The sequence below is a fragment of the Lycorma delicatula genome, chromosome 3 (genome assembly GCF_047948215.1).
Source record: "Lycorma delicatula isolate Av1 chromosome 3, ASM4794821v1, whole genome shotgun sequence".
NCBI lineage: Eukaryota > Metazoa > Arthropoda > Insecta > Hemiptera > Fulgoridae > Lycorma > Lycorma delicatula.
This window is the reverse complement of record NC_134457.1, coordinates 78,830,359-78,902,447: the sequence shown is the minus strand read 5'-3', so window position 1 is coordinate 78,902,447 and position 72,089 is coordinate 78,830,359. Positions and strand designations below refer to the sequence as shown.

Here is a 72,089-nt window from a genome sequence, read left to right as displayed (position 1 = left end):
CCAGTAGTTCAGGAAATATAAGGTGATTTGGAGGCCAACACCGAACACACACACATACATATGAACATTAACATCCGGGAAATTTTAATGCGGTTTTTTGGTTTCCTTAGGTGTCAAAACGTCAAGATAGGGTGAAAACCGCATATGCCAAAATTGAACCGATTACAATACTTTTGTTTCCAGAGCTATAGCGCTATCTGGACGGGAAAGAAAAATTAAAAATTAGCTGGATTGATAAAATTCAGATTGAAAAATAATTTTAAATAGATTAGGGAAAAAAGATGAATGTAGAAATTTTACCAGAAGAACTAAGTTAATAGTACATAATATAATCAACGACTAGTTTATTTATTCGTCATAGAAAATATAAAAGCGAAAAAATTGTGACGCAAAGTTAAAAACAGAGCAAATTATAAAAGTAGAATAGAAGTATGTGATAGATATGGTGACATAAAAATTAAAAGATAAACAAAGGAATATATAAATAAAGAAGTGCACCAAATCAAATAATTTTCTGTTAACGAAAAATAAATAATTTAGGTCTTATTACAGCTGAAATTTAACTGAATTTATCATGAGTCAATATAATTCATAAAATAAATAATATTAACAATTATTTGTATTAAATAAAACGGTAACACTGAGTATATATTTATTTTAGTTTAATATAAAATATAAAAAAGGAGGGTACATTAAAAATAGATAGATAAAAGACTCCATGGCAGAATGGTAAGGTTACAGGTTGTCATCCGGAATGTCTCGTATTCGAATTTTGATCAGGCATAGCATTCTTTTACGCTACAAAGTTTCCATTTCATATTCACAAGCACGAACTTTGAGCTTATCGGTGAAAATTAGGTGAATGAAAAAATTCAGAATAGAAAGTTTTTTAAATAAATTTGGGAAAAATTCTTTTTTCCCTAATATATATATATATATATTTATTTTTTTTATTTTTTTTGTATACATGGACGGCATATATCGCTAACGCAGGCTTAGTTCTGAAACCGATTGTCAGCTGATATTTAGGTGAGTCAAGAGTTAAATCGACTGACGCTAATAACTGAATTCCGTTAATAGCTACTAAATATCTTTGCAGTTCTTAATGCAACCTTACCACCAAACGTGTTATTTGTGTCAATTTCTCAATTGTGAATATGATTTATTACTAGAAAATTCTTTTGTTTATTGTAATTTTAATTACGAACTTCAAAATCATTAATTCTATTTATTCTAAATTTCTATTTATTCATATACTCGTAAAATATATTTAATGAGTAATTAATGGAAGTTTGCCTACTCATTTATATACTATAACAACAATAAGGTAAAAAAAATCACTTCTTTCCTGAAAAATTACACTTAACTTTTAGTGTAGTCCAAATATGAGCATCTAATTATATTCTATTACATTTATTGTATTCATTTTTATTATAAATAATGATAACAAAGAAAATATTTCATAATCTGTAATGCATATTTTAATTTAATATTTTTTTGGTGATATAGTGTTGTAAATTGAATCTAGCTGATTTTTTTTTATATTTATTACATAACTGGTTTATTTACATGCTGAATAATTTATCATATTTTTACCTGCTCTGAGATAACCTTATATGACTATCTTTTATGATTGTTGCTAAACCCTATCCTCTAGTCACTAACCTCTTTTTTTCTAGAAAATTTTTGAATTTCTAATTACTTCCCTTTCCTTTTAGATTGTTTTTAAATTTTATTCCTTTCTTTTCTTTGCATCGTCTGCTGATCCTTTTAACACTGTTTTAATCAGACGTACTCTACTTATTATATATCAAAGCCAAATTATTTTTCTCTTCCTGAACTTCTTTTGTGTTTTTGGATATTAATTATTTAAATGTTTTTGCAAAAATGTAAACTAATGAGAAGAATGTATATTTTTAAATCCTGTGTAAAACTATTTGTAGTAAATCTAAACCATGTGTTTCCAATAAATTTTTCAAAATCTATGAATTATGTTATTTTTATTGTAGTTATTAACACATAATGTTTCAGTGAATCAGATAATTTTGAAAAGTTTTAAAATACGAGAAAAAATTTTATTTATAAAAACACAACTACAGGCATTTGTAACAAATTTAATTGTAAATGTAAATCTGCTGTGTTCCCTTGTCCCTTGTTACTCTTTTACAGCATTTCCATAGAATTCGGATAAGTTGTATTCAATGTTCCAATTACTGAATTATGAGGATTGTTAATTCATTAAATACATGCGTTTTCAAATACTTAGAGAAGAAAAATAGGTAATTCTGATACTATTGATATCATCAAAACTTTCTTATAAATGCATTTGTCTTTTTAAACAGTCGTTTAAAAACAATTAGATATACATATTGTAGCAGTATTTAGTAAAAAAAATACTTAATACAATACTATTTTTGTTGTCTTCAGCTTGATCATAAAACAAAAGTAAATAAGTGTAAAAAAAAAGAAATCATTCTTTTACATTCCTTACATTAATGTACAATCTATACATATAAAAATGTTAAGTTCGTTTTTGTGCGGCTTCAAAAACTCGAAATGTTCTGCACCGATTGAGCTCAAATTTAAGCACGATATATAACCCGCATCAAAGATTGTTTTCATCTATTTTTAATAAATCTATCTATTTTTAATTTGTACATTTTTAATTTGGAAATTTAAACAAAGGGAAACCAATCAGATCAATGCAAGATGGCCGCTGTCAACACAATGACCAAATTTCTTTGAATTATATTTAACAGCTAAAACATCTGTATTTTATTATAAAAAAATCCACGATAAAAAAAATGTTAGCACGATATATAACCCCCATCAAAGATTGTTTTCATCTATTTTTAATAAATCTATCTATCTATTTTTAATTTGTACAGTTTTTTAATAAATAAGAGGCTAATAAATCTGATGGAAATGTAAACAAAGGAAAACCAATCAGATCAATGCAAGATGGCCGCTGTCAAACACAACGACCAATCACAAAGAGCCCATATGGCCGTTGCCAATGTAAACAAAATCACAACTGATTAAGTAACAAATTTCTTTGAATTATATTTATGAGCTAAAACATCATATGTATTTTATTAAAAAAAAAAAAAAAAAAAAACACCAAAACAAAAAGAAAAGCCACCAAGAAGGATGACTTACAATAAATAAATTAAAACACCCAACTTTCTTATAGCCCAGATAGACTTAAGACTATGCAAACAAAAAAAGTCGAAATAACCAAATACACAGAAAATAATATCCCTACATAATGACCAAAAAATCCTTTGTTAGGTTATTTTTTTACATATATATGATCAAATAATCGTTTTTTGGTCATTTAGCGTTCTTTGCTATGTAAAAGCAAAGAACAAAATTCACAAATAGTAACACTGAAACCACACAACTAAGTATTCGTTGTTTTTTTTGTTTTTTCTAACCTCCGAAACAACCGTTATGCATTGCTTCAGATGATATGAATGATTTATAGCGTATGAAAATGCCATGCCTGACCGGGATTCCAACTCTGAACCACCGGATTAAAGCCCGAGACGTTACCACTCGCGCCACGGAGGCCGGCAAACATATTCGTTAGGAGCCGAATAAAAACACGACTTACCAATATGGCGTTGTGTGTCAAACCAATTTTATACGGAATATAATTACTTTTAATACGCGAAACCCTTTGCAATGATGAACATTAACTTAAACCTCTTCAAAAATTATTCCTTTTGAACTAAGCCACATTTTGATATCATTGTTTTTCTATAGCACGGCTGGAATTCTTTTCGTTTAGAAGCGTTGTCGAAGACAATAACCGAACTCTTCCAAACGACATAATACACCGCTAAACTATTTCTAAATAATTCAAATTCGTGTAATTTTTTTATGAATCGCGTTTTTATCAAAATCTCACCTTTTTCTCAATTGACCTGCGGGGTTTTGTTTTCTTTGGAGACCGTAATTCATTAGTAGATTCATACTCGAGAATCACGTTGTACACTGAAGCAGCACAACTTCTACTTACGTTAGCTATTAACATCTGAAATCAGCGCCGTTTGATTATTCTGTAATTTGTAAGCATTACTCTGCTTTTGTAAGCATTTAAAATGATGTGTTTTTTAGCACGACTTAGGGGCTTTTTTTTGCAGCCCACAAATCTTTATATATAAAAATGTTAAGTTAGTTTGTGTACGCTTCAAAAACTCAAAATGTTCTGCACCGATTGAGCTCAAATTTTAGCACGATATATAACCCGCATCAAAGATTGTTTTTATCTATTTTTCGCATTAGTCACATACCCGCGACCGCGAGAAAACAGTTTTTTTAACGGTCAGCTGTGCACCAGTGACCTCGCCATCTGCCGGAAGCGAGGGCAACACTCGTTATACTAGCTAACGACAACCGCAGTCACATGTGAAACAATACCTGTTCCCAATTACATTGTTTATTAACAACCAAAAAAACGTATCCACTTGCATCTGATTCATATTATTATACAATCTGATATAAATATTCACTTTAATCGAGGTACTTTTGTGTGATCGTGTTGTGATTGAGCTGCGCCTTTCACCAAGTTCTGAATTTATTAGAAAACGACTAACAGTGGGATATATGTATTAATGACGCATGCAACACTACACATCCAAACCAAATTCGCGCATTATTCGCAAATATATTGACCCCTTGCTTCCCTTCATCTCCCACAGAGTTATGGGAAAGATATCGATCGCATATGGCTGAGGATATTTTGCATAGAGTACACCTAGAAAATACCAATATGACCGTGGAATTTACAAGCATTGATAAATATTGAAGACAGGTGCTTAGCTATTGCAAATAAAGTTCTTAGTCAATTGGGAATGCCAGCACCCACCCGAGCTGCGATTGCTTCATTTGATGTGGATTTACGCCATGAACAGAGTTACAACATTGGTGATCTTCAGCCATATGCCCAATCAAACATTCCCAAATTAACGCGTGAACAGAAAGGCATTTATGATCGCATAATGCAAATGATAAATGTCGGAGTTGGGGGGACCTTCTTCTTGGATGCGCCAGGAGGAACTGGGAAAACATCCTCATTAGATTGATTCTAGCAACGGTTCCATCAAAAAATGACAATTATCCTGTTGCGGAATATTAATCAGCCAAAACTCTGCAACGGCACGCGACTTGCAGTTAAGAAATTGATGAATAACGTAGTGGAAGCAACGATTTTAACGGGGCCTTTCAAAGGTGAAGATGTCCTCATTCCTCGAATACCCATAATCCCAACCGATACACCATTTTAATTTAAAAGATTGCAATTCCCAATTCGATTGGCATTTGCAATCACAATCAATAAAGCTCAAGGTCAATCTTTAGAATTGTGTGGTTTAGATTTAGATGCGGATTGCTTCTCACATGGGCAACTGTATGTTGCGTGTTCCCGAGTCGGCAAACCACTGTCTGCCTTTATATCTACGCAGACAGTGGAAAAACAAAAAAAAATATTGTATATCCACGAGTATTGCAAAATTAAACTTCTATGAAACGTATGCTTTGCTTTGTTTCTCATTTCTCATCCATGCAACCACAATGTGCCACAGCGAAGCGTGGCGGGTAGAGCTAGTTGTAAATATAAAAATCCTTTTTTGTATTTTTTTTTTTTTTTTTTACAAAATTGATGATACATACATCCAGTTTACATATTGACATTTCAGATCATTTTTAATGACAAATTGAACATTAACAGATTATTAATTAATTATAAGTTAACTAGCCCGTCAGGAGCACTGTCTCTTTGACGCGCCAGTGTTCATTAAACTCTTGCTTGTGAGAATAATAATGATAAACAAAAATTTTAAAGCCTGTTCAATTTATAAAAAAAATGTAAGTCTTTTGTAATTTCTTCAGAGCAACAATTTGGTCAGTACAGCATCCGAAATTTTGAAGATATGTTAACTATTCTATAAGGTAGGTAATATATAAAATATGATAAAGATACAGAAGTATGAGCGATTGCACATGAGAATATAAATTTTTTTTTTAAACTGGACATCAAAACTTCCTCATACATAATGATTACAAAATAAAAAGCTAGAGTTCAAATGAAATAGTTTGAAGTTCAAAAATTTTAGGATGGGTACAAATACGACAAAATACTGCACACAACACATAATGAGAAACAACCTATTTTCATTCATATTCCATTTAATACAAAACCAACAGGTGAGGATTTTTTTTCAACGCAAAAAAATAAATGGTAACCGTAATTTCTTCTCTTCGCGTTAAACGTTTTCCTCTGTTTATATAACTGAAGTTTTGTTTTTGTATTGTGCACAATAAATTTTCTATTTTGTATAAATTTGAAACATAATTAGCCCGTTTTGTTTGTTAACTTAATTTTCTGTTTTGCTGTCTATTTGACCGCTATCAGTTATGAATAGCGGTCAAATAGACAGTTTAGAATAGCGTGTTTATATTATAAACACGACTTTGCATTATTATAGAATAGTTGCATTACATATGATAAATAGATTCGTTTTGATAATTTGGTAAACATTTTCAGCGGGCAATGATAACGCCAAAATATTTTTTCGCCCAGAAATATTTAGCAAAAACAAAAAAATTCACTTTTTTCAACCGAAAAAATAATTTTTACTTCAGAATTTCTGTATATATATTGCATTTTTTTAGGAACAACTTTTTACTAAATTAATTAACCAACAGAGAAAGATATCATAAACGGAATATATTGTAAAAACTTTTCAGATATATTATAAATATAATTTAACAAACAGTATTGCTTTATAAGTTCGTTCCAGAAGTAATCTAACTTTTCTATGGAATATTTATGCAATTGACATTATAATTAGATTAAACTAAAAGGGACAATGCATTCCAATTCTTACTACTTTACAGATAAATACTAAATGAAAAATATGCATTTTTTTTATATATTTTTGAAAATTGCAGGAGTGAATTTATATTTAACAAAACTCATTAAAATTTAATTCCTTAATTCTAAAATAAATAAAATAGAATAGATTATTTGTTATCCTGATAGGATTGTAAGGTGTTCCCACAAAAACATCAATCAAATATTAAAATACATTAAAATTCTTATAGATTTAAAGAATTCAAAAAGTTCGCCAATTCTCATCACATAATCATTTAAAATATCGCACATTCTTGTATCAGTTTAAACATATTATGTAACTTAAATCAGGATAAAAGAAAAACAGAATATTGTTAAATTTTAAAATTTCCTCAGTAACAAAAAAAATGTATTAGTCTCGTTATTAAAAAAATTAAAAATTGTATGTTAATTTATTAAAATCGTCATGATTTTTTTTTTATTCGTTGGTGTTGAACAAAATTTTTCTCTGATGTCATTATTCTTAATTTATTTTCACTTTGTTTTTAATTTTGAAATAAGAGCATTAAGTAACAAGAAAAGCTGATTAAAATGTCTGAATACTGAATATAAATTAATATTCATTAAATTATTTGTAGCAAGCCTAAATTGGCTTCGTTCAATAGGGGTGTAGCTATTTGACACCGACCCGAGAAAACATACATCTCTCTTGTATCCCGAAGGATTTGCTGTTATTCCCCCAGAGAGGACAGAAAGCTTTCCAATGTTTCAAGACAATAAATCAATTTTCAACTCTCTGTGCATTGTCTGTTGTGATCTTTCACTCGCCACTCCTAATACAAACCTACACTCATGGGATATTCAATGCAGTTCCATAACAAAAAAAAACATTGTATACTACTAGTTTATTTCAATCATTCGTTGCACAGATTCTGTTTATAAATAAACACATCATCATGATATGTAAATATCTTTTTGAGCAGTTTAATATTAAATATTCCACGATTGTATGTTTTTATATCAATAAAATATAATATAAATGCCTTAATTAATTTCTTAGAAAAATAATGTAAGTTTTCAAAAAATGTAAAAATTTGTTTTTCTCCCTATTTCTAAATTAATTAAACTTCGGTGTGTTAATGAATTAAACCATTTATCTTTTTATAAGGTTCTGCCACAAATTTGTGATTTATTTATCCATTATTTTCCCACCTAATTTAAGTATCCTCTTGTAACGCTACATTTTAGTTTTTTCTCCTTTTTATTACAAATCTCTTTCTTTAAATAATTTAAATCTTTTCCAATTTTTACTTTCCCGGCAAATATAGCTCAAATAGTTATATCAAAGGGGAAAGTATGGTGATCAAGTTCAAAATGGGGTAACAAGTTTTTCGGCAAATCGTTACGTTTTAGTGTTCAACTTAGTTCATCTAGTCAAAATACATATGTAAGTGTGTCGCGCTGCTTTTCGCCTTATATCTCAGGATTGACCAAACAAATTTTTTCTTCAAATTAGGGAATGCTATATTTAGAGAACTTCACTGAAGCAAATTTGTTTAAGCTTAACCTATAAATGAATATTTTTAGAAAACGTTTCTTAAAATTTATTCTCCACCTCTAAAAAATATATATATTTTTTTTTGTTTTTAAGTTTTATTATTAATAGCTGGGAAAGTCATCTTCACCTAGTATTTAACCAGCTTTTTTTTTATTTAAATGTTTTTCCTCTTTGCTTTCTCTATTGTCCATTATTTAATTCTATAAAGCATGGCACTAATATACAAGGATTTTTAATATTTAGATACATACATTTGACAGTGATAGATTTTTCTTTTTTTATGAAAGCTGTTTTCTCTTTTGTCAGTCTTAATTTATCTACCTTACTTTGATCATACTATGTAATTTTACTACCTAAATTCAAGATTCACTGCTTTTTGATGCACTCTGTTCCATCTACCTTAATATTCAGTTCTTCATTATCCTTCTTTCTCTCATTATCTTTATTTTAATTTAATTTATTTTCAAATTAAACTTCTCTCTACCAATAAATCAACAAGTTTTCAGTATTTTTTTCAGTTGTTTTCCAAAAATACTAGTTATTTCAGGAAAATCTCAATAATTATATTCTTTCTCCCTAATTAGTTACTTCAATTCACAAAGTTTCTTTTAATTCCTGTATTACTTCTTCCATATATAAATTGAAAAGTAATTGAAAGAGATTATTTCTTTGTCTCACTCGTTTATAAAAGAGCTTTCCTTTCTTTATATACTGTTCTTAGCACTGATATTTGATTTTGATGTAAATTTTATATATGTAAATCCTTTTCCTATAATTTAGTTCAAAATTACAAATATATTATTCCATTCTGATTATCAAATGTCGTCTTTCAATATATATATATATTTATACCAATCATACAATTAACGCAAACTCAATAAATGTAAAGTTTTTTTCTTAAATTATCATAAAAATAGAAACAGAGTTCTCTTCCGTTATATGTCAAGCAAAATTATTAATTAATCTCGTTGTAATCTAATAACAATATTGTATATTATATCTAATAATAATATCATATATTTATATGATATCAACATAGTGAGCCACTCACTGTGGATACTATGCATGTTCGTGCACATCCATACTGCGGGTCCGTATCTAACTAGCTATTAATCATCAATTAAATAACACCATCGAGTTTCGTTTTTTGTTTCCGTTGTCTATCATGAATGTTGTGCGTTTAGTTGAACGCGTTCAACTAAACGCTTAAATATTATAGCTTAAATAATATAAGGCGTGACTTCAAATATAGGAAGAGGCGTTGAGTAAACGCAATATAAAAATTAACAGAAATTTAAATGTACCAACACAATAAGTTTTGACAACGATGTGTTTCTGAAACGCGTCAACAAGTGATAAAAAAAATGAAGCTAAGAAAGGTAAGCAGTACTAAACATAGAACAAGCAACACTTGAGAATACTTCAACAAAAATACGTTTTTACCGTGGTAAACATTGAAAACTATTTCCTACCTGACGATGTCTAATTTTAAATAAACTGTAAGATTGAAATGACAAAAAGTTAGGAAAATTGATAAAAATCCATTTTTTGAGTCGGTGGATTATTAAAAAGTTTTTTTAAAAATATTTACAATTGTATTTCTAATGATATTATTTTTTTAATAAGATTAAATACACCCATGATTACCCATAAGTTCATGAAACCACGTTCCTCAAGGAATAGCACCCATGTATAATCCTAACCTTTATCAAATGTAGAATAAAAAATAATAATAAACGGGATAAAAAAGTCTGAAGGCTGTCTTGGTTTTGACCGTGATTCATATTTATGCTACGTTATTGTAGGCATACACATGCCGTTTTATGACGAAATTAATTAATGAAATAAAATTATGCTGAAATTATAAAATTATTATGATTGAAATTATTAATTTTATTATTAATTATAAATTATAATGAAATTAATTAACGAATTATTGATTTTTTTCCTTTTTCCTTCAATTTTATATTTGTCTCTCCTAAACAAAAGAAAACATGAAAGTATTTTAAAGAAGTAATTTTTTATTAAAATTAAATGACCCAGCACCGCGTTCTAGATTATTCTTCCTGATTCTAAATCCTTTACTTTGGTCTATCCTTTTTCTAAAAAAAATATAGATTTTGTTTAAATTTAAAAAAAAGGAGAAAATTGTGTTTTATTCTATTCAACCATTACAGTAATAAATTCATTTTTCAAATTAACAGATAGTACCAGCTACAATTCTAAATGAATAAATAAATAATTCATTTTGTTTTTATTACATTTTCAACCACAGCATAGTAATTCTAGTTTTGTGATGAATACAATTTTCATATTAAATATATAAAAAAAGTATAAAAAAAATAAAATGGTTACTTTTTATCCTAAATATTAATTAATTTAGTATTAATTACTAAAAACAAGGAACAATTAATAATTTAGAGCAAACCAAATTTATAAGGTATGTGCAGAGGCTAGAATAGTAAAAAAATTTTTGTTAGAATCTTTGCCGATCTATATAGAGTATACGCTATTCAGGTATAAACCCTATAAAGTATAGAGTATGCTCTTAAAGATTATACTCTATATACTACATACGCTTAGAGTGTAGACTTTAATCCGGAGGCCCGGATTCGAATTCCAGTCAGTCATGGTATTTTTCACAAGCTACAAATTTCTATCTTCATATTCCCGCGTACAAGCTTCTTTTTAAGCGTCTGGGGTGAATTAATTCATCAGTCAAAAAAAAATTCCACAAAATGTTTTTTAAAAATAAAATAATTCCGAAATTTCTGAAAAGATCTTAATCTACGTTATTTTCGTAGGCCTTCTACAGAACAAATTTTGATATCTAAGAAAATCGATATATAAGCTAAAAATATAAAAAGAAAGAAAAAGAGATTTATTTTTTCTTAATATTACGTTCCTTAGATGAATATTTCTAAAATGGCAACTGATAATCCGTTTAAACTGTAGAAATTTTGTTATAGCTGCTTATAGTAGCTAAAATTGTGAGAAAAGATTCGGTTAAATCTATATGCATATACAAAAATTTTAGAATTCAACAAATTTTATCAAATATGAAATCAGTTATATATATTTTTTTTATTTTATATATATGCCTGTGTATTTTGCATCTTCTTTCTTTTTCCTGTTTAGCCTAATACTTCAGAGGATTAATGAGGATGATATGTATGAGTGTAAATGAAGTGTAGGCTTGTACAGTCTCAGTTCGACCATTCCTGAGATGTATTATGGTTAATTGAAACCAAACCACCACAGAACACCGATATCCACGATCTAGTACTCAGATCCGTGTAAAAATAACTGACTTTACTAGGACTTAAACGCTGGAACTCTCGAACTCTAAATCAGCTGATTTGGGAAGACGCGTACACCACTAAATCAACCCGGTGGGTTGTATTTATAATCTGATTTGATTTATTACAACTGCGTCACCTAAAATGTTTTAGAAATTATTTTTAAAAACTTTTTGTAACGAAATTTATTTCTTTATACTTGTACAAACTGAACTGTAAACAGACGTATAAAATATTTATTAAAGAAGTACGGTTTATCGCCAAAATTTCTTTATGTGCGCTAGCAGTTTCACAGCGATCCGTTAGAACGCATCGCATTTTTGTCATTGGTGCTAGTTTGCAATACAGTAAAGGTTCGCGCTTGATCCCCTCCAGTGGATATATTCACTCGATCCTATTTCTGCCAGCTATCCGAAATCAGATTCTCATCATTGTCGGTTTGCGGAAACATGCAACCACCATCACCGAGCGGAATCGCCTTAACGAAAAATATAAAATATTGGTAGCCTGTATTGTAGCAGACTAATTATTAGTTTGTCCCATGGTCTGAATCTCCACAGTGTCAAAGGTGCTAAGGGCTTGGACGCTCGTGTAACTATTGTGTCAGATCAAACATCCTGTCAAGAACTAGAAGAAGCTGATATACTATGAAAATTAATTATCTAAAAAGTTGGCCAATTACACGGGAAATGCCCTAAATATTAACAACTAGCATAAAAAGTATTCCTAACCGGCTAAACCGAAGACAATCATAGTAAGAGTGAAAAGAAAGACGGTAAACAAAGTCCTTACGCCTCCCGGGGTAAGCTTAGATAAAATGAATAGCAAAAAATTCGCGTTCTTTCATGAAACATACCCGGCTTCCAAGAAGTGGCACAAGAGGCAGGAAATTCATTACGGTAATTTCCCTAACGATATCGGGATACACCTGACATCTTTATCGTAGCACTTCATTCTGCCTTACCTTGGTAGAAAGCGTACAGTTTCTCTCACATTATGGCTGGGTGATGTTGCAGATGCTAATTTTTTTTCAGTCAGTTCATACTGTACATCAGCTTTCTAATCGCTGCTAATTTCTTAAGTTCAGCGTATTTATTACAGTTTAGTCTCTTTTCAACCCATTTAATTTTCAGTATTCTCATGTAACACAATATTTCAAAGGTTTCTATTATTTTCATTCTTGTTTTTCTTATTGTCTTATACGCCAAAGATATTTTCAAGAATCTATTTATAATTTTTAGATTAATATTTGATACTAGCAGATTTATTTTTTGAGATCTCTCTTAGTGTATTCCAGCCTGCTTTTGACGTTTTAATTACTTCCTTTGATATTTTCGTCCGCCCTTTCTAATTGCTGTAGCTTAAATAGTAAAATTTTCCCATTCCTGGTATGTTGGGTTCTTCTACCTTCATATTTAATTCCTCATTATCCTTCTTTTTGTGACATTTTATTACTTTTATTTATTTTCAATTAAGTCCTTGAGGAAAGTACTTTAAGGAAAGTTTTCTCCTAGCAATTAATGTACGAATTCGAAATTTCTTCTTGCTGTGATTAGTTTCTGCAAAAAGAATATTGTCATCAATGAATTTCTACATTTTTACTTTTTTTCTTTAGTTAGTAATTCCACTCACAAATCTTTCCTTCATTTCTTATAATGCTTCTCTTTCTGCATGTTGAAAAGAAGAAGCAGGGGGTAGACTGCATTTTTATCTCGCTTCTTTCTGTGTCAAAGCTCGCCTTTCTTAATTTTCTATTATTTTAACTGCGGCCTGATTCTTTTACAGATTATAATAAGTCTTCTTTTTCCATATTTATATGCAAATCTTCGTAAAATTTTAAAAGTTTTATTTCAACCTACACATCCCAAATGCTTTCTTCCGATCATTATATCCTAAGTTGGGGGCTTTATTCTTCCTAAGCTTACCTTGTAGAATTAGTCTAAGAAGCAGTTTCCTACCTTTGCTCGTGCTTTTTCTGAAACCAAACTGGTCTTCTTCATTTGATACACGTTCAATTCACCAGTGCAAACTATCCTAGTCGTATTTTTAATGCATGAGACATCAAACTGATGGTTCTCACATTTATTTATTCCTGCTTTCTTTGGTGTTGTAACAATTACAAATTACATCTTATATATATATATATATACACACACACACTAATCTGAGGATATTTGATAAAATACCCTCTACCGTTGCAGATTCCATTCATGCAATCATATGCAGCAGCTAGTATATAATTTCGTCCACTGAAATAAAGAACAGGAAGAGATTTCCTGAAAACAAAACAAATTTACCAGTTTTTACAAATGCGAATCACTGTCAAAAAATAATAGCTGTGTCATTGGTAATAATTATAAATCAAATGTTTAATAATAAAAAAAAAAATCGAAGGTCAGGGCTTTCAGAAATCTTGATGATTGATAACTTCTCTCTCGTAATTACATTCAGCTCTCCCTAAACATGTACAATCAATTCTAACTACTTTAAAATGATTTACCTTCACTACCAAAATTTTTGCAATCATCCCTTGATTCAGAGTACAAATTCACAGTAATTATAATGTTATCAGTTAACTGTCAACTATAAGACTATTTTTTTAAAGAATTTCCTCGGTTTCTTTTATATGAATACAACATTTCTTCAATTTTTCAAAATACTTTTCATAAATTTCTTCTCTTTTTTGTAAATTCTAACTGCGTAGGAAAAGGCAACCGTCTCGTGACGATATAAATTTGTCCTTGAAATATTGTTTAAATGACTAACTATTTGTGAGTACTGTACTTTTTTTTATTCATGATGAATCATCAATCGGCTTATGTTTACAGTCTTTGCATTACAAAGAATTTAATGGTTATATAGTTAGTTAGCTTTTTACCCTTTTCTACAGAATGGTATTTAACATTATTCATTATGAAAAACAAGCGCACACGAAAATAAAAACAAAAAATACGAGACAAATTGCTCCATTAAAAAAAGGAAATTGAACTGAAAAATAAACAATTGATATTGTTATAATGATGAATGAGTTATGTTTGTTCCACAATAACCAAACGGTATAAAATTTTTTATTAAAATAAATAAACACATACGATATCTTAAATAAAATTATCTGTACTTTATTACTATATTTACATTTTTAAGCGTAGACATACCGGACACACCCATTTACCACGCGCATCCAGGTTTGAAAAATTGAAAAAATTAAAGAAATATTGTTACTTTTATTAACAAAATCACCATCGAAGATTAAATGTATAACATTATTTGTTATGTGCATAATGTCGGTAAAAAGTCTATACTATAAACGATTAATTAAAAACATAGTAATTTTAGTGAGTATTTTTACCCTAATTATTTTTAACAGTGCTTCAGTTTCTGTCATCCACAAAATTGCAATTATCTTCGTAATCACTTAACCATAAATAATCATCCTCACGTCTATCTAGAGCGTTCGAAGTACAACATTTCTTGACCGATTTTTTAATCAAATCACCTAGTATTTCTGATCGAGCCACAATAATCCACTTACAAATATGTATCAAGAACGGTTTTTTAATTTTATTAGATGATATAGTATCGTGTGCCATATTGGTTACAGAGTTTGGTTTTACATGGTCGGTTTACGAAGATATCTAAAGGTTGAAAAATAAATGTTATTCCAGCAGGAATAACATAACCTGATCACACTTTCTGGCAATCAGTCTTCACTTTACACAGTCGGTTGTATGAATCCCTAAAACTGTCAATTACAAGTATAGAAGGATTTCGTCATAAAGCGCTTGAAATCGACGCTCTCGTACAGCATTTAATCCGATCCAGGACCAATTAATTATTATTATTCATCCATTCCTTTTCTTATGCACATACCACAATATCGGGTGGAAATTTTTCCCCTGTCGATAGATTTTTCTCTAAAATTATATGTATTTAGTAATGTTTTCTTGTCCTAAAATATTGTCAGCACCAGCGAGTAATGTTATTTTTCGTAACCTGCAGTTCGTCGTACACTGTGCGTTTACACTTTCAATTGTTGATGGCCTTTCGAAAGTCACCGGTGTCTGGTTCGCCTTTCCATTTTGTTCTATTGAATAATTGTTTCTTCTTCGTAAATTTAAGAGATATTTTTGAAACTTTGTTAGTACATACAGTAAAAATGGATCATGAGTCGAACAGTGAACTCACAAACTACTTAATTTGTAAACATCGTCAAATATGCAGTTTGAAATTAAAATAATAGACGTCCCTAATAACTGTATAAACATAAAATGACTAATCATTGCTGATCATAAATAATGAATCAAATATTTTAATAATTAAACTATTAAAGATTATTAAGGATTTACATTTAAATGTAATAAACAGCATATTTTTATAATATTTACAATTACCAATTCAACCAAGCTCGAACCATGCGGTATGAAGATTGCTTAATGTAGAAATGAATTCCTGGTAAAATTCAATCTGTTTTGATACGTCACATGCCCCTTTCCCATTTAAATAAATGGACGGCGATTCAAAATGGCGGTTATTGTTGTGTTATATCCCAAAGGTGGGCCCTCATACTTAATTTACGTTGGTGTAATTTTACATTTTACAACTATTCATTTTCTTTACAACTTCTGAAATAATAGACTGTACTGCGACTTTTGGACCACTCATTAGAATGAACTTTATCATTTGAAATCGACGGCTCATACATTATGTTGAAGGAACCAGTAAAAAGGCCATTCTCCTAGGAACAGCTAACGTACGCACAGGTTTTTTTAAAACTAATTTATGATTATGATAACACCATTAAAAGTGGTGATGAAAGATGAGATGATGTGCAATGGGGCGAAAAAATGTCAGAAAAAGAGTTAAGTTAATTACGTAAATAAAAGAATTTAAAAAGATAATAAAGAATTAAGCTTTCAAACTTCTTAGCGTGAGATATCGCTGCTCCATTTACTGAGTAGTCTCCAGAGATTTCCCGGAAGTTAATGCAGTGTATTTGGGTTGCGTATGATTGAGTTATTGTGGTCTTAAAGGTTTTATTTGAAACGAGTATAAACTCGAAAAAGGTATCGTTAACGTACAAAATTTAACGGCAAAAACGCCTGTGCGTTATCATCGCCCGGAATTTTTTTTTAATAAAGGTAAAATAACACTAAAATAATAAAACTAAACAAGGCTTAAAACTAATATAAATTATATAATAAAAAATTTAAAACTAAGTTAAAACAAAAGTTAAAAAATCAAAACTATATCACAGATGGAGTCTTTAAAATATAAAAGCTAAAATAATAGAAAAGGAAACTATATAAAATTTAACTAATTTCGAAAGGGAGTGCAAAAGACTCCCTACTCGGATAATAAAATTAAACAGAACAAAAAAAAAACAAAATTGAAAGTAAGGAAAAAAATTATCAAAAACTCTTCTAGCGTAAAAATTAAATATGACAACATTACATTTTTTGCAGTAACCTAGTACTACGCAAAAACAGAAACATCCGATCCAAAATTTCATTATCATTGTACAAGATACCACGGATGTTTCTGGGTAGATTAAATTTACGACGCAATACCAGTTGGTGAGAGCCATCATTTGTAAATGCTTTGATTGTAACCGTTGTAGTATAGCTACTACAGAAGGCTTACAAGAACAAAAAATATGGAAATTGAACATCCAAATAGGCCGGAGGATCGTCTTGTACGTAGAACAAGAGTAATGGTTAAATTACAATTGTTTTCCAATAAACATAAATGCGAGTAGTTTCAACCTGTTTTCTACTGTCTTATGTTTTATGTCAACGTATTTTTATATCAGGCCTCTTATCAATCTGTAGTTGAAGGTAATGATTGTTATCAGTCACAGGAACTACTAGGTCATACATGAAGGCTGGAGAACAAGTCTGCTTAGGTTGGGTAAAAGTGACGAGCGCGCGTTGTACTTTTAGTAGGATTAACTTTAACACTCCAGTCAATAAAACATTCTTTGAATTTAGACATATGATCTTGGAAGACTTAGTAAAACGTCATTTGGTTTGTCGGAAACAGAGAATACTTCAGTGTTATCCGCGTAAGAAGCCAGAAATATTTCGAAATCATTTCATTAATACAAAATAATTTCTAAATATAAAACATTTTTTTTTTTTTATACTTAAGTTGATAAACCTAAGTAATTGTTCTAAAGAAAATAATATATGGATTACTTTATCAAATAACATTTATAATAAAGTGTTCCAAAACAAACAAGCATACGCGTTTTCAGGCTTTTTGTGGTGAATTAATCATTAAAAAAGTCATAAAAAGCAAATTATTTTGGGTAACGGCATTAATATAATCTAAAAGTCCTAAGAAAATAATTAAAAGTGTCTTTAATCCAAATTACGTTATTTATTTTATTATTTTTTTTTTTTTTTGTACTTAACATTGTAGAAAAAATTTTATTTATAAATGGATTACGTATTTTTATTTGAAAAATTAACATTTTAATTTACGGTAACACGACTAACAAAATGCATGAAAGGTCTGTTTAATATTATGAAAATGACTTTTAAAATCAAGTAAAGGGCACTGCATTTCACTGTCAAACGAGTTAACTTATTCAAGACTGATGAAACATGTCGTGAAAGCCGGCATAGCTTTTAATGATGATATAAATAATTAATGATACACTATTCTCTCACACAAAGTTCAACTTAATGAAGCAAAACCACTCAAAATATACAAGGAAAGCAGAAAACCATACAATATAATCATATTTACGTATATACTAACAAAAATAATATTTTATATTCCACTTTAATTATTTTAATCTGCGATTCAATTACATTATAATACTACTTCTCATTTTTCTACACAAAAAGGATCACTTTTAGTAAATTCTGCCACATTATTTTTATTATTGTATTCTTTTATAAATAAAAAGAATACAAGGTTAGGTATAAGTATATTATGTCTAAAATATACAATTTCTTTTTTGAAAAGTCACACAATACGCGCGCACACATTTAATGAAACTTCCTTAAGTTAGATTACGAAACTTCCTGTCATTTACAATGAGTTAAAATAAATGTCGATAATAGATAACGTTGAAATTAGGTGTATAAAGTCATTAACGTGAAGAGTTGTTAATAATAAGATAAAGGTAGAGCAATATTAAATTTTAACATTCGTTATAAACAGTTTATATGCAATTTAAAAAAAGCATAAAAAAGTTAAATTTAATAAAATTTTCTAATTAATAAGGATTAAAAAATTTAATGCTAGTATTGGTCGATTAAAAATTGTTTTTATTATTTATTACGAAGTTCATATTTTTATTTAAACTGTACTATTTCAATTATTTTTTTAATGATTATAAATTATTCAAATGAGGGTGACATTCGGACAATCATTCTTTTACTATATGGGTAGTTATTTTCTTACCACAGTTTAGAAAAGAATTTGGTGTCAGCCCTTCTCAGAACTTTTAAGAATTTCTCTTATCAGTTGATGGCATGCTAAAGTTTGATAATTATTATTATAAATTGTAATAAACTAATAAACAGGCTGTACTTTCACAGCCTGTGTTCCTCTTTAATGGTGTAATGCGGTGATCACGTAAATCATGAAAATTTTAAAAATAAAGAGAAGCAAAAGGACATTTTTGAGGCTGGAAATATTGAGTTACAGGCATAAAGATACACAAAGGTTCCAATTTTTGAAGCGATTTCTTTCAAATTTTCAGTAGCAGTATAATTTTGGATTTAATGAATTAATTAATTAATTTTGCGCTATGGTATAATAATACGAATTTACTTATAACGTTTTCTTAGTGTGAAAAATTAATAATTTGAAAGAAAAATAAAAAGTAAATCCTACGCTAAAGAAAGAGGATAGAAAAGAATTATTTACCAATAAGAATTTGAAAGTTGGAAGTGATCGGAAATTGATTAAATTAGATAGAATTACGTTTTCAGATTCAAAATTTTCTGATACATCGTTCTTTGAAAGAAGATCTTCTTTCTTAACACGTCAGTTTTTTACCCTAACTCACGCTCATTACATTAAGCTGTTATTAACATTTATTCCCATCTTATTCGATTTCTGAATGCCTTCTTTTTTAAAGTTACCTCTTCTATAACTTTGTTAATCTTAATTATTTCTCTTACTTCAAGATATTTAGCTACAGTTACTCCATCCTTGATCAGCCGGAATTTATTTTAAAAGCTTTTACTTTTTCTAATTCTCTCCGGTCTTTTAAATCTGCTCAAGAATCATTGCTTCTTGGATAGATATATTCCCATTAATAGTACATTTCATTCCAAAAACATAATCAAAAACACATAAGATTTCTTGAGGGATTTATACTGGGAAAAAGTAAAAGAATTACATCAAGTTTAAAATATTGTGTGCAACTTTAAAATATATTCGATCACCATGACGGAGTGATAGTGGCTCGGTCTTTCATCCGGAGGTCCCGGATTTGAATCCCGGTCAGGCGTGGGATTTTTCATGCGTTACAAAATTCCATTTCCTTATCCCCCGAATAAGCTTCAAGCTTTTCTGGCCATATCATCAAGAAAATAAAATAAACCCCCCCGGATCTTGGCCTATTCTGCAGGCGTTATTAACTCGGCTGCATTCATTATTTTGTGAGTGCTGAATACTTACTTATATAATAATTTATTTATTCTTTACATAAGAATAACAATTTATTTATGCTTATGTATATATTTTACACGACTGCGCAAAAAATGAGTCTAATGTATTTAGGGTGTATGTATGTGTTTTGTTTCACTGTAGCAGCTCAACGGCTGAACCGATTTAGATGCCTGACCTCGCGTTGGAATCCTTACGTTACCGGGTGTCATAGGCTATATAAGTGAAAATATATATAATTGTGTGTGTGTGTTTAAAAGTATTTAAAAAGTTTGAAAAGAAAAATATACTATATACAAAACTGTCACCTGCACGCTCTTTAATTATCGTATATTAAATAACAATATTTGTTACCAATATTTTTTTTTTTTTGGCAGTCGTGTTTTTTAATGTTTAATATTTATCTTTTGGTATCACTTTCTCCCTGCGTAAATAAATCACTATGCCTAATTAAATTTAAAATTATAAAATAATCATAATTCCTGACTATATACATTTTTTTATAATATATGTCACAAAACTTGAAGGTGATGAAGATAATTTGTACGAATTTTTGTTGTAAAATATAATTTAAATCAGCCTGTTTTTAATTTTTTATGAAATTTAATCAAAACCTTTAATGATGACGTAGTCATCATCAAAACATTATTTTTTTTTAAATTAAAATTCTTTTAATTTTTTATTCATGAGTCATGCACACCGGTTAAAGCTGACATATTTTTATTTAGGTACTGATGTCGAGTAGAATAACAGTTAGCATATAGATTGGTAGTCTAATGCAATAGTAATAATAGTAATGGATGAGTTATCGCAAAACATTATCTACTTCGTTAAATATTTTGATTATGTTCATAAAACAACGTGAACACAAAATGTTCAATATAATGTTTAAATTAATAATACAGTTGTAATAACAATAACAGTAATGGATGATATAATAATTTGTTTTATTAAATTTGTTTGAAATATGCACCACTCGGCCAGCAAACGGTTATGATACCGCATAAACCCTTTTCTGTCAACCGGGCAAGGTCACACGACTATTGTCATACCTCATCCACAGTAACATATTAATTATTATTTATATATCCATACTGATAATATAACTTATTTCCAGTGTATATGTTGGGTTTTTTTTTAATTAATTTATACCGGGTGGCTGAAAAGTAACTTACAACACCTTCTAATTTTTTATAATTGATATAACTGGATACGGTTTGCAGCACTCTTCCTTGTACTGAAGGACTTCTTCAATTAATGTTTATTTCACTCATTTTGGGGTGATGGGGGAGGCAACTTAAAAATTTTAAATGGAACCAATGGTCATTTGATGTATCATTTTAAAGAGCTCGATGAGACAATAAAAATTATACAATTCTTGTAGCCAGTTGTAGTCAACGTGTTTGTTTCAGATAACTAGAATTACAGTCGTATGCTTCCGTTTAATCTTTTTTTCTATTTGAGGTAAACTGATTCTCTCTTTGGAAATCTTCTCCACAATAGAGACTAAGTCTCAATAAGCCCCAATACAGAGAATTCGGCCTTCAGAGAGGGAGGGGAGCAGCGCTGAATCAAAACTTTTAAATGGATCGTATGGCCATTCGATAAGCTACCTTTTTTAAAAGGTCTTCGAGAGAACAAGTGAAACGGTACCAAAAATTTAAATTCTGACTATTTAAAACAAAATGGCGGCTGCAAATGTCATGTTAATTAAAAATTGAAAAAAATAATTAAAATTTTTTAAATGCTTTTAATTAAACTTACATTCGTACATTTAAAAATAATTAAATAATAATTTACTCATTTTTTAACTTAAAATTTTATCTCATAAGAAACTTTTAAGGAAAAAAGTTGCTTTATTTCATAAGTTGGCAATGTCAACAGCTGATCAAAATTAAACAAAGATAAGTTACATTTTTCAAAATTTATATTCGTTGATGATTTTGTGTTAAATAGCTACAGATGGTAAAGTCTAACTGCATTAGTGGTATTTTTGGATGAAGTTTTTTTATTAGTAGTCTTAAAAAAATTTTAATTACAAAGGTCAAAAACTAAAAAAAGGTAAGTTTAAAGAAGTCAAAATTTAAAAAAAACTTAATTTAAATTTGAAAAATTTAATCTGACTTAGAACCTGGTTTTGTTTTTTAACTCCTCTAAAAAATCATAATTTATGGAAAAAAAGCTCTTGAGTAAAAATTTATTTTTTTCAATTTAAAAAAGTAGAAATAGTATTTTTATTTGCAGAAATAAAAATGTACAAAGAAATAGGTAATGTGCAGCATCCTAATCATACAATTTCCAGGATAACATTCATAAATTTTATAGAAAAATTTCAATGCACTGGTAGCATTTTAGATGATAAAAAGCCATTTGCTGACCCAGTACAAAAGTTATTGAAGAAGGAATATTAGCAAAAATAATTCATTAGGCGGTATTTTTAATTCATGAGATTATCAAACTTTTTTTAAATAAAAGATCGAACTAATTACATATGAAAAAGTAAATAAATTGCAAACTGTTATTTGCTTAAATTAAATAAAATTCTTGAAGACCGTAAGTTTAATTAAAAGAAGTGTTTGAAAAATTAATTTTTTCAATTTTTAATTAATAACATTTGTGGTCATCATTTTGGTTTAAATGGTCATAATTTAATTTTTTGATAATTTTTTGCTTGTCCTCATAAAGACCTGTAAAATGAGGTAACCTATCAAATGGCCATATGACCCATTTAAAATTTTTGAGCGGCCCCATGAAGGCTGAATACTCTAAATTGAGGCTAATTGACTAAGTCTGTCTTATCAGAGAAGATTTCCAAAGAGAGAAATGGCATACCTCAAATAAATAATTTTGTGTAAGAATGCCTATAATACAGTTAAAAATAAGGAATTGAATTGCTTCTGCAGTTCTCTACCGCAAAAGAAATTAATGCTAGCAGTACTCAGCTTAACAATATGTAATTGTATTTTAAAAATCATTTCATTTAGGCAATCAATAAAAAAAAAATTACAATATGATTACATAGAATTAGTAAAAGAATATAATTTCTAGGAAAATAATTGAAATTTCACTTGAAGGTTGAAAAGTTAAGAACTCCAATGGATGAATCACCATCAAAATAAACTGTTTCTGTGATTATTTCTTATGATTTCTCTCTTTATAAATTCTTCCATTTTATTCTTATCAACTATTAAGATATGTTTGGTTAAATAGTAACTGGTTACAATTTAATAAAAAATTTTAGGGTCTAATTTCAAAATAAAATAATAATTATTGACAATAAAATTTATGTATGATCACTTAATTTTACTTTAAAATAAAATATGAAACACGCAATAAAATAACATGTGATTACTCTGTTGCAACAATTCATTGATGATTCATTTTAAAGCCCTACAACAAAATATGATTTAGATTAGTTTTTTAATAATTTAAAAAATTACTTACTAATTCTTTACTGAGGTTCCTATAAGATTTTTTTTTTTTTAAATAACTTGCAGTTTATTCAACAATGGTATTACTGAGCTGTTGCTAATGACATCTTGAAACAGTTAGGAAACCTATTTAGTATTTTATTTTTGTTGTTTTAATCAATTTAGTGGGTTTGTAAATCATAGTTTTATTTTCTATTGTAAAATTTGAACATTATAATTAATTTGCATTTGTTTTTATTTGAAGTAATTAAGAAGTTATTAGCAAAGATTGATTTTGTTTTATATATTGGTACTATTTAAATTAAATATATTTGACCACTTACAAAACAGTTATCTAACAATTTCAGGATAAATACATTAAGAAGAAAAAACTGAACATAGTTCAAGAGAGATCTTCTAGAAGCATATTTTGTTACTTTAGAAAATCTGTTGCTTTTAAATTAGTTTTTAGAAAATATCATAATTAAGTAATAATTACCCAAATTAGATTTTTATTCATTAATAGTTTATTATTTGATATTCTATTTGTTCAGCTTACCTAAAAGATAATAATTAGTATAAAGAAAGCATTATAGAATAAAAAAAAACTCTTCAACTAGCAATGTGTAGTTATAATTTCACACATCAAGGAGTATTGGTTAGATTGTGTAAAAAGATTTTTTTTCATTCCCTAATAATTTTCCTTTTCCATTTATATCATAAACCTACCAGGCTAATTGTTATATTCTTTATGTAGTTTTAATGCGAGTTTAAATTAAATATCTGTAAAATCTAAACTTTTTATCATGATTAAATTAGATTAGCAATCTGTTACAACAAATAAGTTTTACTGGTATATTACAGTTAGCATCTTAAAATTATAATAATATTAATGCTCTCTATGACCTAATAATTTTACGATAAAAAGAAGAATCTCAACAAAAAAAACAACAATCTCAAGAAAAAAGAAGCCATCTCAAACAGTAAGAATATATTGTACTGTGAAAGACTCGTTTTACGAACTAGTTATTGTAGCTTTCCAAAATTGTAATATTATAATCTTTCTTTGGCTTGATAAGATACTATTGACAATTTTTGGCCCAAGACTTTCATAATCAAGTAATCTTTAAAAATGATTACTGTTACATCTGAACGACAATATTAACTATTCTATATAATTTATCTACACATCATCCTAACTCATCCAAATGCTACTTGTCTCTCACTCAGCACATTACAAAAACTGTAATTAGGTTTATAGTAAGAAAGTATTTTTGTAAAAGCTGGCATTATAGACATGGAGGTTCAGGGTAATGGATGGGCTACTTTTCTTCATAAAAATGATGACAGAAGCATTACCCTACACAATTCAGTACAATTACAATAGGAAAACACTGTTATAACTATAATTAAACAATGAGTTTCCATTGAAATTGAAAAAAATTCATCCAAGAGGCTTAGCAGAACCATTCTTGAGTATATAGTATACGGTAAGGAACCAGACAGAAAATAAATTACCCTTGTTATACACTGATCAGAGGTAGCCCCTCTTTGGTTTTATTGTCTCTTTCTCTTCTTTTCCCTTTCCATATCTTTTGTTCATATTCTTTTTTTTGTAGACTTCCAAGAGATTGATTAGTCAATGACTGGCAGTAACTAGCAGGATTAGACATTTCTTTATTTGGAATCAAAAGAGTTGCAATCATTTATGTCTGTAGAACTATCCAAGAATGCTTTCTGCCAAAGGGTTTGACAAAAAACCATACTTGTGGCTAAGGTCCCACTGTTAAAAGTAGATTTCCAACTGTTCATAAAAATCTAATCTATTAATATTTGTTCTTGAAAGTAGCATTTCAACTCGCCTTTCGTCAGTGATGATTCAACTAATATCAAGTAGTATGATCAGTCCTTCCTTTCTCTATTAATACCTCTTATTACACTCTGAAGGTATAGAAATCAGATATTAAGAGGCTATATAATCAGTAGAGAAGATAAAACTTATACCACAGATTATCAAATCCTTCAGTAAAGGTATTTAAAATTCCCTTCTCAGACTGCATAAAGTCTTAAGAAGTTTGTTAGTTTTCTAATTAAGGATAGTGTTTCAGAGTTCACTTGAGAATTATTAGATTTTTATATAAAGATTCTAAATGTAGAATATTCAGTTTCAGTTAAAAAGATAGAAATTCACTCCTAGAGTTTATGAGATTAAAGATCTTTTTTTAATTTTATTTTGGATTACCTCCTTCAGATGACAAATTTAATCCAAGTATTTTATGTTTAATAGTTTGTTAAATTCATCTATTTGAAACAAATTGTAAAACCCTATATATATATATATATATATATAGGGTTAACCTTATAGGTTGAATTGCTTAGAATGAGACTTACACCATGTCTGAAATGCTATAAACAGGAAGTGCAAACTGGCGAAAGAAGAGTGGATTAAAGAAAAGTGTTCAGAAGTGGAAAGAGAAATAAACATTGGTAAAATAGACGGAGCATACAGGAAAGTTAAGGAAACTTTTTGTGTACATAAATTAAAATCTAATAATAATGTGTTAAACAAAGATGGTACACCAATATATAATACGAAAGGTAAAGTCGATAGATGGGTGGAATATATTGAAGAGTTATACGGAGGAAATGAATTAGAAAATGGTGTTATAGAGGAAAAAGAGGAAGTTGAGGAGGATGAAATGGGAGAAACAATACTGAGATCTGAATTTAAGAGAGCATTAAAAGATTTAAATGGCAGAAAGGCTCCTGGAATAGACGGAATACCTGTAGAATTACTGCGCAGTGAAGATGAGGAAGCGATTGATAGATTATACAAACTGGTGTGTAATATTTATGAAAAAGGGGAATTTCCGTCAGACTTCAAAAAAAGTGTTATAGTAATGATACCAAAGAAAGCAGGGGCAGATAAATGTGAAGAATACAGAACAATTAGTTTAACTAGTCATGCATCAAAAATCTTAACTAGAATTCTATACAGAAGAATTGAGAGGAGAGTGGAAGAAGTGTTAGGAGAAGACCAATTTGGTTTCAGGAAAAGTATAGGGACAAGGGAAGCAATTTTAGGCCTCAGATTAATAGAAGGAAGATTAAAGAAAAACAAGCCAACATACTTGGCGTTTACAGACCTAGAAAAGGCATTCGATAACGTAGACTGGAATAAAATGTTAGCATTTTAAAAAATTAGGGTACAAATACAGAGAGAAGAACAATTGCTAACATGTACAGGAACCAAACAGCAACAATAACAATTGAAGAACATAAGAAAGAAGCCCTAATAAGAAAGGGAGTCTGACAAGGATGTTCCCTACCTCCGTTACTTTTTAATCTGTACATGGAACTAGCAGTTAATGATGTTAAAGAACAATTTAGATTCAGAGTAACAGTACAAGGTGAAAAGATAAAGATGCTACGATTTGCTGATGATATAGTAATTCTAGCAGAGAGTAAAAAGGATTTAGAAGAAACAATGAACGGCATAGATGAAGTCCTACGCAAGAACTATCGCATGAAAATAAACAAGAACAAAACAAAAGTAATGAAATGTAGTAGAAATAACAAAGATTGACCACTGAATGTGAAAATAGGAGGAGAAAAGATTATGGAGGTAGAAGAATTTTGTTATTTGGGAAGTAGAATTACTAAAGATGGACGAAGCAGGAGCGATATAAAATGCCAAATAGCACAAGCTAAATGAGCCTTCAGTAAGAAATATAATTTGTTTACATCAAAAATTAATTTAAATGTCAGGAAAAGATTTTTGAAAGTGTTATATGGAAGTGAAACTTGGACAATCGGAGTATCTGAGAAGAAAAGATTAGAAGCTTTTGAAATGTGGTGCTATAGGAGAATGTTAAAAATCAGATGGGTGGATAAAGTGACAAATGAAGAGGTATTGCGGCAAATAGATAAAGAAAGAAGCATTTGGAAAAATATAGTTAAAAGAAGAGACAGACTTATAGGCCACATACTAAGGCATCCTGGAATAGTCGCTTTAATATTGGAAGGACAGGTAGAAGGGAAAAATTGTGTAGGCAGGCCACATTTGGAATTTGTAAAATAAATTGTTATGGATGTAGGATGTAGAGGGTATACTGAAATGAAACGATAGCACTAGATAGAAAATCTTGGAGACAAAATAAAACCATATCTGACCTAATATTAGAAAAGAACTTTCATTACTTTGAGCAAAACATGTCATTAAGAACAGTCATAAAATAATTACTGATTAATCTATTGAATGTATTTGCAAACTACAATATGTTCTCTGAACATGATCATAGATTTTTAGCCATAACTAAAAAGCTTTTTTAATTTTGGTGTAACCAAAAATTAAACTCTTGAAAATGATCTGTTTGTAAAGACAAAATGAAAGTGAAGTTTTGAGTAATACAGAATTGTCCGTAGGAACTAAATGTAGAATTTGTAACTCAGTATTTATTTACACTATTGTATCAATCATTTTAGACCAGTTTTGGTCATTTTTCTAATCCATAACTATATTGAGAACTTGACAATGTATCTGAACTTGTATCAACTATATATTTAGTCTTGTCAGTTAGCATATCAAAATTAATTAGATTAAAACTCTTTTAAACAAAACAAAAATTGTATTTCCATAGATTTGTGTGGTGAAAATTATCTGCATTTAGTTTAGTTTAACACAAAAACAAATATTATAAATTTACAAAAATTATAGAAACATGATTTAGATATTCAGTTACAATTTTTTTTAAATAAATTTTAGTGCATCAAATAGTTTTTCTTAGTAATAAATAAAAAGCTGCGGAATATTAAGAAAGATTTAGGAGCTGATGAAAATTTTAACAAGCTTGGAGTATTAAAAATATTAAAAGAATGCTTAAGAAAATAGGCCTACTAGTTATAATAAATTACCTACTTATATTTAGTAGATTGTTAAAACATTTCATAACACTCTATTGTTATCTATATATACAATAATGTAAGATGGTATAGTGGCCAAGTTTATAAGTTACAAATCATGTTAGCTGCCTGCAGTGGAAAGGTTTGATAGCAAACTCCTGAATTGGATTACCTTTCTATCTATCAATATTGCGAGACTACTCCTATTGTGGGTCCTCCCTTGTCATGCTTTAAACATGAGCTGAGTCTGTCAAGTGTATCCCACTTTACTATTTCACTGATTCCATTTCATTACAAATTTATATTCATTCTATATTCACATGTTGTATTTACATATTTACATTATACATAGTCTGTTATTTACATTTATATTGTGCAAAATATAAAGTTACATTTTATAAAACACTAACTCGTTTGTTAGGTATTGTTTTTTTCTATAAATACATACACAAAAAACATCTGTATAGTATTATGAACACGTGTTGTCATTATTAGTTGAAACATTACTAAACTTCAACAACCTAGTGATCAGCTCTATCAAAGCCAAGATGATATTACCAAAGAAGACTTTTAATGAACCACTGTTAGATGGTCCCTAGCTAAAACAGCTAACTAAAGTAGCTAAAAAAGTATATATAAAACAAAAGTAATATTATTCTACTTAATAAATCCATAAGTATAAAATAATGAGGAAATATTTACGTAATAGAACAAGTACATAAATATTAAGCACTAGCAATATCAGCCAATATATACATAAGTACCAGCCATCTAACAATAAAAATATGTTCAAATAAGCTGCTAAAAAGTAGTTTCGAAGACTCTGAGGAAATAGAAGCCGGTGAAAAATATTTGATTTTTGTTGAAGTTATCTGTTGTAGTTTATTTTTATTATTGTAATTGTAGGTTATTTAATGATGAATTGTAATCATTGCTACTGATAAGTGTTCTACCCTTTTGTTTAGGTTTTATAAAATTTAATTTGTCATACTTAATTCATACAAAATAAATATTTTTAGTAAATTTCATTAATTATAATAGAAAAAAAAGAAATGTTTTAATTTACCAAAACATCAAATAATGTTACACAAGAAAAATCTTTCTTTAATAAATTATTTCATTTTAGAATCATATGATTATTTTCTACAATAACAGAATTACATTCTTAACAGTTTTATAAAAAAAAAAACAGTTAGTTTTAACATTCTTAACAGTTTTTTTTTAAAGAATTATGGATGAAAAGGGTGTCCAACATCTATTTTGTTTTGCAGTCCCTAAGTTAGTAGATCACTGCTTTCTAAATATTCTTTATTTTCTGTCCTCCTTGATCCCTTCTTCCTGGGTAATATTTCATGGGGTTAGGCCATGCAGTAATAATACCCACTAAATCTGTAGTGAGTAGTTGAGTTAATTGATTCTATATTTATTTGGTTTGTAGAGATGGAATCTGGGGATTGATCAGCTTCAGTCTGCACAATGATCAATGCAATGAGGATTGGTTTCTATGAGTTCAAAAAAATCATGTTTCCAACACAGTAGCAATATTAAAACATCAATCTCAGGCTGAAATGAAGATGGACCTCTTAATTATAACTGATATATAGAAATTCATATTTACAATGCTGATCAATATGAAGAAAAATATAATAAAGTGTTACACGTATTGTAATAAAGTGTTAATCTGAATTGTAAATGAGTAACCACTTCGTTGGAATATTATACTAAATATATTGCAGTGTATGGTAAGATAAAAGTTTACTTCTGTGATAAAATTGTAAATATATTGTGATAATTGTAAATTCCTAGGATTTCAGAATCCATCTCCTCCTTGCAGGCTTCATTAAAGGAAAAAATCTTAACCTGATTTTAGGTTATATTGTAGTCAATATTCTTGCAAATTTCAAGATTTTATCTTAATAATTATGCAAGTATATTGCTTTTTAAGGGATCACTTACTACTGAGGAGTAGTAGCAAGAAAAAATTTCCATCTTTTTCCTTTAGGTTAATTTACATGAGAGAAACATCCCTATAAAGTTTCAAGTTTCCAGCTCTTGCAATCTAGGTTGAGCATGAGAGGGAACAGTATGTTAATTTACTAACTGGTTTTAACTTATCAATAATTATAAAAACAAATTTTTCTATTTTAAAGAAGATACTTCTTAGAAATGTGTTAAAATATAACTTCTTTAATTTAGATATGCACCTATAAATTCTCTGCTCTGGCTGATATAACTATTTCATGTTTCAAATGGAACAAGATTTTCAAACAAAAAATCAAATATTTTGTTTTGATGCTTCAATTTTTTTTCTTTTTGGATTTTGGCCATTTTAGGACCAAGTTTCAACCTCCTTCAGCTCTTTCTTCTTTGCTATTTTCTTCTCTATCACCATTCTTCATATTGTTCTTTGCACATTCTTCAGACTATTTCATTTTTGGATTTTCTTTCCTGGTCTTTTGTTCTAGAAATCCCCTAACATCATAATTTTGGTTGTTAAAGGTGTCTATATTTTTAAATTTTAAATAATTTTAACTTCTTTCATCTAGTTTATTTCTGTTTTCCTATTATTGAAGAAATCAAAGATTTACTTTGTGTTTTTATTTATTCTGTAATTCTCTCTCATTCCCTGTTGTTACTCATTCTGACCGAAGAACACCAGTCTTTTCATTATATCCATTATTTTTCCAATGTTTTGATGTATTTGATTGTTCCTTCTAACTTTAAATGTGTTTCTATCCTTTATGGGACCTAATATTTTTCTAATTAACCTCTTTTCTTCTTTTCAATATTATTTTCCATCTTTGTGTTCATGTTTAAGCACTTGTATGTATAAAAATACTGTATTATTTTAAATATAATTCTAACACTCTGTTATAATATTTTGATTACAGATTTTTTTCTTATGCATTTTTTATTACATATACTTTTTAACAACTAGATAAGCTTTTTGTATTTTTGAGACTCTAACTTATATTGCTGATTTTTCTAATTCATTTTTTCTGTATAAGTTAAACTAGATATCTTGTAGATACATAGATAAATTCTTTGACTGTTTCTACTTTTCCTACAGCTTTTTGTATGTATTTTGTGTGTTTATAATATTTATCATTATTTTTATCTTCTTGACTAATATTTTTGGTCCTGTTTTACTAGTTATTATCTAAAATGTTAATTTGTCCTGTTGCCAATTCTGATCTTTTGAGGTCATCTGAGAAAGCTAAACAACTGATCTTAATTCCATTCTAAGATTATTGATCTGATATTATTATTATCTTCTAGTTATATTCTACAGTCTAATTATTTTTTCCAAGACACAGTTAAAAATAGTGGTGATAGGCCATCCCCCTGTTTGAATATGGTTTTGATTTCAAAAGGTTCTGATTCCACACTCATAACCTTAACTTTTGAAAATGTATCTATGATACATTTCAAATTTCAAACAATAAATTTCAAATAATTTTAACAAGTTTATTAGGGTTTCTCTGTCTAGAGAATCATATGCTTTCTTAAAATCAAAGTATACTCAATATGTTTTGCTGCTATAGTTGGTGTCTAATTATGGACTTTAAATTGAAGATTTGTTCTAAAAAGGACAGCATTTTATTTTATTACTATATTTTTTTCAATACAAAAATCAGATTCAATAATTAAAGTAAAATTTAATGTACTAGAGCAGTATAATTACAATTGCAAATAAATATAATAATTGGAAAATTAACTGAAATTAGGGTAATTTTATTTTAATTACTGCACACATAATTCATCAGCACCTTATACAAAATTATCAAAATAATTAAGTTTAAGATGTTTAGAGGTGAAGGATTAAGTTAATTAATCATGTGATAGAGAAAGGAAATTCCTTCATTCAGTTACATTCTCTTGAGTCATGAAAGATTGATTTCCTGACTAAAGTGAGTGATTTTGCTTCCTGCAAATATTAGTTCAGATCATAAATTCCAAACATATAGTTTTTAAACAGAAAGTTTCAATTAATATAATTATAAAAACAACATAATCATCACTTAGAAAAACTATAATCTGAAACCAGATTTTTTTTCAAGGCAATTCACAATAGTAAATCTACATGAGAAAATATGAAAAATATATATATATATATATTTTTTTTTTAATGAATCTTTTATTGTAACTGTTAAGGTCTTTCCTTTTTTGTTTCCAGTCCTTTACATTCTAAAATAAAGGTTAGTCAGAACATAATGTCCTTCTTGTGAATAAACAAACAATATTTTACGTAGTAAAGATTATGGCTAATTTTTTAAATATGCTTCCAGAAGATCTTTTTGAGATTATCATGCAGACTCTTTTTCAGTGGCATAGTTCTTTCTCTTGTTTAATAGTATTAGCAATCCAACTGAGAGAAGAGACTGATCATGGCACTAAGAAGTCTTTGTGGAAGTATATTTCCGGTTATTTAGAAACAGAATCAAGAGTATTATTTTATAAAATTCTAAACATCATTTTGCCATGCTGATTTATGAAATAAATTTTCTTTGCAGCACCACTACAAAGAGCTAAGCATTATTTCAAATAAATATAAAACTAACAAATGCACTTATTCACAATACTTCAAACCGCCTAATCTCTTGTAAAGTCTGAATATTAACACGTCTTACTGACTACCTAGTAGACCTATACCTTCAGATTACAAAAGAAAAGATCAATAATAAAAAACATCTACTCATATAAATGTATACAAGAAAACACTTATTGACTCACTCCTTCATAAAATAAATAAAAATAAAAAAAAGCACAATAAAACAAAAAAAAGCAAATTACCAATAAATAACCACAGACTCGTCAAAAAAATTCATAAATCTAAAAACATCTGTATGATGCTAGCTTTGAGAATTTTTTTTTTTTTGTCTTCAGTCCTTTGACTGGTTTGATGCAGCTCTCCAAGATTCCCTATCTAGTGCTAGTCGTTTCATTTCAGTATACCCTCTACATCCTACATCCCTAACAATTTGTTTTACATATTCCAAACGTGGCCTGCCTACACAATTTTTCCCTTCTACCTGTCCTTCCAAAATTAAAGCGACTATTCCAGGATGCCTTAGTATGTGGCCTATAAGTCTGTCTCTTCTTTTAACTATATTTTTCAAAATGCTTCTTTCTTCATCTATTTGTCGCAATACCTCCTCATTTGCCACTTTATCCACCAATCTGATTTTTAACATTCTCCTATAGCACCACATTTCAAAAGCTTCTAACCTTTTCTTCTCAGATACTCCGATTGTCCAAGTTTCACTTCCATATAAAGCGACACTCCAAACATACACTTTCAAAAATCTTTTCCTGACATTTAAATTAATTTTTGATGTAAACAAATTATATTTCTTACTGAAGGCTCGTTTAGCTTGTGCTATTCGGCATTTTATATCGCTCCTGCTTCGTCCATCTTTAGTAATTTTACTTCCCAAATAACAAAATTCTTCTACCTCCATAATCTTTTCTCCTCCTATTTTCACATTCAGTGGTCCATCTTTGTTATTTCTACCACATTTCATTACTTTTGTTCTTGTTTATTTTCATGCGATAGTTCTTGCGTAGGACTTCATCTATGCCGTTCATTGTTTCTTCTAAATCCTTTTTATTCTCGGCTAGAATTACTATATCATCAGCAAATCGTAGCATCTTTATCTTTTCACCTTGTACTGTTACTCCGAATCTAAATTGTTCTTTAACATCATTAACTGCTAGTTCCATGTAAAGATTAAAAAGTAACGGAGATAGAGAACATCCTTGTCGGACTCTCTTTCTTATTATGGCTTCTTTCTTATGTTCTTCAATTGCTACTGTTGCTGTTTGGTTCCTGTACATGTTAGCAATTGTTCTTCTATCTCTGTATTTGAACCCTAATTTTTTTAAAATGCTGAACATTTTATTCCAGTCTACGTTATCGAATGCCTTTTCTAGGTCTATAAACGCCAAGTATGTTGGTTTGTTTTTCTTTAATCTTCCTTCTACTATTAATCTGAGGCCTAAAATTGCTTCCCTTGTCCCTATACTTTTCCTGAAACCAAATTGGTCTTCTCCTAACACTTCCTCCACTCTCCTCTCAATTCTTCTGTATAGAATTCTAGTTAAGATTTTTGATGCATGACTAGTTAAACTAATTGTTCTGTATTCTTCACATTTATCTGCCCCTGATTTCTTTGGTGTCATTACTATAACACTTTTTTTGAAGTCTGACGGAAATTCCCCTTTTTCATAAATATTACACACCAGTTTGTATAATCTATCAATCGCCTCCTCCCCTGCACTGCGCAGTAATTCTACAGGTATTCCGTCTATTCCAGGAGCCTTTCTGCCATTTAAATCTTTTAATGCTCTCTTAAATTCAGATCTCAGTATTGTTTCTCCCATTTCATCCTCCTCAACTTCCTCTTCTTCCTCTATAAAACCATTTTCTAATTCATTTCCTCCGTATAACTCTTCAATATATTCTACCCATCTATCGACTTTACCTTTCGTATTATATATAGGTGTACCATCTTTGTTTAACACATTATTAGATTTTAATTTATGTACCCCAAAATTTTCCTTAACTTTCCTGTATGCTCCGTCTATTTTACCAATGTTCATTTCTCTTTCCACTTCTGAACACTTTTCTTTAATCCACTCTTCTTTCGCCAGTTTGCACTTCCTGTTTATAGCATTTCTTAATTGCCGATAGTTCCTTTTACTTTCTTCATCACTAGCATTCTTATATTTTCTACGTTCATCCATCAGCTGCAATATATCGTCTGAAACCCAAGGTTTTCTACCAGTTCTCTTTATTCCGCCTAAGTTTGCTTCTGCTGATTTAAGAATTTCCTTTTTAACATTCTCCCATTCTTCTTCTACATTTTCTATCTTATCTTTTTTACTCAGACCTCTTGCGATGTCCTCCTCAAAAATCTTCTTTACCTCCTCTTCCTCAAGCTTCTCTAAATTCCACCGATTTATCTGACACCTTTTCTTCAGGTTTTTAAACCCCAATCTACATTTTATTATCACCAAATTATGGTCGCTATCAATGTCTGCTCCAGGGTAAGTTTTGCAGTCCACGAGTTGATTTCTAAATCTTTGCTTAACCATGATATAATCTATCTGATACCTTGCAGTATCGCCTGGCTTTTTCCAAGTGTATATTCTTCTATTATGATTTTTAAATTGGGTGTTGGCAATTACTAAATTATACTTTGTGCAAAACTCTATAAGTCGGTCCCCTCTTTCATTCCTTTTGCCCAGCCCGTATTCACCCACTATATTTCCTTCCTTGCCTTTTCCAATGCTTGCATTCCAATCTCCAACTATTATTAAATTGCTTTGAGAATAAAAACAAAAAAAAGCTACATAAAAATACATGAGCACAGTAATCTACCTCAGGAGTACAAGCTTTTTACTTTTTTATTTTTTTCCATTTTAGCCTCCGGTAATTATCATTCAGGTATTATTTCAGAGGATGATATGTATGAGTGTAAATGAAGTGTAGTCTTTTACAGTCTCAGTTTGACCGTTCCTGAGATGTGTGGTTGGTTAATTGAAACTCAACCACCAAAGAACTCCGGTATCCATGATCTAGTATTCAAATCCATATAAAACTGCCTTTACTAGGACTTGAATGCTGTAATTCTCGACTTCCAAATCAGCTGATTTGGGAAGATGCATTCACCACTAGAGGCAACCCAGTGGGTTAGGAGTAAACAAGGTAAACTGCTGTGATTATACAAAATTCTGCAGTGGTGAAAAGTAAGTAACTGTTAACATAAAATGAACATTAAAAACTCTAATACAAATTCAGCATTTACTATGGATTTCACAGAAATTAAACTTAAAACAAGACAAACTATGAAATGTACAAATCACCCAAGCAAATACAACCCAAATGCATAAATCTTTTACTTATTGTCTACATCCTACCTTTCTAATACAAATAAAGCCCTACCAATAATTTTAGTTGCAGCTGCAATGATGCAACAACACTCATGTTACTGCTGATGACTATATAATGCAGCAGTAAATCTGATATTGAACTGTGCATTTTGGGTAGGCAGCGATTTTCTTTCTGTTTTGATTATGTAAAAGAGTAAACCTTAATTTAAATTTGTTTTACAGGTGGGGGGTGCCCCAATTTGGCCGCCATTTGAAAATAAGGGTTAATCAGTTTTCTGTGAAAACTATAACTCCCATAAAATGTTTTAAGAGCTTTTTTGTAACTAATATTATGAACAACTTTTGTTAATAACTTTTTGTTCTCTCTTTTATAATAAAAAGGTTATACATAAAAATAAATCTAATATTTTTAAAAGGATAAATGCTTTTAAACCCTTTGTCACATCTTTTTTATAGAGATTTTCTTAATGAAAAATTTGAGCTACTAATCTTTATCATTTTCTTTATTTTGTTTTTTAGGAGTTTTAGCACCTTAAAGCAAAGTAACTAAAGGTCAATGAAGTACATAAGTGTATAAAAATTCTATTTATATTTATTTTACACACTCTTTCATTTTATGTTATTATTTTCTTATATTTTAGGTACTAAATTACGTATCTATTTATAAATAATAATAATGATAAATAATCCGTGCTTTCTCTGGCTGCGATTTGATTTCAGCAACTTACAACATGGGTAAACAGAAAAATTTCAACTTTTGAAAAATGACCTTAATATTGGAGTAGAGGTCTTTCTAAACGACAAAAGATACAATTAATCTATATTCAATGAGAGTTTAGGTTAAAACTTGGATCAGACAATTCACAAACCCTGAATTGTGGGGTTGAAAAAACCCTTTGAACATTTCTACCAATTCATTGCATCAAGGCACCTGCACCTCCAGAACTATTAATGTTTTGCAGATGCAAAATTATTAAAGTGTGGTGCAGCCTGTGGTTGCCGAAAAGCAGGACTGAAGTGCTCATTCATCTGCCAGCTTTGTAACAGTAAAACCTGTGAAACTGTTGTAAAGATTTTGGATTTATTAGATGAAGAAGTAATACGCGAAGTAGATGACTTGCCTTTATTATATTACTAAAAGATATTGATGACATTTCATCTGAAAAACATATTGAACCTGATACAAATACAAGTATTTTTGACTATTTGCCTATGCAATCTGAAACACAACCTGCCCCTTCCAAAAGATCAAGGCTACAATAAATGATTGAAAGATGATTTGTGAATTAGGCCTACAAGGGATACCAGATAAAAAACACACCTAAGATTCTACCTCAAGGGTGATGTGGAAATGAGTTCAATAAAAATATCATAATATATATATTATAACGTATAAATGTAGACTATTCACGCGCATGCGTGTGCAAATAATAATGTAATTAATATAAATTATTAATAGTTAATAAGAACCTAAATATAAGAAAATAATAAAATAAAATGAAAGAATATGTAAAATGAAAATAAATAAATTTTTATACATTTATGTATCTCATTGAGCCTTTAGTTGCTTTGCTTTAAGATGCTAAAACACCTCAAAAAAAATTGTAAACATGAGTAGGTCATATTATTCATTGAGAAAAATCTCCAAAAAAAGCTTTGATGTAAATTTTTCATAAGATAAATAGTAAAACGATATTATGCTTTAAAAGCATAATCCCCTTAACTTTAGATTTATATTTATTTATAACTTTTTATTTTAAAAGATACAAGTTACTAACAAAGTTTGTAAATAATATTATTCAATTTAGATTTGACACTTAAAACACTGGCTATCCAAAATGCACAGATGGGTTTTTTAAACCTCAGATTTACTGTACAAATAGAACAGTTTAAAACATTTTGACATAACAACAAAAAAATTTTTAATTAAATTTAGTTCATTTGTCAAAAATAATCACTCTTGCATTATCTAATTTCACAGCCAAAGTTTCACAATAGGGTAACATGTTCAGCACAACACATAACTGCCTTTTACTTCCCCCATCAATAAATATACTCATATTTAGTACTTACTACAGCTGGGTTAGATTGGCATCAAAAAGAGTCTGATCAGAGTTCTACCAATATGATCTCTGTCTCTTCACAGTAATACTAATTTAATTATGATGAATAACAATATTTAGATATTAAGGTAAATCATTTATCATTTGCAACATATAGTTTCAGGTGTAATTTACACCATGAGTTTAGCTTTATGTCAACTTATTCTAATTTAAATTTTATTTTTTCACAAATTTTACCATTCAATAAAATACAACTACTCTATTACAATATAGTTTATTTCCTCTGATATAAATATTTTTCTCTTTTTTTAAATATCTCATAACTGTTATTTTATTTTAAGTTTTCATAAATATAATTTTAATCTATTAAGATTGATGAATTAATTAATTTTAAAATAAACAACCATTTATCAGCTTATCAAACAATTCCACACTTAACAACATTAACTCGACGTTTAGGTTTCCCAGATGATGTACCAAACTCTTCAATCTGAAAATTAATAAAAAAATATTATTAATTTTTGCTTAATATTTTTTTCAAATAATATAAATTTTTATAGCACTTTCATCAAAATGTGTTGACCGAAACACACAGGAATGATGTATTGCCAGTTAATTCTGCAATTCTCACTTCACATCCATGTTTGCAGTTATAAATTTATTTATTTATTTATTAATAAAAACTCTTTATCTTTATAGCACTAATCCTGTTCTTAATTAACACATGCATTTTATTCTGGAAATCTGTGTTCTACAGTATTAACAGACTAGTTTAGAATTTAGTAATCTGGTTTAAAATGTTCAAATGAAAAACAATAGATTGAAGATCTTTAACTATAGAAGATTTATATGATTTAATTGTGCTTCATCATTAAGAATATTGTTAAATTTAGATTTATGATGTGATTGTTTACTTCAAACGGTCATTGAACAGTGTTCCAGAATTATTTTATTCATAGCATATAAAATTTAAATCAGCCTTTGTGTTGTGTTAGTATAAGTCAATTTTTTTTGTACTGGATTTATTGCATCATTTTATTTGTTGCATCATTGTTATTTTATTTATTGTATCATTTTATTACAGAATGAAAGTATTTTTATGTGTTATTTGAAATTACTTTTATATCTGCATGACAATGACACTTTTGAAGTGTTATATTGTGTGTGTTGGGAATACACAGTATTGCTAGTGGGAAGCAAATGAATTTACACTTTTATTGAAATGATAAAACTTATGATTCACTTTCTAAATAACAATAAATATTTTTAAATAAGATCTTTTTTAATCTATGATCACTTCTTCTGTGATACTGTAGAAAAAATTAACCAAATCCATATTTCCATTGAATTTGAGGCTGGTTTATAATTTCAAATAAACCTTATAGAAGAATATTTTTACTTTTAAATATATATTGGCAATTATAATTATTTTATAAACTATTATGTAAGCATCTTTGTTCATTCTGTCATGCTTGTTTGTTGTATTCTTTTAAATAGAAGTTTGTCTACACGTGTAAGATTCTAATTGTAATAATTTTGTTGAGCAATTTGTATTATTGTTAGTCTTTTAAGTCAACTGCATTCATATTAATGGTGATGAGATGATATGGTAAGAGTTTGAAGGAGGTGCCTGTGGCATAAGTGTAAACACTAACATTTAATCTAAGAAGTTAGTAATCTTAATATGTTACTACATACACAGTTCATAAAAATGTTTTTTATAAAATTATTGGCTACTTTAGCCAATTATGCATTTGTCATGCTTTTGTCTTTCATTTTCATGCTTTTATCTTTTCTACACTATTATCTTCTGTTTCAATTATATACATGAGCTATTTCAAAGATATAATCATAACTTTCATAGTTTATGGCTTCCAGTTACCCACCATCTACTTATTCCTCACTATTATTATCACTGGTTATTATCACTTATTCCACTTATTATGATTTGTTATCTACTTATCTACTTATTCTGGCTTCCATCTACTTATTTTGTCATTATCTTTTGCTTTGACTGGATTTATTTCTCTCCAACTTACAGTATACTCTTATTCAATTAACATTTCTATCACTAATTCCATCTTTTATTAAATAGCTAACTAACTCCCTTTAACTTTTTTCTTAAAATCAAGTGAAGAGTTTGTATGATAGGTAGGCTTTTGTCACTCAACTTTTTTTATTTGAAGAATATTTTCTTCTTTTCATTTTCACTCTGTATTTTGAGACTTTTATTTTGTTTACATAACCAGTTTTTACAGAATTATTACTTCTTTTGTTACTTCAAGATTTTTTTTGAATGTATTACTCTTAACCTAGATCATTAACAATCTAAATAATTAATATTGCAACAATAATCACTCAATATTATCCACATAACTAAAAAATAATCCATTATAATTAGAAGATAACATTTTTCTAATCTTTCTTTATATAAAATATAAAAAATAATACTGATTGAGTGATAAAGAAATCATAAAATTGTTTAGAATATCTTTACGAATTAAAAATTATTAAATAAAACATTAATTAAAATAATAAATTTACAAGCATAATAATGTTTCTCTGTTTATAATCAATATAGCACAAATTTTATCTGCATATTTAATTTTTCTAATTCTTCATCCTAAAAATTAAACTTCCCTATCAGTTATTGACTAAAGGGTTTTATTTTAAAACTACAGTAACAGTAACAACAATTTACAAAATATCATTTTCATGATAAAATACCACCTTTTCACTGACATAAACAATTCTCATCTGAAAATTTTAACATTTCACTCAGTATTCTAAATATATTTAAAAAGTAAATTGAATAGACATTCCATATTTAATATTCTTAGTTGAGTTTTTTACTCTACTAAATGTATACAAACTACTCATAAATATATCATCAAATGCAAAGTATGCATTATCAGTAAACGAGTAATCTCTACTAATTAACACACTATACCTTATACAGTTATTTGAATTTTTGTTTACTTTCATTCTATAAACATTGTTAGAAATATATATTCTATACACAGCATTCTGTAATATAATTGAAACTTTTTGTCTTCATTTTTTTTAATTTTTGGGTAGATTACCTATTGTAATGAGTACCTGATTCAACTTCTGGAAAATTTCGACCTATCTTCACGTTTCACATCCACCAGAGCACAAAACCACCATCAGTTCAAAAGTTTATAAATACATTTATTTATATAAGTGAAATATATATATATATATTTCACTTTTTTAATATATAAAATAACAACCCAAAATTTTGGTCAAGTCTGTTAATGGACAAAATCGGACCATGGGGGAGCTTTTTTGAAAAAACAAAATATTGCTATAACTTTCTTATTAAATAAAATATCAAATTCGTTTAAAGTTCCTACTACTCTTTGGATAAGGGCCTAAAACTTATCTAAGTAAAGTTTTTTGATATCACCAACCACTGGGGGTTGGAAAAAATGGGGGTTTGGAGACAAAAAAATCATACCTCCCTTAATAGGTACAGTATTGAAAGTGATCTTTAGTCCTCTAAACATTACTTGAAACTGAAACAATTTTGTCTGAAACAATTTTTGATATGACCAACCCTTATGGCAAAAGAAGGCCAAAATGTTACTGAAATTGTAAGAAGATGGGGGCTTGTCATATGCTAAACATGTGAAACTTTTTTCACGTGCAACAATTGTCGTATTGAGTAAATTTGAAGTTTTTCTTAACTTTAAGGGAAAATATTTTTTATTCCCTACTTAGGACTGGTGAAATACATCTCCACCTTCTGGCATGCTAAAAGGGATTTTTTCTTATTCAGTTGTTAATTTTTTTTTTTTAATTTATTTAAATACTTTTTATATATTAACAATAGTGAATGATAGTTGAGAATGAAAATACAGATTTTTTTTCTGAGAAATAAGATACTTTGATATCCTCTAAAAACAATTGACTAATAAAAATATGGTTTATAGAGAAATGTGTTTTGTTTATAAGGGTCTCCCAAAACCTAATGGAAAAAGAGCTCAATTTAACTAGTATACAATATTAAAACTTATACAAATAGCATGAATTATCTTTTCATAAGTATTGTAATAATTTTCCTGAACGTTTTATATTCTCAAAGATTTTTAAATTCAAGAAGATTTTTTCATAATTCATTTAATATAAGGTAAATTTAGAATTTAGAAATCATGTAGTGTTATAACTACATATCCAATTATAATAGCAATCTCCTTTATTTCATAATATAATGGTTTGAAAATAAGATAGATGGATAGAAATTCTATCCATTCTGACTGAACATTTTTAACTATCTTTTCATGTACAGAAATCATCTGTTCTTTAAACAAACAAATCAGTTAGATTTGAGGCTTTAGTCATTTTTAGATTTTATTCAGCAAGATAAAACATTCAGAGTGTTTCTTCTAGATTATTTATTTTCTTATGTTATTTAGTGCATTCAGAGAAGGTGTTAATTTCATAAAAGACATCCCCATACACTTTCTATATTAGAATGGTAAAACCATTCTCCACAGATTCTCTATTCCTATACTTTAAAATGCTTTTTTCTACCTTCTACATATTTTCAACCAAGTTTTGTTCAGAACCTTACAAAAAATTAAGATGTGTAAAAAAATATTATGAACCTATTCTTAAAATAAAATAAAACATTATAACTACTGAATGTGGCACTAAGAAACTAAAAAGATTTACGAAATGGCTACATCAAATCAGACAACTAATTAATATTAACAATTATGATTGTAAAGTTCCTACCATGCAACCATGCAATTGAGACCATTAGCCAAGTACAAAAAATCAGAGCAATATCCATTGCAATATGCACACAATAAAAATAGAGTACACTTGAAGTTTCATTAATAAAACTGCATTTTAAAAAATATATTAAACTGTTTTTAGTTGAGAAATAAACAGCTATTACCTGCATGATAAGGATAACTCCCTTACACTGTTTTAGCTCTTCTAATATTCAAAAACTCATTGCCAGTTAGTAGTTACAAAATAGTTTTAGTTATCTGCAGACTATGAGTACAGCTCATTCTAAAAGTAGCCAGTTATGACATGTATTTGCCTATGCTGCTGTTTAACTTAAATTGCAAAAATAGCTCAGAGAGAAACATCAATAACAAAAGGTAGAGAGATTATAAATGTAATTATATTACATTTTATTTTAGTTTATAAATGTTTTAACCTACAGTTCTGTGGTTTTAATGTTTTTAATTCATTTTTACAAAAATTATATTCTAAAGAAGTAGAAATCTCTATGAACGTATTTGTCTGGAAATAATAACCAAAGCAACAAGTGATAAAAATTAATTTTAATAAAATAATTTTGTTGTACTGCTAGGATAGAATTTTCTAAGATTTTTATAGGTATAGTTTATAGAAAGTCTTATTAAAATCTAATTATTGTTATTTTACTTTAATTATTATTTTAAGCATTGTTTACACCAATTTTCCACTTACAATTCCAAGAACTCGCATGCTTTTTGTTCTTCCTATTACAACATACTTTTCGTCTAATGATGACAACTTTCTGAATGTTATCAAGAATTGTGAATCATTCTGATTTGGTTTTCTTTTATACATTGACACTACCCCTGCATTAGAAGAAGAAAAATAAAATTATGACATTATAATACTGCTATTAGATAATATTTGCTTATTAATGAATTGAACTACTTAATTTTTTTATTACTTCTTTTTATTAATTTTGCGCCTCATGCATGAAGTACCTTGGATATCAGCCCCATTCTCTTTGATTACATTAATAATAAGTTCTTTGTGAATAATTTTTTTTTTTAATACAAATATGTACTATTAAGATTTACAAATCTGAGCAGAGACATATTCCTAAAACCATTGATTACTTTATTTGAGTTTCTTTCTAGAATTAATAAAAACTATTGGGTACATTTAAGCGTAATAATTTTAAATCTCTTCTCTTAATGTTTAATTTCTCTTTTCTTACTATGTAACACATTCTTCTGTTCACATCAGTTTCTTGGCTGGTCAGTAAACAAAAGAGTTTAAAAACCAAAAGAATCAGATTCTATATTTTTCATTAGTGACTGTTATTAGATTCTATGATAAGAACAGTAATAACAACCTAATAAAAAATAAGTCATTCCCAAAAACTCCAGCACAGTTATTCTACATCAAATTTTATAGAGTAAATGGATTTACAATGCCTTTTTCTTAAGCTGAATATGTTATTCCATATGCCAAACCTGTAAAAACAGAGTTGATATTCAGCCCTACAAAGCACACATTAACTTTATCCACAATAGAAACCAACTTTATTAGTAACATCATTAATCTCAGAAGAAACAACTCTTGACTAGAGCATCTTGAATCTCAGATAGTTCTAAAGGTGTTATAGCCAAAAAAAAAGAGACTGCAGCAGATACCACATTCATTTTCAGTTCCCTTTAATTCAAGTCTTCTTGGGTTTAGCCTTTTACAAAATTTCTTCACCTGCCTTGATCCATGAACGTCTCTCTTCCATTACTCATCACATCCCCTCTCTTGTGCACTTCCACCATTACCACATTTATCCATTCCATTCTTGGTCTAGTAAGAATGTGAATAAAATGTGGCAGATAGTATAAAGCGTAAATTAATTTGCCCCTTCTGTTGTAGGATAATATTACATGGGCATGTCTCCTCTTTTCTCTAACATACTCTTTCACTTTTAATTTGTAAAATGGCTGATAAAAATGTTGCATACAACTAAAAATTAAATGACAACTTCACATGTATTTCTTACATATTTAAAAAATGTATATATTATTTTACTGAAATTAATCTTTTTACGATTCATATTATTCCTCTGTACTTTTTAAACAAACTTTTTAATACAAACCTAATAACTACATAATAAAATATTTAAAAAACAAAAATAATAAAATAAAAACAATCTGTGTGGAATTTATAAAATTAAATGAAATGATTGTGATGGTATTTATATAAGAAAAACAAATAGAGCTTATAAAATTAGATTTCTTGAACATTATAGAAATTAAAGAATAATATTAGGTTTATTTAATATGGCAGACAATCTAATGAACAATAATCATTCTGATATTAACACAAATTTAGAAATATTATAAATTAATAAAGAAGACATAAAATTAAATGTATTAGAAAAGATTACACACATCAAAAATGTAAACAAAATTTCAGTTTGATAAACCAACAGACAGTATTTGAGGAAGACGGTCTTCGAACTACAACAGTTGTAGCACTCATATAAATAAATACACAATTTTCATTATTTTAAGTATTTTTATTATGCAATAACAAAATTATTTTAATCATAACTGAGAATGTGAGATCTTACGAAAGTACTTTCATGGAAAGAACTTACACATACTTCAAAAATTGAAGTATGTGCCATATTTTCACGCTCAAGATTCTTCAAGTTTATTTGTATTAAATGAAGTTATCTAACAAAAAAAAACTTATCTAGACACCAAAAGCAAACCTGTAAAAATTGTCTGCACTGTTAAGAACGTTAAATATCTTTCCCAACTGCTGGTTACAGTACTGCTTGTAAACAGTATGACTATGTGTCATGCATATGTATATACATATGCATTAGCATGTAGAATTTTACCACTCAATGATCCCTAGGCTGGTTGTATAAGGTTTTACAGCTAATACAGCTAGATATTTTAAGCTAACAGATTTCTAATACTATTTTACAATGATTAAAATTAAAATTTTAAATGAGGTTGACATTCTGTAACAATTATACAATATTGTGTGTGAAACTGCACAATACATTAACATTTAATTTTAAACAAAAAGTTTGTACAATGTTACAATACCTTTGATCTAGAGGTAATAAGACTTGGCAATGTCACATATCAGTGTTATGGCGAATATTATACATTATTCTTAATATTTCTAAATGAAATAGCACCAAATTATTTTTTTTTAAATTTAATATACTAAAATATTAACTGTAAATTCGTAAATAATTTACCATCTGTCAGCACATTAGAATTTTTATCTTTTTATCTAAGTGTGGCCGGGAAGTCATCGTACCCCTAAAGTTAACGAACAATATGAGTTAGGATATGTATTTATAACATACGGTTTTTTTCGTGGGGTCGGTTGGCAACAGTTTTTTACAAGGTTACACACTCTGGGTGAAAGACAGTTGTGCAAAAATTGCTGACACGATTATTTACAGCGTCGAAGAGCGGTTAGTGACAAGTGTATAGGTTCATGAACGACAAAATACGAATCAAACAATGAAACTAATTAGTGATATGTTCGGCAAGCTTTAATAAGCCGCCACCACGAAAATCAACAGCGTTGGTTTGTGAAAAAAGGTCGTTTGAATTAGGCAGTGTTAAAGATAGGCCGCAGAGTCAACGAAAGTTAATGCGGTTAGAAACATGTGCTGCTGTTACACTTTTCACTGAACAATCCCAATGAAATCAGCTAGTAAATGGTACGCTAAACTTCGTATACCGCGGACGACAATGCAAGACCATATGAAAAAGGAATTGAAAATTAGGTAATTTCATCCGATATCAATGAGTTGTCAGATGCTGACATTGAATGTCGCGCTGCATTCTGCCAGGCTTTATTAAAAAAATTTCCCGCTGCAATACACCGTGTAAAGGTGCTTTTTACTGACGAATGTGCAATCTATGGCAGTTCGCGTGCCCAAAATATGTTGTGTTATTTTGGGCAAAAGAAAATCCTTATTACGGGACAGAGTTGGAAAGAAATCCACCGCTCATCACGATATGGACTGGAATGACGGTTCGTCATTTGTTCGGTCCTTATTTTTTGACGACACACAAACTTATTTAGAGATGTTGGAGGCATGGTTAATACCATAGCTACAAGAGAATGATCTCATGGAACGAATATGGTTGCAGCAGAATGAAGAACCTGCACATTTTGCATCAGTCCGCGCGTTTCGAATGAAAAATTGGATTGGCCGTTGTACTCCAGCGTCACCAGCTCCGTTATCATGGCTCCCACGAAGTCCTGATCTCACCATACCAGACAATTCATTATAGGGAATAGGCACACGTATCTGCCCGTCAGTGCACCACAAACGAAAATTTTCGTGACGCTGTGAGGGACGCCTTTCGTTATGTAACACCAAAAACGCTCCGTCACATGTCACAGAGGACGTGGCGACGTATAGAAATGTACGGGCAACATGAGGGCGAACACACAGACCCGCTGGACCATTAAAATTAATACTACATATCAAGTGAGTAAATAAAATTTATTATTATATCGCATTTTTCATTTATAACTCATTAAAAATTTGTAGTTCTAACTTTAGGGGATAGGCTAATTTTCTGGCCTCTCTGTATTGTGTATTCTGAATACCTGATGAAAAGAAAAGTATTTTACTGGCACCTTTCTAGCTAAAGCCACACAAAAAAGATTAAGGTTGCTGTAAATTCTTATTATAATTTAATAAGTGTTATTTTATAAAAAGAATGCAATAATATTGAAGAAATAATAGCAAAGAATAATATAAATGAGGATATTCATTTTCATTTATACTTACCCCTATTTTCCTCTCTCTTTCAATTTCTCTCCACTCCTTTGAGACATCCTCTTCCAACCTTAAGAGTTTTTTTTTTTTGTCTTCAGTCATTTGACTGGTTTGATGCAGCTCTCCAAGATTCCCTATCTAGTGCTAGTCGTTTCATTTCAGTATACCCTCTACATCCTACATCCCCAACAATTTGTTTTACATACTCCAAACGTGGCCTGCCTACACAATTTTTCCCTTCTACCTGTCCTTCCAATATTAAAGCGACTATTCCAGGATGCCTTAGTATGTGGCCTGTAAGTCTGTCTCTTCTTTTAACTATATTTTTCCAAATGCTACTTTCTTCATCTATTTGCCGCAATACCTCTTCATTTGTCACTTTGTCCACCCATCTGATTTTTAACATTCTCCTATAGCACCACATTTCAAAAGCTTCTAATCTTTTCTTCTCAGATACTCCGATTGTCCAAGTTTCACTTCCATATAAAGCGACACTCCAAACATACACTTTCAAAAATCTTTTCCTGACATTTAAATTCATTTTTGATGTAAACAAATTATATTTCTTACTGAAGGCTCGTTTAGCTTGTGCTATTCGGCATTTTATATCGCTCCTGCTTCGTCCATCTTTAGTAATTTTACTTCCCAAATAACAAAATTCTTCTACCTCCATAATCTTTTCTCCTCCTATTTTCACATTCAGTGGTCCATCTTTGTTATTTCTACTACATTTCATTACTTTTGTTTTGTTCTTGTTTATTTTCATGCGATAGTTTTTGCGTAGGACTTCATCTATGCCGTTCATTGTTTCTTCTAAATCCTTTTTACTCTCGGCTAGAATTACTATATCATCAGCAAATCGTAGCATCTTTATCTTTTCACCTTGTACTGTTACTCCGAATCTAAATTGTTCTTTAACATCATTAACTGCTAGTTCCATGTAAAGATTAAAAAGTAACGGCGATAGGGAACATCCTTGTCGGACTCCCTTTCTTATTAGGGCTTCTCTCTTAAATTCAGATCTCAGTATTGTTTCTCCCATTTCATCCTCCTCAACTTCCTCTTCTTCCTCTATAACACCATTTTCTAATTCATTTCCTCCGTATAACTCTTCAATATATTCCACCATCTATCGACTTTACCTTTCGTATTATATATTGGTGTACCATCTTTGTTTAACACATTATTACATTTTAATTTATGTACCCCAAAATTTTCCTTAACTTTCCTGTATGCTCCGTCTATTCCTTAAGAGTATCAATGCTCTATACATAAAAATCACGTCAAATTTGAAGATTTTTGATCTAGTGATCCTGAGTAATTAACTCAAATAGACACCAACAAAGACACATGTATGAATGAACAAACTAACCCCCATTTTTATTTCCCAATGTTTCATCAACCTCTCCCCAGCCCCAAGTCTAAAAAACCAAAAAATTGGAAAAGTGATTTTTAGTAAATATAAAATATTTATTGACAAAAAATTAGAATTTGTAATATGGTAAGTTGTAATAATATACAAAACATAATTGATTGGTAAACACTAGCTTTCTAGTCTGGCTCTCACTTTATGGGTTGACTCCCTAACTGACTTATGAACTTCATCTCCTTTAATGAGAAACTTAAAGACAAGTCTTTGTGCAAATCCCTTATGTTCCAATGGTTACAAAATTAGATAGTTCTATTGGTCTCATACCTCAGGCACTACATAAAAATGAAATAAGTTTAGCTTTTAAATTTCAAGATTAATTAGTATTAACAGTGTTTTCAGTCCTGAGGTTGAGACTCTACAAGAATAGTTATTCTTATGCTATGAGTTAGTATATTTTCAAATTAAAAACTATATATTATTATAACCTTTACCTGGTCCATTATGTAATAGTATATGATTTTCATCTGGAAAAGAACTTCCATCTATAGTGCAACCACCTGTACCAGAATTATTAACTACATCACCTCCTAAACAAAATAAACCAGGAACAATGCGAAAGAAAGTTGTTTTAGCATAAGTTATTTCTGTATTTGATTCACAGATAGCTAAGAAATTTTGTGCTGTAACAGGAACAATATCACAGTACAGTTCTATTTCAAGTCGACCAGCAGCCCATTTATCCACTTCTATTTCAAGATAACACCTAGAAAACACTACAGTTTAAATGTTGTTTCTTTAATAGTGAATTATAATTAAACCACCTTAAAAAAATAAATTAAGTTAAACATTAGAATCAGTTGTAAAGAAATTACACATTTGAATGTGTAGTTTACCATTCTTTTAATCTGAATTTCTACCATGTACATTGATATTTGAGAAAAAAAATTAACAGCTACAAACAAAAACATATACAGAGTGAACATACATGAACAATATGCTGATTTGTATTATCTTTTAAAGTAATTAGAATATTAATAATTCAGTAAATAATATATATTGTTACTTTAAGATATGACTATACTGGATGTAATGTCATTATCTTTGAAATAAAAAACAAAAAAAGTTATTTTAAGTTTCATCTTATACGATAAAAAATTATAAAATATTCAAAACCATTAACAAAAAAATTACTTAAAATCTAAAACTATATTTTTGTTAAACAATCATTATCAGTAAATATTGAATTTAAATAAAAAATTGAAATAAACATATTTCTGCCTTTGTTTATTAAATAAGAGTAACTGTTGACCTCAAAGTAATTCAGTATCAATTTACACAATGCCATTCAAAAGTTAAATTGCTTAAACCTCAATCTAAACTGAACGTTCAACTCAAACTGTCCACCATAACCTATAATGTAAGTGTCCATTGTGTAGAGTAAGGTAAAATAAAAATTTATTTTAGGAAACACAGAAATAGCATAAACCTTTATAAATAAACATCTCCCATGAATAAAATTTGGCATAACTATTTAACGTCCTTATGAAAGAAACTTTTCACAAAAAGATTTTTTATTAAGCTATTAGTCCATTATTAGCATTCAATAGTGAAGTTTCTGCATCATTACTAATAAAATAAGTTTCTCTACTATTGAACACTTATTTGTTAAACATTCTTATTTCTAATAAATTAATTTTGTGACCACTTTCCAGGCAGTGTTGGGCTTCTGCTGATTTCTTGTCTTCTATATTTATAATGACCAAAGATGGTTCCTTATAACTGTTTCAATCACTGTATTCTAAATTGAAGTTATTGTCTTCACGAATCAATTTATAGATCTATCAGACAAGCAATTAATTATATATATATATATATACTAGCCACTGGTAACTTATTCTGGATATAAAGTTAAAAATTAGTCAATAGTCAAAATTAACTTTTGACTAACAACATAATCCTAAACCTAGAACTATCCAACTTGATTATGGAGGGAAAGTGATACAACAAACTAAAAACATCAGCAGCAGAAAAATCTGCTTAACTTAAAACAGCAATTGTTTTACCCTTTTTAAATTTTTTTACCATAGCAGGTACCAATATTGTTTTTTAACTTAAATGCTAAATAAGATGGCTTACATTCAAATAATGTTATTCTATGGAATACTTGTTCAATTTCTTGTTTTATAATTATGAGTCTCTAAATCTGACTGCTGAAAAATGGTTCTCTCCAATTATAATATTGTTAGTAAACCTAATAACATATTTTTTTTTTAAATTCTTTATTCAGATATCTATTTATGAGTTTTGAACTTTTTTTTTATCTCAAAAAACACCATCACTGTTTAAATATTTGATTATATTTAAAAATATTATTTACCCTATAGCCTTTGATGTGAATTTCATGAAAACCAACTAAACATATAATGTTTTTCCAGACAAACAAATAAGAATTTTTTTAAACTTGTCATCATGAACTTCATTTAAATGCGTTGGTTCTCTACTACTTTCTTGTTACTGAATTGAAAATAATTGTGTTCAAAAAGTTATAACCACTCATTAAAAATAAGTAATTTTTGTTTGGAGGAATTTTAGCAGAAATTTTAAAAACGTTTAATTTTTTTATTTATTAATTATTAAAAGAAACATTTATCAGGGTTGTAGAATAAATTTGACAAGCTACTGATACCTAAATGAGCTGGCAATTTATTGTATCACTAGAAAATCTGATACAGGTGCTTCCCCAAATTGTAGTTTATAGTATCAAAGCCATTATAATCTGTTGCATTTATGACAAGCCTATTACAATCTACTCATTAAAAATAGCAGTGAGTACATTATTAAAATCAACATTAATGTTGCTCATAAAATTAATTAAACGGGAGCCAATTACTAACTACAAATTTATCAAACTTATGCAGTATAATTTACCACAATATAAACAAAAACACATACAGGTATATTTTTACTTTCTTGCTGTTGTATTTAAAAATACATTTTCATTCTTGTCTTTCTTATGTATATAAACTTTTATAAAATCATCTTAAAATACCGAATGTTAAAAAAAAATTAATTATTACTTTTATTATGAAGTTACACACCATACATTCAAATTATCAAAATGTTACATATCACTAACGTTTTTCTTTTAGAAGGAATGCTTTTAAAACCATGAGGACAGATTGACCATGAATCTTTAGTTGACCATCTTCTGTTCACATTTCCTGTCATAAGCTTCATGGTTTCATATGGATTAGGCAGATTATTTTTAGAATATAATGAATCCTAGAAAAAAATTACTTTGGTTATATGATGGATTAATGAACACAAATATTTTTAATTGTTAAATGATTCATTTTAAAATTATTGAAATTTTTTCTAAAAACTTTCCAGAGCTAATTATTAGTTCCTTCTTCTAAAGAGTGCTATTGAATAAATAGCGCTTTTGTTAATTGTGCCGATCTTAAAGAGGTTAGGAAACTTCTAAGTATGTAATCAAATGATATTACTTGAACTTTAATATATTTGTCAAATGTGTATTAGTAAATTTCATATTATTCAAACGTATTGAAATCATAGTGTTATATGGTATCTTTAATTTTCATGATCTGGTTAAGCGCCCAATTTCTACAAACTGATTAACAAAATTTGATTTTGCTGAAGTGTACAGCCTATATATTTTCTTTATAATTGTGGATGAATGTGAGTCCAGTCTACCCAATGTATTTAACGCAATCACTGCAATTTAATTAGTACATTGTGGGGTTGCTGTAATTTTCAGTATGTTTTATTTTAAGACAGTGTGTCTTTAATAAAATATGAAAAGAAAAACTCTTCTGAATTACTCTGTACGCAATAATAATTATGTTTATTTTCACAAAGTATACAAATTAGAACTCTAAGAAAAAAATGCAAGATATCAAATCCTGAATTGCATATGAAAACAAAATAAACATAAACTTTGCTTAAAATAAAATTTTATGTTAATAAGGTAAACCATACCAAAAAATTCACCTATACAAAAATGATAAACTATACAAAAATCAGCTCATTCATGTTCCACTTTTGTAGTCCATAGTACAATAATGAAAATATAGCCACAATATTTATTAACATATGATGTTAATAAGATTAAAATAAATAAATAATTCAGCAAATCAAATTTAGCCATAGCTTAACTTCAAACTATACTTTACAAAAATAAAAATCAAGTTACACTTACTTAAAGATTGCATTAATAAATTAGTTATAGTAATGATATAAAGAATAATAGAAAAAGTAATACTAATGGTGTAATCCATTCTCAGACTAGTTAGCACCAACATTTGCACCCTGTTCATTTGGAACTTAGCATTTGAGAATAGAATACAATTTTAATGCATATGAGTAACACCATCCATCTCCCAAAACCAATCAAACAGCAATTTCAAAAACAAATAATTTAATGAAGTAAACACTATCCTACTTTAATAACATATATCCAATAATTATCAAACATATTTACTGAAACAACTGCATAATATCCACAGTCAGTTCTGCTAATTAATAGTGATACTCACAATAACAGATGTACAATTGAATAGTAATTATAATAACAAAACATAAACAATATAGACTAGTAACTAATCTATTAAACTGGATAATAAGCTCCAATTAACATCCCATTGCCTCTAAGGTAAACTATTACACTGCTCCCAACCAGAAGATCCACTGCATCTTCATCTGCAATAACTCTGCCAAACCACTTCTTTGTGGCACTACGAACAACAGACTTTCAAAATCACAAAGTTAATAATCAATTTTTCAGTGGATGTAAAATGTATATATTAATTTCTTTTGATGCTCTTGTTGTGGTGGAAAAGGGCTTTAGTTAACCTGACATAAGACAAACAGTATTCCTGAAAATGATGTATTCTCAAGAAAAACCACCCCTTATTAGGCACATTAGGACAAATTTAGAGGAGAAAATTCTGAGCTTAACATTATTATTTCCTAAAAATTTTTCTTTTTCAGTGCACTTTTTAAATTCTACATTATAATCAGAAACTGATTTAATAATTACATATTTTTAAACATTTAAAAAAATAAGTAAAAATTTTAGTAAGAAAACAACTTCAGCAATTCATAGACAATTCAACGTTCAATGCAAATAATTTAATGACAAGAAAAACAGATAACTTACAGCAAGAAAAAATTTATATCATGTTAACCTGCAAAGAAATATCAAATGAGAAAATTGAGCACAAACTTTATATGTCCTAATTCTCTTAATACAAAGTGTAACTTTTGTATACTAAATTAAAAATCTTTGTAAATTATTTCTAATAAAAAATTACTTCGTCAAAATTATATGTTTGTTAAAAGGTTGTACTTACACAAAAATCCAAATCTTCCAATATGAAGAATAAATTATGAGACTTTTCCATTTTCTCTACTTAGAATTCTTAATAAGAAATAAAATGTATCTTCTACCTATTTAAGATAATTATTTAAAAAAAGAAAAAAATGGAATTGTTCATTAACTCATTTTACTGGTAAAGGATTTTTTAAAAGGAAAAGTAGCCTCAGTTACAAACTTGCCAATAAATAATGAAAATAATGTTACTAATTATTTTTTCCCAAATACAAGTATAATGTTAATAAATTTAAATATGCACCTCTATGTTTATTGATATTTATTTTGCGTTTAAATACACTTTCATCCATCATTAAAAGAATCATTATCAGTAGATTAATAAATAAGTTTGTTATTCTGATCAGTTACACAGATAATCACCTGAGTCGTCATCTATGTAACGTTACATACATTATATAGGTAACAACAATGAGTGGGCAAGTATGCTACTCCAAGATAAGAGAAACTCTGCCTTATATATTTGCATACCTGGATCAAGAGAAATCATGGCAAAACCATGATTTCAGAATCAGAATAGCATTACAAAATACACAATTAAAAAACTGAAAATCTTTAATTCTTAGTTAAAAAATCTATCTGTCTTTAAAAGTCTATCTATCCTTAATTATAAAATTAAAAAATAGGTATGATCAAGCTCCTCCATATTAATTATTTAAAATATAAATAATAAAATAATTCAAAATTCAAAGATGTTAATGAAAATTATTTGAGCAATATTTATGTACATGAATGGGATGCCAAAAAAAATTAGGGTTTTTCTCTTTTTACACAACAGTCCAAAAAGTAATGTATTGCATTTGGGGTGTACGTATGTTTGCATGATCCACCATAGCAGCTCACCGATTTAGATGTACGACACCATGCTTGGAATCCTTACATTATCGGGAGTATTATTGGCTATATAAATATGTAAATATTTATATTTACAAAAATAAATATAACACATATATGTTTGAAAAAAAAATTATACCAACACAAAATTGTCACCCGCACACTGCTTAATTATCCTATATTAAAGAGTAATGTTTTTTTTGGTAGTCCTTTTTTTAATTTTTACTATTTATCTCTTGTTAATATTTTAATTAGTATTATTTAAAGATTCATTGATAAGAGTAATATTGTTTAAGTAAAACAGATCATTTTAATTGTATTTTAAATAAATTGGTGGGAAGATTTTTTAAATGGTTTGGTGATTAATAAAAAATGGCAACATAAGTATAATAAAGCCTTTTCTCATAAGTCAAGATATTATGTTGCATTACATAAAAATACTTCTGTTGTCTGAAATTTAGAGGAATTACTGAAGGTAAACATAAATATACCTTTAGTAATTTTAAAAGAAATATTAAAAAATGATTGACAATAAAAAAAATTATAATTAATAAATAATATTTTTCATTTATATAAAACAAAGTTTTCCCTAATTATGTTTATCAATAAAAGATATTAATAACTATTTCATTAAAATGTAAATGGATTATACTTTTATTATCAAACTAGCATTATTTAAAAATGTACTACTGCTTAAAACTGCATAATCTAATTTTGTTACTAAACTGTACAATATTATATTATCTATGATTATGTGACTATTAAAAAAAAACAAAAAAAACACTCCTTAATAGTTGAGATAACATCAAGTTGTACATTTTAATTTATATGCAAGTAATTTTTAGTGTTTATGTATAAATGTATTTCAATAATGACAGTAATAGCTCTCTTTCTTTATATTTAATAAACCATATTTTTAAAAAATCTAATAAATAATAAGTAACTTTGATGAAAAGAAATAATAAAAAACACAAAAGCAATATGAGTATAACTTACTACTATACTACTCTAGCTAATGTAGAATTCAAACACAACAAAAATTACAAATCACTGTTAAAAAACTATTCAATAGTATCCAAATGTAAATTTACCTTAAAATTTCATAAAATTATATATCCTAAAACAAATTTTTGTATATATGTAATAAAATTATTTAAAAAATGAATCTAAAAAAGATAGTATTACACAAACTGGAAATAAATTGTAGTAAATTCATGACAACCTTGTCATATTAAACCCTCTATTTACCATCCAATGTCTGTTCAATTTAAATTAGATATAGCATATTACTAAAATACCATTGTTTCAACAAAACATTTTAAAAAACACATTCACCTATCAAAATCTTACAAGTTTTTGAATATCAAAACATTTCTGTTTAGAATATGTTGAGATAATAAATGAAATATTTCATTCAGGATTGGTAGATACATTATGTATCTCATTTTATATGATAATACATTATGTGGATCTCATCAGGAAGGAGTATAGAGTGGTCTTTCTTGAATTACAAAAAAGGAACTGCTCAAACATTTATCTGGAAGGATCAAGAAAAGTGTGCAAAATTCTTGATCAGAGCAGCACACAAAATAAAAAATAATACAAAAAAATTGGGACAATACATATGAATTCTTAGAAATCATAAACATATCAAATAATATCAAAGCAGATACAGGATATATGAATATAATAAGTACGTTAAATTCTTACTTGTCAAAATTTAGAAAGTGTTAACACATAGTTGCACAATAGTTGTACCTTCCCCCCCCCCCTGGGCTGTACATACAATTAAGTAAAACTTGGCCCAGGAGAGTGTCCTTAAATTCAAAGGGAGCCTCCCCACTTACTGGCTGTAAATCTTGCAAGGCAGTTCAGCCCCCCCCCTCAAGTTGGATCTTTTATGCCTTCCTCAAATCCCTAGAAGGGAGTAACCGGGTCCAACTACATCATTCCTGGACCCCCCTACAAGAACCAGGTCTCGATCTTTTTTTTTTCTTTTTTTTTTTCTTTTCCTGTTTAGCCTCTGGTAACTACCGATTAGATAATACTTCTGAGGATGAATGAGGATGATATGTATGAGTGAATGAAGTGTAGTCTTGTACATTCTCAGTTCGACCATTCCTGAGATGTGTGGTTAATTGAAACCCAACCACCAAAGAACACTGGTATCCACGATCTAGTATTCAAGTCCATGTAAAAATAACTGGCTTTACTAGGACTTGAACGCTGGAACTCTCGACTTCCAAATCAGCTGATTTGGGAAGACGCGTTCACCACTAGACCAACCCGGTGGGTTGGATCTTGATTTATAGCCAGACTCTAACTACCGGGGAAGGGTTCCTGGCCCAACTACATCATCCCCAAACCCCCACCCGACAGCTGGGTCTCAATCTTAACAATAGTTGTACCTGGGGTGTCTGAACTATTTCACTGCTAATATACCATGATACCATGTCTTAGATAGGAAGAATTAAGTTATCAGCCCAGCAATTCTTCCCCATCCTGCACATCAACTGGATGCATGTGAATTCATTTATATTATTTGTATCCATTAAAAAATAAAAAGGAAAAATAAGGGTTTTTTTTTATTAGTATTATTTAAAAACTAATGAACATTTTGCTCTTATAGAATGAAATATTTTATTCTGATTTTAAATAAACTGTTTGACAAATAATTTTAATCATAAAATAATTTATTAAAAATGGCAATAAATACGAAAACATAATGTCCTATCTCACTGGCCAAAGTATTGGGTGCTAGTTACTTGAAAAAAATATTCTGTTGTAAAATACATAAATATTTTATTATAAGTAAATGCAGAGAAAATTTACATTTTTAATTTACCAAGTATATGTCAACATAATTCATATTTACAGGCATCAAAAAATGATCTGACACATTATGAATTATATTTTATTCAAGATTATTAAGTAAATTTAATGATCAGTTATTTCTTTTTATAATTTTATTCATTTCTTTTTTCAAAACCAAGTAATAATACAAATCAAAAAGTTAGTTTATATAAAAATATTATATTCTTGGAAAAACTGTAACTTTAAAAAAAATTAGTTATAATTATAATTGTAATAATATAATAATCATTAGCACATGATGTAAAAACTAGAACAACTTATTTTAGTATTAAGAGGTCTTGAGACTTTAATGTGTTATTTTAGTTTCTAGATTCTCTCAAAATCACAATGTTGCCAAATAAATTTACTAGATATTTAAATAAACATAGTTAAATTGTTTTAATAACAAATGGTATCTATTCATCAGTCCAGATTACAATCAAGAAAGAAAACATTAAAATTTTAGTATGGTTGAAAAGTAAATTGTTATAATTTAAAATATATTTATAAATATATTTATTTATTTATAAATATATAATACACAACAAAGTGTGGCAACCCTTAAATAACTTTTCAACAGAACATAGAAAAATAAAATTTAGCAAATGATCCTACTTCAAAATGATCTACTTTTTGGTCTTTAAGTCCAAGTCCTCCATTGGAAAGGGGGAATGTATCTCAAACATTTTAAATAGAAATGGTAGGATGGTGACACACTGTTTTAAAAGCCATTAAAAAATAAGAATTTTGAATTAAAACATTTTGGGTTACAATAAACCTAATCAAAATGATGGATATTTAAAGATTTAAACAGCTAGTTTAAAAAAAAAGTGATTTACACTATCTCTTAAATTACTGCTCAATAATAAAACACTAAAAAATAAAATTTAGCAAATAGTTCAACATACGAAAAAAAAACAATATATTTTTTCATATGACTACTGCTTATTTAGAAAAATCTAATTATTTATTAAAAGTCTATTTTATTTTATGAAAGGTAATTTAAAGGTTGATAAAATGGGTAAATACTATGTGTATATAAATACTTACATTAATTTTTTTAGTCATTGCTGAAATAAATAATTTATGTAAATAGTGTAAATTTAAACTAATAATAAACAGAAAAAAAGGCACCCAGCCTTATGTTTCAAGTTACCTAAATATAATATTGAATTATAGATTATATTTGTATTCAAATTTTGGCTGTAGACTAATTTTTGTTTGTTTAATTTAAATTGATACTAGTATACTAACATTTTATTGTTTTAAGAAAACATTTTAAAATGTAAACTTTTCTTCATAATCTGACCCTACCACCAACAAATTAGGTTTTCTTTCCCTACCTATTATTGTTCTCAATATACTTAGATCTTGGTGAGATTTACATAACACATAATTATTCACTGAATTTCGCCTAGAATCGTTAGGTAATTAAATGAATCATAAAGAGGAAAATGCTCCAGTATTTACCTGGAGGAAGGATTAAGCGAAACCGCAAATTAATTAAAATTACATTTATTTAATTATAATAAAAACATTTTTTCACTTAACTCAATTTTTCCACTCTAATTGAGGTTAAAAAATCAATCTTTATATTCTTTCATACAGTCCATATTATTTTTATGATTTATTTTTATGTCCTTTAGGTTACACGGTCCAACATTTGATGGATATAATACACCGGTGAAACTTTCCACAATATATTTAATACCTAATCCCAGAACACCAAGAGAACTATGCCAATTTTTATTTAACATGTAATCAAACCAAAAAAGTGCAATAGCTTTTCTATCAGCTTCTCTAACATCACATGCAGTTTTAGCTTTTTCATATTCAATGTCATGTTTTTTTGCAATAAAATCATCTTTATCGATCGGTGTCCCATTATCAGAATCATTTCCTGGCCCAAAATAACGATGACCGGGGAAATTCATATTAGAACATTACAACACTGACATATATAACCAACTCGAATAATACTATTTATACAACTGAAAAAACTAAAGAAATTAATTTTAAAATCGTAGGCTACGGTGTTTCTGAGTATCCTTTATGTATTTTTGGCTCAAAGTTAAAAACAGTTTTTGGATTACGTTCAATTTATTCACTTCCTTGAAATCAAAGAACTAGCTATTCACAACAGACAGCTTTCTCTGTTTATATTTATGACAACCAAGCGCACACACACTCGTAACAGTGAACTTGATTACGATTAACTGCTGATAACTAACTTTTTTACCAAAGTCGTATTATCGCATCTGATGTACTATTAAGAACTAAAATTGTGGCGTAGTAATTTTTCTCATAAATATATCTGGTATTGATAGCAAATAAAAATGAAAGTGAACATAAATTTTTAATAAAGACTTAAGAATAGAATTAAAATATTTTTTTAGTAATTATATTAAGGGGAAATAACTTCCCCCACAAAAAATTATGATTCCAAAATATATTCGTTTATTGTTCTACATAATAGAAGTTTTTGAGGGCGGTGAATATAAAACAGTTTTTGATTATTTTTTAAACGCTTGATACAAAACGTACTTCAAAGTTGAATTTCTCAAACTACTTATACGATTTTTAATGATGTTTTAAGATTTTATTTTTATACAAAAATAAGAAAACATTTTCACACATTTTGTTACTTACAAGAGATCTTTTTTTTTTAAATTGCTGTAAAACCTAAAAATTACTTTATATAGGAACTAGTAAAGAATTTAATAAGGAAACTTATAATTTGACTCTGTTAAATTTTGTAAGTCGAGGTTTTTGTAAATTTTACGTTTCATGGCCCCCCCCCCTAAGCAAGGACCATAATTTTAGCATTGAAAAATTCCAAAGGATGTATGTACGTATTGTGTATGTTGATACATTTTTTAAATTTTTTGCTTGACATCTCCAGATTGGATGAATCGATTTGAATGAAATTTAGCACGATGATTTCTATATATGGAGCGTTGATATAATTTAACTTTGGTCATAATCGGTAAGAAGGACCGGACGATACGAACTTTATTGGTCCGTATCTCAAAATTTTACTCTGAGTAAAATTACTTGACAGCCGTTAATTATCAATCAGCATAGGAATTCCTAATTTAAAGCCAGTTACAGCTGGCATGGTACAAAATGATGTGATTCGGACAACAATGGCGCAGCGACTTCCCCCATTTACGGACGCCTAGACAGTGTCGGGCTCGCTAACAGCTTCCATAAAATGTTATTAAATAGCCGTCAATGGCGCAGCGACTTCCTCATTTACGGACGCCTGGACAGTGTCGGGCTCGTTAAGAGCTTCCATAAAATGTTATTAAATGCTTATGTGTTCCTCCACACTACCGACTAAACCTCCACTCCTGGATACCCACCCTTCCTGGTACAACTGGGGTGCATTACTTCAGGAACGGAAGAATACGGCCTCAGACACCACAGTCAACAGACACGGACCTCATACCCACAAGATATCAACATCAACTAAAATTTCTCCACACACTCCACGACATCCAATCATCAGAAAACATCTCACGCCTCACACTCCACACATCACATCAAAGCCAGTCACATCCAATCGCATAAAAAAATACCTCACAGACGATCGAACACTTCAGCATACTTACTTCACGGTCACTATCGGACACGGGAGCGGAGTGCCCACGATCTCATCGCACCCAGGCAACCCCCACACGTACGGGGAACTCCCTAGGCTCTCAGCCGCGTGCCTGTTCGCCCCCGCACCCTCCGACGACAAACTTCCCGACACCTACCAGGATAAACTGTTTGCGATTCAATGACATGTTCTTAAGTTACAGAAGACTACAGTATGAGGACATAAAACTACAGTATGAGGGCAATTGGAAATGCAGATGAGACTCCCGTATTCTTCGATATGTCAGGTGAAACAACAGTGAACAAAGCTGGTGAAAAAGCAGTGCATGTGCGAACTTAAGGGAAGAAAATCAGCGGTGTACCGTATTAGTAGGTATCACTGCTGATGAGCACAACTTTACTTCATTTTTAAACGTAAAACCATGCCTAAGGGGAAGCTAAGAAATGTTTTATTGCCTAAGCTGGAATATTGGTAAAAGTGAAAGAGGAAGGGTAGATGACTGAAGTAATTGTAATAGATTAATTGAAGACAGTGTGGTTTGAGCGCCCAGGTACACTGTTACATTATAGACTCGTGCTAGTCACAGACAGTTTCCGACGCCATTTAACAAAAAAGTGAAGGAGAAGTTGCCGCAAAAAAGTAACATGGTTGTGATTTCAGGAGGGATGACTGGCATGTTACAGCCATTCGACATTTCCGTTATTAAGCTTATTTTCGGCGTTTCTATCGTCACTTGGTAGAGTATCATGTGAGAGCGAGGACTATAATAGGCGATGATGAGGAAGAGGCAATTGACTAGATGTTAACAGTGCAAAATGGAGTCAATTATTGTTTTCGCAATGTACATTTCAAAATGTTTTATTGTTTATTAATAATTTCTTTTAAAGTGATCTGTAGGCCTAATATCTCGAACATATACCGCAGCCTATTTTTCCTCACCGATTTTTGATTAAAAACCTGCTACCTATATAAGCGTCAATACGATATGTCATTATAACCTGATGTAATCAAATAACCAAAGTACTTTCATGCAAAAATTAATTTGGGAGATTTACTAAAAGAATGAAAGAGAAAAAGAAACCATATTCCTTCAGTCAAGTAAGCCCCCGTAAGTTTTTTTACCTTGTTTCTCCTTATCCTTTCATTATTTTTATTAAAATGGAATAAAAAAAAAATTACACAATTTCCCGCATTCAAGAGATTTCAGATATTGCATCACTCTCTTCACTTCTCTGCATTCTTTATATTTGTCACATCGCATTTTCTCACGCTTTAAATTTCTTGTGAATAACTTTTTTTCATACAGGCTATGTTTTTTAAGTCTACCAATATTTTAATGAATAGTAAAACAAGATAATGTATATAAGCCCTAAACACATTTTAACTCCCGTAAAAAATCCATTAGAAATAGAAGAATATATATTTTTATTCTTTCTAAATTTTAACTATGAATTTCGTCACTAAATTAAAGGTTACTACGTATTTGATAGTTATTATTAATTCGGCTCCCAACTTCTAAAAGTCAAAATACGAAGAAGAATTGAAAAAAAAAATTAATATAGTATATTTTAATACGGCTGGTAACTTGTAATTTTTTAAGCTTATTTTATTAGACTTTTATTGAGTTTTTTTTTACATTTACTTTAACTACCTTATATTTGGTATTTTATTTTATAACTAATTTACTTGCAAATTAAAAACTGGTAAGATGTGTAAACAAAAACCGTGTTCTGATATATTCACTGAGAAAGCATTAATTTTGTAATATTTTAATAAAAAGGATCGACATTATTATATCGTTTTTACCAAATAAATTCAACCAGGTGGAAACCAGATTTTTGTTAGCGTATGCTTCATTGAAGTGAAGAACTGATAGAAGAATGTAAGTAAAAATGAATTTACGACAGATCGGAAATAAAAAAAGTCAATCGCACTGGCCGTTGCGTGGTCGAAAAAATGTATTAACAGATGTATAGTCTAAGAAATGCGGCCTGTTAAAATTAAAGATCCAATTTTCGAGTACCGTAAGCCACTGAAAAAAAATTAAAACAGTTTCTAAGCGACTGATTACACACCCACTTACAATCACGGACGCATAACGGATTCTAATCTAGACGTAAATCGCACGCGCTCATCCTTGACATTAAAATAGATTTTTTTCTGTACGGATGTAGAATAATGTTGGAGCTTGGCACAAAACTTGACAACGTGATGTGAGCCAACTGATTCAATGACCCTGTCACCTTGATTTCGTGTGTACAAGTAAACATAAGAGCGTGACTGACACAACTATTTCGCTGTGAAGCACTGTGAACCAATTGAATTTGCTCAGATATCATTTTATTTTCGAGAAAATGTTTTTTTCGGAAATTTTTTAATATTCCTCAAAATCCCCGCCAAATTCAAAAGACCATGGGGAAAGATGAAATGATTTGTAAAATTTAATTACTTTTAATTAATTAAATACTAACTTTTGTTTATTTTTTAACTAAATTATGAAACGTTATTGCACTATTTTGAGAACAAAGTTAAATGGAGTACTTTTTCTATATAATTTGCCGTAATTATTACAGGTTTTGTTAAAATAAATGAAAATCCTCAATTATAAAGGGCACAAAGTATGAAATAAAACTCAGTTTTTTTTCTATGATTTCGAAAGGTGTAATTTAACAAAGAAAAGTTTTTTCACTTCCTAGGCAAACCTTTTCGTTTCCTAAGGTCTTTTGCTTAGGAACGTGAAACTTTTTCCCGTTTGGCCTCCGGGTATTACCGTCAGGTATTACTATTTCAGAGGGTGAATGAGGATGGTATGTATTAGTGTAAGTGAAGTGTAGTCTTGTACAGTCTCAGGTCGACCATTTCTGAGATTTGTGGTTAATTATAAAACCCAACCACAAAAGAACACCGGTATCCGCGATCTAGTATTCAAATCCGTATAAAAGTAATTGCCTTTACTAGGTTTTAAACATTGAAACTCATCATTTCGAAATCAGCTGCTTTGCGAAGACGCGTTCATCACTAGACCAACCCGGTGGGTTAGGAACATGAAACTTAAAACGTGTTTTTCGTCACCGAATTTTCTATTTTTTGTTGGTTATCAAGAAAATTACAGGAGATCTAATTCTAGAGCCTATTTTATTCGATTTTTCAAATCAATAAGAAACCATCAAGTTATATAACTCCTTAAAAATATCAGTATGACCTCATTTTACCGGTGGAACTGAAATCCGGGCGAAATCTTTCGTTAGCCTTAACTCGATAACAAAGCGTTCGGACATAATTTTATGTTTGTATGAACTTTTTCCTTACAATTATATACCGATGAGAATGAAAACTTTATATATTTTTAAAGTTCTATCTAGTCTGAGTTTTTGAGATTGATAAAACCCCTATTACTATTACTTGTCCAATAGGCCTTTCATACCCGGCCTCCGTGGCGCGAGTGGTGGTAATATCTCGGCCTTCTATCCGGAGGTCCCGGGTTCGAATCCCGGTCAGGCATGGCATTTTCACACGCTACAAAACTGTCATTTCTTCTCATCCCCTGAAGCAATACCTAACGATGGTCCCGGAAGCTTAAAAAACGGATAGGCCTTTAATAAATTACACGAGGTCTATTGTTTATATGGCATATTTTTTAAGTTTATATATTTTTTAAGTTTCATGTTTCTAAGCAACAAACCTTAAAAAACGAAAAGGTCTGCCTAGAAAAGGGGGAAAAATTAAAAAGTCGAAATATTTCTTTGTAACGAGTCACCTGTCTTTATATGTGTTTTCAGAATACTGACTGATCAATAAAGAAGCCATTCTTGAGCTAGGTAATTTCAAACTTGCTGAAACGTTTTATAGAATTGCACATAAAATCGGGTAATCGAAATTTTTGTTGGAGGCTTTTTTTTTATAAAGCTGAATGTTACCGTGTATTTCACTTTAGAAATTAATTTTTAATTCCGTATAATTTTGTTCCCGAATATAAAAATTATTTGGATTATAATTTGTAGAGCTTCTGGATTTTTTAAAATACTTTACATAAATTATCAGAAACTTTTTAGAATTCGTAATAAATTTAATGTCCGTGTAAAATAGTGGGAATTTTAATTTTATGTTTTAGACAATTCTAGTATTGCAGAGAATGATCTGTTAACTCAGTTTGAGTTAGGGGACTAAATATTATAATAAGGGGTCTTCGCAAATCAGCTGATTTCGAAGTTCAGAGTTCATCCTACTTTTATACGGATTTGATTACTAGATTGTGACACTGGTGTTCTTTGGTGGTTGGGTTTCAATTAACCACACATCTCAGAAATGGTTAACCTGAGACTGTACAAGACTACACTTTATTTACACCCATACATATCATCTGAAGTATAATACCTGACAGTTATTACTGGAGAATAAACAGGAAAAAAGGGGGGACTAAATATTACTACTACATTTCAGCCAACTATTATTACCTCTGCCCCCAGATTTTTATAAATTTAAACATAATTCTCAATCTTTAATGAAGTCTTTTAAATCATAACTGTTCAAATTCTGATAACATTATTTATTAGTGAAAACATGCAATGAGATAGTAATTGCTTTTATTCTTTTAAAAGCATAATCAATAGATTCAATTAGAAATTTCAGAATCTTATTGTCAGGGAAATAATTAAAACATTAGCTTTAATGAAACAATTTTCTTAATGTATTACAGAAACATTTTCTTTGTAGCTTGCATTTAGTAAAATATAAACTGTTTAAACATTTTTAAAAATTCATGGATTATAAAGAAATTTTGAAATCTAGCTCTTCACTAAGGAATCACCTTGAAATGTCTCATATAATTTTTATGATAACTTTCAAAATTATTTGAATAATTACACATGAATTGCAAAAGTTATTTGTACTGCCAAAAATATTATATTATATAATTTAATAATTAATTTAAACAATTATCTTAAAATTAAGTGGGGAGTTATTTATTAAAAATGAAAGCGAATTTAGAAATAAAATAGTTCAGTCCAGCTAACATCACTAAAAATAAAGACTCAAATTCCATTATCTCATCTTCTATTCTTATAACAAAGGAATTCAGCGTACTTTTCCTATATTTCAAATAAAGTCATTCACCAGATGATAGTCAACAGTTTTGTTGATCAATCAGTATTTCCATTTCCTGTTGATACCTAGGAAGTTAAAAACTTGAATTTTGAATGTAAATATTAAATATTCACAGTATATAGATGAAATTCCCTTATAGTATTTTAAATAAATCTTAGATGCTATTTATTGTCTTTCTTAGAAATCTAACAAGTTTTTCAACAATGGTGTATTTCTTAACGGCCTTAAGACTTTTGAAGTTATTAAGAAAGGTTTTGCATTTAATTTATAAAATTACAAACTGATTTTGTTAATATCTATATTTTCTAAAGCATTTACAAAAGGTATAAAAAGAAGATTTTATAACATTAATAAAACTTCAGTGTGGTTTTAGGGAAAAATTGTCCATTTTCTATTTTTTTAGAAATACTTTAAATAACTTAAATAAACAGAATCCATTTTCAATTTTTTATAGTCTCAGTAAAACGTTCAATTTAGTTTTGCATGTCTTGTTGATAAACTGGATTCTTTGGTATCACATGAGCTGCTTAAGATCAGTTAAAATCATGCCTTACCAGGCATAAACAGGCATTTGAAATGTCATATTTAAATAAGAATACACTTGTAAAACAAACAGTGTGGAGTGCTACAGCAAAGTATTCTCGGTCATGTTGTTATGGTTATTAATGTGATCTGTCTCAAAATCATAAAGCATTCGTTGTTACCCTCTTCGTAGATGATACAACTGCACTTATAAATGAAGATTATAAAGGACTTGGAAAAATTCTACTTCGACAGTTGATAAAATTACTTATGAATTGTTACCATTTAACTATAAATATTCATAAATTAGTGCATTGTTCTTCTCAGATAGAAGTATTTGTATTTTAGGCATTGCTAGCCAATTGGATAGAACCCCTAGTCATGTTAATAACATTATTTCTGTTGCCCTTAGTCCAAAATTGTTGGGTATTTTATTAGATAATAAATTCTGATGAAATGATTAAATTAATGTTTGCAGTAAAATCAAACTGTACTGTTTCAGATGTCTTAATAAAGCACTAAGCTTGTCATCATTACTAAATATTTTTATAGATTACTTTAGTATATCCTTGTCCAAAATATAATATCTTTTGGGGCTTCATCAAAAAGTCAGAACTAGTTTTCAAGTTAAAAAGAATGGGATGCAGATTAATGTTTAATTCTAATAAATATGAATCAAGTAGATCAGTATTTAATAAATTAAAAAGTGTAATTTATCCTTGTGCTTACATGTATGCCTGCGCATTCTTGGATAAAAAAAAAATTACCACTTACACTTAAATTACAATAGACCAGGCAATAAAACTGTTTTCATTCAACACAATACTTCAATTAATTTTCCATTCCATTTTTACAAGTTACAAAACCATTTAAAAGTTCTTCTCACCAATTTATTTTAAATTAAATTTTTATTTTTTCATTTAAGAAATATGCTGTCCTTCTTAACTCCATATCTTAGTTATACCATTGAGAATAGAGTGAGTCAATTTTACATTGTTTTTTTTTATTTTGACTCTGTTGTTTTTGACATTGATTCACATTGATATTTGACTTCATAGATAATTAAGACTACAGCTGATAGATAGTAGTACTAAACATGACCAATGAACACATTGGGTCATTGATACTGATCACCTATAATGCCTAAAAATATATCTAGGAAGAAAATAACTCATACAATAAGAGCATTTTATACAATGCATTTGAAAGAGCTAAAAATTTATCATACTTCACAATTTCATGGAAATAACTTGCCTTTGGTTATCCTTTACATTAAAGTTTATGTTAATATATATAGAGATTCTTCCTCATTTATAGAAGTCAGCTGTTATTATTTTAAAAATTTGATGCAGTTAAAATATGCACTCTTTTTTTGGAAATGAGGAATGACTTCAATAATGCATGGTATACTACTGATAAAAAATTAAACCATATAACTGATATTTCTGAAGGGATTCCCAAGGAATCCCACAAAGGGGATCTAAGGATCCCAATTGATCCTTGGATCCCTAAGGTTCCCAAGAAATCTAGCACCAGGCTTTCTGAGATGATTGAGAAATGAGACAGTTTTTCATTGCCTTCTTCAATGAGTCAATTATACTTCTATTAATTCTTCTCACAATACAGTGAACATTATTGCTCTCAGAGAAAGAAATTCTAGCTAGTGCCACTTCTCAACCATATACAACAAATTTAACACATTCTTTTCTTAGAAACTACACTGTCTCTACTCTTTAGCGGAAAAATTAATTACTATACTTAATTTTATTTATTATTCAAATAAATATCTACAATCTGTTCATTCTGAAAAATGAAAAAAATATGTTGAATTGATTTGAAGGAGAGAAAGTCCACCACACTTAACTGATCTATATTCTGACTGGCATCCCTGTAATGCCACCTTTCATCACATTAAACATGGAAAAATTTTAACAGTTAAACGCTAAAAATTAGTTTTTTTTTTCTTATAATTAATAAAGAAATGTGTTTTATAGCTTACAATGGTTGCTTTTTTTATGCGATGATGCTTATTTGCTAATTTTATATCTTCTTTTTGTTTTTTAGAGAAAGTTTCTTTTTTTTGTAGTATCAGCCAAACTTTATTTTTATCCCATGAATTAACTGTTCGACCCTTGAAACAAATAATAAAAATAAAAGCACTAATATGATATTATTGAATATTAAATCTTAAATAGCAACTAATAATTTTCAGTAAAGCTGTATTCTTTTAATAATATGGTAATATGGTTGTGTAAATAAAATAAAATAAATTTAAAAAATTTAAATTTTTAAATTTTAAAAATTAAAATTTTTTTTAAGTCATTTCAAAAAATGAATTGGTCTAAAAAAATTTTATTTTTTTACCAATGTTTAATCAATGCGATTAATTTACTATTATTATCAATACACTTAATGAATATATAAGTTAATTATAATGCAGTTATTAGTTACTCAGTGTTATGTTTCTAGAAAACTATACCAAACTAATAGCTCAGTTATTGATTAAATCTACAATTAACTAAAGTCAACTTACTGTGGTTCTATAAATTTCATTTATATTTTTAATTAATTTTACATTCCTCTCCTTTAAATTAATTGCAGAATGTAACTGTTCGACATACTTCTTATTAGAAACGTAATATGTAACATTCAAGTGAGATGGGTTATTATCTACTTCTTTCTTAATATTTTTCACCTATAAAATACAAACTTTATTAAGCAAGACTAATTTCTAAACAGAAATTAAGATAGTTAAAAATTGATTTACATAGTATAAAAAATGTAATACTTTTTTTTACTTATCTCATAATTTTAAATAACACACATACATACATAAGATACCACATCTACATTCACATTAATATTATACTAGATGTTTCAGAAAGTTTCTGCCATACTTTATAGGCTCTATCATTCCTCTCAAAATAATAAAGAAAAACATTCAATACACACAGAGGTCTGGATGTCTTTTGTTTTCAAGTTATGCTGTGAAAGATTTGATTTTTGTTCTAAATATAAAATAATACTGTATTAATGTTCCATTAAGCAAAATTAATGGTTTTATATGAAATTTTACATGAAAAATTGAAAGCTGTAATTCAAAAAAAAGCATTTCCAGACCAATTTTTATTTTAATGTTTTTCATTATTTTGATAATAGGGGCTTTTTTTATAAACTATAACAGAAACTTTCTTAAATACTCTGCAAATAACATATATTTTTATAATTATGTGAATATTTACATAGTCATCAAAGATTGGTTTAATATTTTTATGTTATCAATATCTGAAGAAAGAATGTAAAATTCCACCAACCATGGTCAAATTCAATAAATCTGTTCAAGTTAATTATTTGTATATAAGACACTGGATGCAGTTTTGGTATTTTTAAAGGTAGTGATTATAGCAGTTGATTTTATCAACAACAAAAAGAAAAAACCTGCCTGCAATACAAAGTCTCTGCAAGACCAATATCTGTAAAGAACAAAGAGCTGAGTAGTTGTATGTATAGATTAGGAAGTTTAGGTGACCCACCTTTATTCAATAAGCATTTTATTACCTCTGATTGAGTATTATTAGTATTTTTTTTTTTTTTTTTTTGTCTTCAGTCATTTGACTGGTTTGATGCAGCTCTCCAAGATTCCCTATCTAGTGCTAGTCGTTTCATTTCAGTATACCCTCTACATCCTACATCCCCAACAATTTGTTTTACATACTCCAAACGTGGCCTGCCTACACAATTTTTCCCTTCTACCTGTCCTTCCAATATTAAAGCGACTATTCCAGGATGCCTTAGTATGTGGCCTATAAGTCTGTCTCTTCTTTTAACTATATTCTTCCAAATGCTTCTTTCTTCATCTATTTGCCGCAATACCTCTTCATTTGTCACTTTATCCACCCATCTGATTTTTAACATTCTCCTATAGCACCACATTTCAAAAGCTTCTAATCTTTTCTTCTCAGATACTCCGATTGTCCAAGTTTCACTTCCATATAAAGCGACACTCCAAACATACACTTTCAAAAATCTTTTCCTGACATTTAAATTCATTTTTGATGTAAACAAATTATATTTCTTACTGAAGGCTCGTTTAGCTTGTGCTATTCGGCATTTTATATCGCTCCTGCTTCGTCCATCTTTAGTAATTTTACTTCCCAAATAACAAAATTCTTCTACCTCCATAATCTTTTCTCCTCCTATTTTCACATTCAGTGGTCCATCTTTGTTATTTC

General features: G+C 28.9%; 1 protein-coding gene across 3 annotated transcripts; it reads right to left on the bottom strand.

The window, feature by feature from the left end:
* Positions 1–36,452: 36,452 nt before the first annotated feature.
* On the bottom strand, positions 36,453–60,313 carry LOC142321725 (peptidyl-prolyl cis-trans isomerase A-like). Of its 3 annotated transcripts, none has more exons than XM_075360038.1 (5): positions 60,180–60,313; positions 52,668–52,813; positions 50,023–50,294; positions 44,088–44,221; positions 36,453–39,105 (listed from the first exon to the last, which is right to left on the bottom strand). In XM_075360038.1, exons 2-5 carry the CDS (start codon positions 52,766–52,768, stop codon positions 39,034–39,036), a joined length of 579 nt encoding a protein of 192 aa, XP_075216153.1. In that variant the 5' UTR covers positions 52,769–52,813; positions 60,180–60,313; the 3' UTR covers positions 36,453–39,033. The 3 variants fall into 3 exon arrangements, with proteins under 3 accessions (XP_075216153.1, XP_075216152.1, XP_075216154.1); XM_075360037.1 differs by having other exon boundaries at positions 60,099–60,221; XM_075360039.1 differs by lacking the exon at positions 60,180–60,313 and adding an exon at positions 57,486–58,180.
* Between the last annotated feature and the right edge of the window lie 11,776 nt (positions 60,314–72,089).

Excerpts from the sequence above, each read along its gene's own strand:
- LOC142321725 (XM_075360038.1), bottom strand. The coding sequence starts at position 52,768 with ATGAAGCTTATGACAGGAAATGTGAACAGAAGATGGTCAACTAAAGAT. Across the intron at positions 50,295-52,667 it reads ATTCCTTCTAAAAGAAAAAC|GTGTTATCTTGAAATAGAAG; the intron begins GTTAGTGATATG and ends AGTGTTTTCTAG. Across the intron at positions 44,222-50,022 it reads ACTATTACATAATGGACCAG|GGGTAGTGTCAATGTATAAA; the intron begins GTAAAGGTTATA and ends CTTCTAATGCAG.